The 72,089-nt window shown below is 41.9% G+C and overlaps 1 protein-coding gene across 3 annotated transcripts; it reads left to right on the top strand.

The window, feature by feature from the left end:
- The first annotated feature begins 27,928 nt into the window (after positions 1-27,928).
- Positions 27,929-58,393, top strand: LOC117445912 (high affinity choline transporter 1-like). Of its 3 annotated transcripts, none has more exons than XM_071204030.1 (9): positions 27,929-28,163; positions 45,179-45,387; positions 46,066-46,179; positions 48,343-48,498; positions 52,184-52,332; positions 52,960-53,103; positions 53,355-53,508; positions 53,683-53,900; positions 55,526-58,393. In XM_071204030.1, exons 2-9 carry the CDS (start codon positions 45,204-45,206, stop codon positions 56,069-56,071), a joined length of 1,665 nt encoding a protein of 554 aa, XP_071060131.1. In that variant the 5' UTR covers positions 27,929-28,163; positions 45,179-45,203; the 3' UTR covers positions 56,072-58,393. The 3 variants fall into 3 exon arrangements, with proteins under 3 accessions (XP_071060131.1, XP_033937784.1, XP_033937867.1); XM_034081893.2 differs by lacking the exon at positions 27,929-28,163 and adding an exon at positions 39,213-39,493; XM_034081976.2 differs by lacking the exons at positions 27,929-28,163; positions 45,179-45,387; positions 46,066-46,179 and adding an exon at positions 49,491-51,259 and having other exon boundaries at positions 48,407-48,498.
- Positions 58,394-72,089: the final 13,696 nt, after the last annotated feature.

Raw genomic sequence — 72,089 nt, 5'->3', positions numbered from 1 at the left:
AATTACACTTTTACCTCACCTCCTGGATAACCCCCATAATTTGGTAACACCCCACCCTTAAGGCCCCTACACACCAAGCTGACACCAAAGAACCAGGGATGTATAATAAGAACTGGATACAGTGTGGGAGGCGGGGTCTCGTTCTTTCCTATGAGAGCTGCTCGGTTATGGCTAGAAAGGATCCGTCTTGTGTAAAACTCTCGCGAGAGTTTGCAAGTCACGTGGCTGAATGTTTACGTTTGGCAGGCAGCCTTTCAGTTACGATCGTTAACATCAGTGCGCCACAGCAAATGATTGCGAGAAGCTAAACTATCTTATTACTTATGTCAATGACAGGGAGTGTGATTGTTGAAATAGGGTGTTAGGGGTCTTCCTGTTCAAAGAAGAATGACAACACTGTAGATCACCAACACTATGGTTTATTTTGTATTCACAGGCAAGTCAACGTTGTCGCAGTAAAAGTCCCAAGATAGCTCCTGGTGCAATAAAATGTTCCCTTTCAGTGTTTTACTATTATGTCTCTATTAATATTGCTGCTGCATTAATTTGCATGTTACTGCTGTAGATGTGTTTCCATAACCGCCATAACCGAGCTGTTCATTGGCGCATGAAGTCAAAATGGCCGAACTTTTGAGAGAGCGAAACGTCACAGATTACCCGTCATGCCTGACTGCCAGAGCAATTAGGCTTGTTTGAGACAAGCGAGACCGACGCAGACCTGCGCAATTGCGATCAACGTCTTGCTAGTGCGTTGCATGATGGTTAGTCATTTTGTCCGACTTGCTCTGGAGGCTCGCCCACATGAGACGTTGAAATCTCGCAGGACAAAGACGCCCGCAGCCTTGAGAGCGAGGAGCGGCGAGTCGGCGCAGTTCCTCTCCACGGGCTGCGGAAGCGAAATGCTTGATGGGAAACGACTCGCTGGTATCTCGAGCTGAGCGCTCATTGGTGGTTTTTACCACGTGCTGCTGATGAAACTCTCCAATTGGCTCGGCACAAGTTTGTTGTTGTTTTGTGTCAGTTTTAAGTCGCCACTTCCATTCACATTTTTCATCATTGTTCCACAATGTTTATCATCATGAAATTAATATCTATATATTGTATACTATACTTGCACTGCTTACCGTTTTCATACTTTATATATCTTAGCATATTCATACACACTGTTCATACTGCTCACAGGCTACTGTGTATATCTAGTGTATTCATACCACTCACTGTTTATTCATCATTCAATTCATTCTATATTTTATTCTGTAGATTGCGTACATTACTTTTCACTTCACTGCTTGTTGCACCTGGTTAGAAGCTAAACTGCATTTCGTTGTCTCAGTACCTGTAATCTGTGCAATAACAATAAAGTTGAATCTAATCTTGAGCAGGAACAAATGTATTTACTTAGTACATATCTGACATTAACAATTAAACACATGTGTGCATTCTTTATAAATGCAAACCGATTCAAGCCGACTCCGGAGGTGGCGGTATGCACCTTAAAGTTGTTTGCAATCCGCCAAAAAAACGAGAGAAGAAGAAGAAGAAGAAGAAGCCGACTCCGGCTGAAGTCGAATAGTCCATTTAGCTTAGGAACCTTTTAAAGGAGTGAAATGACCCGGAAGTCCCTCAGTGGCAGCCATGATAAGTGCCGTTCGAATTCTCTAGAATGATGAGAATGATAGGAAAGGAGGTTTCAAACTTCCTTTATAACCTCCTTTAGCTTAGGAACCACTGGACCTCCCTAACCGACAGGAGAAGCAAAAATGCTGCCCCACAATGCCTTGCAGCCGCAGCATTTGCCGTCACTCAACAGTCGGCCGTTCACGGAAACAACCGATTATGACGGAGAAATTATATCATGAAATTTACGGTGCTTATTAAGCATTTTAAAACGTATGTGGTAAGTTGCCAAAGTGCTTTGTTTTGAACGTTCATCAGTATTATAATCAAAAAGAGAAATATGAACGTTAGTTTTTACTGAAATTATCAAATAAAGTCAACATTTCAGTCTTTACTGAGCTGTGTGGGGTTTGTTCAACTTTTAAAAGATGTTTGAATGGTGACATACACAGTGATAGATGTTAAGGACTAACGTTTATAATAAATACATTTGTATTGATTTTAAGATCTTTAGTTCATACAATCATACGTATTGAGATCATTTGTATTAATGTGGACCGGAGGGAGAGGGTGACGAGCATAAGTTTCACTTTCCTTTTTTATTTCAATTCCAACTTTGGTCATGAAGAATATGTTTCTCTGTTGTTCACGTTCATAAAGCAAAGCAGCAGCATCAGAGCACGGTGCAGAGTCTCTAGATGAGTTTACAGTAGTCCCTCGTTCTTATTAAACATCCATGTTGTAGTCCGCTGTATAGAAAACTGTAGTTTCCATAGTTTCCCCACAGCAGCAGCAGACGCACACAATGACGTCCGCTGGCGCATCATAAACACGTCGGATAGTGAAAGTGCATTCGGATTCTCTAAAGTACCGCAGTCTCTTCTCCTAAGTCCTTTTGAATTCTCCTATCCACTATCCCTTAACCCCGTGACGTTTCACTCAGAGGTCAAGGAATAGACGATAGGGTTAGAACTTAGGAGCTGATTTTTGGACTATTCGACTGTAGCCTCCGACTCCGAGCTGTCCGACTTCAGGCGAGCTTTTTGAGACCTCCCCCGGCTGCGATCGGCTATTCTCGTCTACTTTCGAGGCGAGCCGCAACGCGTCTCAAACAAGCCTACTATCTCCTCTGCCTGCAGCTTCTGAAAAGTGCTAACAGAGCTAAGGGCTATCGGTCATGTTAAATAGGGAAATCAAACATTTGTATTGTACTGCATATATAGGATAATACTGTATAACCAAACATTGTTATTGTACTGGAGGCTGTAGCGCAGTGGACTAGTGCGTTGGTGTTCGGATCAGGGGAGCACAGGTTCAAACCCCACTGCAGTCAGCATGTGGGCCAGACACAGACAAGTCGCTTTGGATAAAAGTGTCTAACATGTAATGTAATGTAGCCTACTGTATATATAGGATACTACTGTATAACCAAATGTTGTACCAGTGTTTACAATAGAAATGAAGGTAACTTAAGTAAAGGTATTATATTTAAAAACAAATTATCGTAAGCATTGTCATAACTGCAAAATGTTTAGAGGTTGTTTTTATTATTATTCACTTAAAATAATTAAACTGCAGAGCAGGTTGGACTCATGGCTCGTGTGTTTTTGTGATAAATGATCCTTCTAGCTGTGTTTAAAGATTTAAGTTTTTTTTATATTGTTTATCACACATTATGTCACCTCCATTAACTTTGTGTTTTTTTTGTTGGCATCACCTGTAAAATATCTTACTGCATTGTTTGTTGAAACACAAAGTTTGCCTCTGCTGCACAGTATTTTAGTGAAGTGTTTCCTCCTCTCCACTCTTGCACATGTTTGTGCTTTAGAGGATTTTAAAGTTAAGCTGCTTCACTCCAGTTTGGCACTTTGACACCACACAGAATGGTTGACATCATTGCTGCTGTGTATGTTCAGCTAACATCCCCTTGTAGTTACAGTATAACACTTGTTTTTATTTCACAGGTTTAAACTTACTCATTTGTTAGTTCATATAGAATTGAATGCTCTATGTGTTAGAACAACACTCTCATTTTAGTGTAGAGCATCAGATTGGATACACAAACACATCCATAGTATATAACCCTATGGTTGATCTGCTCATTGATTATAACCAGGTCTAAAATCTTCCAGGATTTTAAAATATAAACACTCAATCTTTTATGAACAAAAAATACAGGATGTTACAGAGACGACACACTGTTCACACACTCAGTGAGCAGAGACGTCATGGAAAAACACTGCTCTCTCTGTCTCTCGTGCTCTCTCACTCTCTCTCACATGGCATGGCAGGGAGAGCCAGCTGTATACACGTGTTCACTACTGGCTGCCAAATCATTTAGATAATATAAAGTTATGCTAGCCTTTGAGTCTCATGTGTTAATCTGAATATGATGCAAATATGTCTTTGTTACCAGATCAATACATACAAACAGATGTTCTGTTTTCAAAACAGCCTATTTTGCTTGCATCCTCTAAAGACCAATAACCTGGTGAGTATCATAGACTGAGGGGTGTGACATTCCATTCACCAATACGACTCATTCATAGACTAAGGCTGCGGCCCCACGAGGACGAAAACGGCTAAACGCATAGGATTAACGCAAACGCAATCGCAAACGGCTTCCGTCCACATGCAATAATTATCCGGATAGTGTCTGCCCACACGAGACCGCTCCGTTTAGCTCCAACCGCTGGAGAAGCTGCAGTACATATGCAGGAGCCTCTACGTGGCGCTGTAACTTCCTCCACAAAAGCAGTGAAGAAGCATGGTTGTCATGGTTGCCCTTCTGTTTATTCTCCGCGGTGGGGGCCGAGGGAACCGGGCAGAGTTTTTCGCCAGTCAGCGTGTATTAAAGTTGAAATCTTCCGGACAAAATTATAAAAGTGCCGGTCAAAGGTCTTCTTTGTTATTTATTGAGCTTTAAAACAAATGAATAACGACTCTATATAATATAATGATAAAATACACGGAGCCTCTCTTTTTCCTCCCTCTCTTCGGACAGCGCCAGTGTCTGTCTCATGCAGCAGCTCATCCAGTAATCAGTGACCCGGCCGACTGTAAAGATAAACATATTTATAACTAGTTTAGGGAGTTTGAGAGGTAATTAAAATAGCTAAGGGTGATGATCTGACTTGAAGTGTGTGTTTTGCTGCAGCGGGAGGAGCTTCAGGTGAGCAGAGCTGCGTGTCTCCGCCCTGTCAGATTAGACTTCACTCGCGAGAGAAAGATAAATAATCTGAATTCAGGGTGCAGTTTACTTTGACGTGGGGGTGAGCAGCAGAGGTGGGGAGAGGCGGGGCTATTGCCTCATCATTATTGCTGTAGATGTTGCACAAACAACTGTAGCATGGTCAATAGCGTCCGGAGCACGATAGCAACTCTGCGATCCGCCATTGTTGTTGTTGTTGGTGGCGAAACACTTCAGCACTGGCGCGGGGTAAGCGGAGGTGAGCAGAAGAGGTGGGGAGAGGCGGGGCTATTGCGCAATCACTATCAGTGATCTGAAAATGTCCGTATAGGGCGCACACACGGAGCTGTTTGACCCCCCAGAGAGTGGCGTATGCATTTCTATCCACCTTGGGACCCGTTGTCATTTCCTCAGTCGTTTAGTGCCATATTCGGTCGTCCTCGTGTGGCCGAACGGTCTATATGACACTAAACAGTAACGCAAACGACCGAATTCGTCCTCGTGGGGCCGCAGCCTAAAGGTTAGCACGTTTTTTACCAAACACAAGCAAGGAAAATGACAATGAAAAGTAGCGCACAAAGAGAATTTCTCTTGAACCCTAAGCTAGATTTTGACACCTTTTTTTTTTCAACCAAAAGGCAGGAATGTGTTTATGCTTTTGCTTTGTAGAATCCACTTGACAATGTAAGTTTGCTGTGATATCAATGACTACTGTCATATCTGGTCCGACACACACTAGCACAGTATGTTCCCAAGCTTTAAATGTCATAGTGATCTACTAAACAAACAGCAGGGGGCTGATTACATGGTTTAATGTAAATACACATTGTATTACATATTGCGTCATGGATAAGAAGATGTTTTCGATATTTGGCCATCAAGCTCTTTGATTACAGTCATAGGCTAACAGGTTTTTCAAATATGGTTCTCTTTGTTTTTGCAACAGAAGAAAAAAATGTTTAAGGCAGATAAACAAGTCAGGATTATTCTCCTCTACCCCATTTTACTTCCTGCGTCACCCATCTGTTCCTTCTGCCAAGGGCAAGCAGCAAGAATAATCAAAACGAGCAAAAGAGATAACACAGTGCGGAAAAAAAACGTGGAGAATTATCTAATCATTCCAGGCCTTGCTTGCCTGTACTTTGCCTATATCTGTGTTGACAGGTAATAGAAAAAGAAACTGCAAAGACACAGAAAGCTCTCAACCGTTTGTGCACATTTAGCAGCCATTCCACGTCAGCTACACTCATTGGCAGATAGTGTTGTTGACAAAATTAATTAATTAATTGTCTTTGGCAAGAAAACTTTTTTTGCAGCAGCAGTCCTAATCGAATCTGCCCTACTAGGTGTAGTCATGGACAGCCTACAATTGCCTGGTTCAGAAACATACAGAGATCAGAGGGAATTGAGCATCGGTCCATGTCGGCGGTAGTTAAAGGCAATGTGAGCGTCCATTCCCATTGGTGAATTTTATACTAGGAAGTAAGTATTCTCCTTACTGTCGATTTTACAGTGATATCTGCACTACTCATCAACTCAAAAACACCAGATTATCCATTGATTGGTTTAAATTGTGTACAATGCTTTTGTATTTTTTCCCTTTGATTCGGGGAAACACATATTTTTTCGGAGTTTAGGATGGCAGAAGACACTACACTACCCATAATCCTCAGCTATCGTTTAGGACTACACCAGCTGCTTTGCTTGACAAACTCTGTGAATAGTCCTCAAGCTCTGTGATTGGATGTTGGAGTGGCAGTGCGTGAAGTTTATGCCGAGCGTCAAACAGCACTTTGAAATGTAATGGAACCCATCGACGGCACACTATCCTAAACTGGACTCGAACGTGTCCACCCCCCAGAACTACACATGCTGGCTATATTTATTTTTCGCAACATGTTCTATGGCACGTCTCTACTGGGAATTGTAGTTTTAAAAGACGTGTTCGTATTTCCCATAATTAGAAGTTGCCAGTATTAAACTGTATACATCCCTGGAGATTTACGGGATGGGAAACACATTGGTGTCTTTAGTGATTGGATTATGATATATTAGATAAATAATTGCTAAGTAGCAGCCAGATTAATGTTGTGGATGTTGTTTCAAAGTTCAGGTGTTTAATAGTCTTCTGGCCTGTGGGATGAAGCTGTCCCTGAGTCTGGTGGTTTTAGTCCGGACGCTGCGGTACCGCCTGCCAGACGGCGGCAGACAGAACAGTTTGTGGCTGGGGTGATTGGGGGTCTTTTGTAATCCTGAGGGCTTTCTTTAAGGTTAACCTGGTATTTTTACTTCATTACATTTATTTTACTTTACAGATTTGGATTAATGATGTGAAATATAAACAACCCTTAAATCAGACTTTAGTTACACCTGAGTAAAATTCAGGAAAGGTGATCGTCAAGTGCCAACAATCAGGCGAGATATTTGATAATGGGTTCTTGAAAAGACAAAAAATGTATCTGAAGATCCCTATAAAGTATATTCATTACTCGTTATTCTCTAATAGTTAATTAAAAACGGTATATAATTGCTATTTTGCACATCCCTTTCAAGATTTCAAGATTTTCAAAAGTTTATTGACATATCATATACACAACTACGGTGTAGTTATGCAATGAATGAAAAACTTGTGTCACAGGTTCCTCAACAGTGCATTACAAGACATCTATCAATATGTGTGTATACTTCCACCATTAAACTGTCATATTCTGCACATTTCTTATTCTATCTACATACATCTTATAAGAGTATAATAAATATGTATAATATCGGTTAAAATAAGTGCTTCAACCAGTGGCGAGCCGTGACTTTTATAACTAACACACTGTAACCCATGAAATGGACTCTTTGTTTGTAGTGTGGAAAACAAAAGTGTTGCTATCTCTTAAGAATATACACACAAAACCCAATACTGGTTTAAATCAACATTTCTCTGCTGTTAACATACTGGTTGAGAGGCCCAGAGGACAGTGCACATACCAAGCCTAGTGTTATTCCAGTAATTATATGTTTGGTTTGGGTCATGTATCCAGTGACATTGGCTGCAAAACGTTTTTGTAATTTTCCGAGAAAATAAATACATTTCTGTCGCTGTGAATAGTTTGGCACACCTTATCTGGCCCAGGTCTAGAGCCCAAGGCAGCATGGTTTGGTATATTTCAAATGCAGCATTAACTGAATGGCTTCTTGATTACATTATATTGTGTCAGTGTTGTGTAGCTCTGTCTGAATGCGAAGACTTAGGTCGGTAGATATTACATTTGACTTGGCGTTTTGATAATTTCATAAAAATAATCGGACTCAAATATGCGGGTGCCAAGTAGGTTTACACTTACGAGGCATTTGACTAGGTGTCGTGGTGCATACATACAAGTAAAAATAACAATTAAAAGACAGATAGAGAACTAGAATTTCTTTTTAAAAATAATGAAAAAATATAAATATAACAGTATTTACATTGCAATGAAATAAAAAGCAATACAAAATGTTGGCAGGAATAAGAAAAGTAAACAGATATTGTGGTATATTGTGTGCATTTAATGTAATGCATAGTCTATGATGTGGCTGAGGGCTGAGGTAAAGTGTCAGTGTGGGGGGGGGGGGCGCCTTATTGATGAGGCCTGTAGCGGTGGGGAAGAAACTGTTCAGGTGGCGAGGTTCCCTTATTCAAAGTTGTGTATGTCGACCACACATATGTTGTTTTGATATTTGTAACACAAAAGCGATGGGAAAAACCCACAGCAACACAGCAAAGATGGTCTTAACATGACCCAGCTGTCTAATTAATAAAAAAGTATAATATCAAACAAAGTATAACTATTACCTTTATTGTGAAATTAAAAAAGAACGGTAAAATAATAGTTTCCGGTCTATTCTGAGGCCCACTCTCTGTAGATAAATAAAGAACTAAGCCAGATGTGTAATAGTTATTGCAGCCGAACCATTTATTACAATGCATTTATGTGATGACTTTAAAAGAGTAAAGCAAGCACTAGCTGAATAAAGTATGATTTATGGTGTAAAATTCTCCGTTATCCAATGGGAATGGACGCTCACATTGCCTTTAACTCCCGCCGACATGCGGTGCTTCCCTGAGCGTCAAATACCGCGGACGATGGGAATACATTGCAATCAGTTGAAAGCTCTTTGCGTCCATTTATGAAGCTGAATGAGACTCAGTGCGTCACAACTGGACGCCACGGGATCCTGACCAAGCGTCGCTATTGGACTATGAGGGAGTGAGACTGTGTTGGTCTGGCAGGTGCTGTCAGCTACTCGGTTCGTCTGAAAAGAGAAGGGTTGGTGTTGGCTCTGACAATATGTTGTTTACATTTGTTTATAGATGACGTTGATGGGGAATTCTACCGAATTAGTGCAAAGTGCGGTCCCACAACAAGAAAAACTATTTAAAAAGAAATAGGGAAAACAATAAAATATTTGTATCGTTTATTTATTGTATGTTTTATATATATATTAGCTTTAAGTCAATACCTTGTGTTCTTCTCAAATAACAGTCTACTTAAACGTCATACAATGCAGTTATATCTCTCACAGGCTCCGCCCTCTACTGGACTCTATGGGTACTACCTTACCCTGCGAGCATTCTCCCACTGACGGCCCGTCCACACAGCGGCGTGCGTTGAAGCTTCCAACGCTTCTGCCCATTCACTTTGAATGGGGTGACGTCACTTTTAGCCGAACTGCATCGCGGGAAGCGACGCGGAGCAAAAGTTGAGCAATGTTCAACTTTTTAAGCCTCGGCAGAAGCGTCAGCCAATCGAATCATATGCCAGTACAAGCTCTAGCCAATCAAACTGCTGCTTGTGTGTCAGGGGCGGGAGATTCATGTCATTGGTTGTTGTTCGAGTGTCAGACACGCCCGCCGGCAAGCGCCAACGCACGCCGCTGTGTGGACGGGCCGTGAGACTTCTATAGACCAGTGTTTCTCAAACTTTTTCATACCAAGGACCACTTAACCAATAAAAAACAGTCGCGGACCACCTAACTCCACAAATATCCAAAATCACATCATTTTTCTAGAACAGATTATAAATCGCCTGAAAATGGTACAAACAAGTGGCAACATGTGTGATGAAGGTGTTGCGCTGGGCTATATGCAATCGAAAGTGAAACTTAACCTCGCTCCATTGCGGAGATATTCCCGCAAGAGTGCGGAAAACTTAAATTAATTTATCTATTTCAAATGTTACCAATATACTCACGGACCACTAGGGGGCGCTCACGGACCACCAGTGGTCAGCGGACCACACTTTGAAAAGCACTGCTATTGACGTAACCCGGCCTTGAGCGGGCCTACCTGAATGCGCGCGCATCACATCATCCTTTTCTCTTCAGCAGCGGAAGTGATTCCACGAGAGACTGAGACGTTTGAAAGAAGAAGAAAGAGTTATCATACCTCCAGGGAGTCGCCACTGCTAGAGACCCGGGCCTGTCCTTCCTGCCCTGGCTGAAATAGCGGGCACCGATCCCCACCACCTTTGCTTCGAGTGTTTGGGGACCAGGATATGGCCGAGGCGGTGCCATTCACGTTCGCCATTCCTTCCGGGTCTGGCGTCCATGGAAGTCCACCGCTCAGGGCTGTACTCTCCTGGGATGATGATCATGGCGGCGGGTGTGTGGGCTACTCACTCATTGCCAGAGATGCCCCCCGCCTCACCAGGTCAGAGCGATTATTGAGCCGCAAGGCCGAATAAGTAGCTTGATCCACGGGCCTTGCCCCAGACCCGGTTCCCCCGAGGACCGGTGCTCGGTGGCTTCACATGATATAGGGTCGACCCTACTTCATCACAGGCCGCCGCCGCTGCCCGCCGTGTGATGTCCCTGGGATATCACGCCGCGTGGCACTTTCCAAAGAGGACCGTGTTGATCTCCTGGGAGCCCCCGTGTTTACGGAAGGGCTCTTTGGATCGATCTCCTTGCTCACGGGATGAGGAGTAGTCGCAGCGCGGCTGCTTCTTGCCCATCCCCAGAGGAAGAAACACTGTCCTACACTCCCCGCCCCTGCTGTAAACCCCAGTATTGGGAGCCAGCAGGTGGGCGTGTGCACGTGAGTGGAATAAACCGAGTGCTGTCAAAGCACTGTGTGGGTTCAAGAGACGCTATTGCCGGCGTGCTGTTGTCAGAAAACACACCTTGCCTGGTAGCTCCGGTTAATGCATGTCACCATTGCAATGGGAAATACAGCGTTAATACGTGGGCGCGCGGCCCTCGTGAGAGTGGCCGCGGTGCGTTCAGGGACCCCCGCAGGAGAACGGTGGTTACGTTTGTAACTCTAGTTCTGGACTGAGGTGTGTGTGTGGGGAAAATGCATTCAGTAAAGACTATTGCATTTATCCCAGAGTAAGAGTCATTTCTCTCCACAATTCCACTTTTCCCCATAATGTCCGTTTCCAAAGAGACGGCATTGTGACGGCGCACGCGGCCCCCTTCCCCCGAGGGCGGGCCACCGTGCGTTCAAAGACCTCAGTAGAGAGGTGAGACGAAGGGAGAGGTGCCGGCACGGAGATCCCATGCCCCGTGACGCCCTCCACCTCTTCGGCCCACCCTGTGGAACCGGCGTGCCGGCACTCACGGGGGACGGGCTTTCCGTCTTTGCGGATCTGACTGGCGGGGGGAGAAAATCTCCGCCTGGGACGAGGGGGCGAATCCTGCCTCCTCCCTGTATAATGCACAGATAGTGCTGCGTACCGGCAAGCCGAACCGGTACTTGTACTTGTAAAAAGTTTCGGTTCAAGTCCGGTTAAAACCGGAACGTCCGGGAACAGGTACTTGGACTCGCAAAAAAAACTAGCACTTACGTATATTCCTGGTGTCATGTGGTTATTTAAACATTCCCTGATAAACGTTATTCAGCGTCAATAAATGAGTGCTAATCCCAGTGTGCTCAGTGTACAAACATCACATGTCATTTCACCTTCGATTCACGGTTTGAAAACGTAGCATTTCGCCACATGCTAATGCTAACCGGAAGTGAAGAATTTCAGAATAAAAGTATTAAGTAATATGTGTGAACTTCCGTTTTGTTCAGAATAAACTGATTTAAATTAAATAGTGTATTTAATTCAAAATTACGGCCATATTCAACATTGATTTTAATTTCTAACCGTATGTATGTACATCACTATGTATGTAGTGTACTGTATAATAATAATAAATAAAATGCACTTATTATTATTATATTATTATAATGTACACATGTAGAGTTGTAGAAACAGACATGGTGTACACTCTGACTGTTCAGTTACTACAGTGTATGCTGTAGTAGGTGTGTAACAGTGTAATGCGTATAGTCTACTCTACACTCTACCTTTCAGCAACGCTTTAGGGATTTAGGCTCAGTCAGCTCAGGGGACTGTTCGGTTACTTTAGTTTGGTAAATGAAATAACTGTTTGAACTTTGTAGTAGTTCACTGTAGTTGCCTGTCATCAAGTCATTGTAGACTAAGTGGCAAAAAGTGTTTTTTTTACATTGTTCTTTGTAGAGAAATGTAGACACAAGTTGGAAGGGAGCACAATAAACTGGAGAGATACAAAAAATATGCATAAATAAAATAGTAAATAAGATATGATAGAGAACCGCAGTGACGCGTTCTAAAACCCGGATGTAAAACTTCCGGTTCCTTCGTCAAAAACGCAATGCAATTTCTCCATAGGATTTTGGAAAATACCTCGAAATAAGGTCTGTGGTTGACACACATTTAAGAGAGGGATCACGTTTTGTTCAGCCGGATAATCTCCACATCGTCTATCCTACTTTTATAATTTTTGAATCATAAATCTAGTCGCCAAAAGCGAAATGCTAACGTTATGCTATAAACGAACTACAAGCCAGTACAGCAGCAGGGTCGCACGACTTCAACGTCACGCAAACTTAAGATCGTTTCAAACTGACTTGCACTGAAACTGCACTTTGAACACTTTAAATATATTAACATTTTAAACTGTATACCCGTTTATCTAGGCCCGTTTTGTTTGTTTTATGTATACCACGTTTATCTAGGCCCTTTTTGTTTTGTTTATGTATTCATGTCACACTGTGGGACACGATATTTCTGGATGTATAACACATGTAGAATTTTTTTACAATAAAGCTGACTTTGACTTCCTCGTGCTTGCATATTTTAACAAAGCTTTTCATTTTAGCCACACTGAATTTAACTAGAAGTCATGGCTGTGTCAATTACCAGTCTGATATCGTTTTACAAAGATGACAAGAAGATTGGAGATAGAGGAGAGAACCACTACAAGTCAGGACACGTAAAACAGTGCAGCCTAGATGAAGGTGTGCTTACCGGTGTTGTCAGGGCTAGCATGAGGGACAAGGTTTATAGAGTGTCGGTGAGTAGTTATAGCAAGAGTACCGTTAACCTAGAGTTAATTTATTCACATTAATTCCCATCAACAAATCAATTTTATGTGTCACATGAAATCTTTATTAGGCAAGGCAAGTTTATTTATATAGCACTTTTCAACACAAGGCAATTCAAAGTGCTTTACAAAAAATGAAAGACATTAAGAAATGGCATTTAAAATGAGTCATTAAAAAGAAAAGCTAATAAAATAAACATTAAAAGAAAAAATACATGGATAAAAGTTACAGTGCAGTTTAAGATATGAATAGTTCAATTAAAAGCAGCGACAAAAAGAAAAGTCTTCAGCCTGGATTTAAAAGTAGTCAGAGTTGCAGCGGACCTGCAGGTTTCTGGGAGTTGTTCCAGATGTTTGGAGCATAATAACTGAACGCTGCTTCTCCATGTTTAGTTCTGACTCTGGGGACAGAAAGCTGACCAGTCCCTGAAGACCTGAGAGATCTGGATGGTTCATCATTTAGCAGGAGGTCAGAAATGTATTTTGGGCCTAAACCATTCAGTGCTTTATAAACCAGCAGCAGTATTTTGAAATCTATTCTTTGACACACAGGAAGCCAGTGTAAAGACTTCAGAACAGGAGTGATGTGATCCACTTTCTTAGTGTTTGTGAGGACTCGAGCAGCGGCGTTCTGAATCAGCTGCAGCTTTCTAATAGATGTTTTTAGTGAGACCTGTGAAGACACCATTGCAGTAGTCCAGTCTACTGAAGATAAAAGCATGGACACGTTTCTCCAAATCCTGCTGTGACATTAGTCTTTTAATCCTAGATATGTTCTTTAGGTGATAGTAGGCTGATTTAGTAACTGTTTTAATGTGACTGTTGAAACTCAGGTCAGAGTCCATGACTACACCTAGATTTCTGGCTCTATCTGTTGTTTTGCACATTGCAGACTGAAGCTCAGCGCTAACTTGTATACGTTCTGCCTTGGCTCCAAAAACATTACCTCAGCTTTATCTTTGTTTAATTGGAGAAAGTTCTGACACATCCAGTCATTGATTTGTTCAATGCACTTACTCAGTGTTTGAATTGGAGCATCGTCTCCTGGTGAAATGGTTACGTAAATGTGTGTGTCATCTGCATAGCTATGGTAACTTATGTTTTGTTCTTCATTATCTGAGCCAGTGGTAGCATGTAGACGTTAAAGAGAAGAGCTCCAAGATTACAAATATTACACACCAGAAAACACAGAACTATCCATGAAATAAACATACAGTAGGCTATAAACAATTAAAGGGATAATTGGGAAGGCATTACAAATGTAAATATATTTTAAATAATAAAACAATCCCACCACCACAGGTATCTACAGGAGAAGAGGGAATTCTCTCCACAAAATGTGAATGCCCATGTGGAGAACGGCTGCATTAGTCATCTTGCCAACCACACTTGCAGCTGCACTGACACCCCCTGTCAGTGGAAGAAGCCAAAGGCAGCTAAACGTACGCATTCAGTGGAGGAGCTATTTCCTCCAACCAATAACTCATTCAACCCGCTGACAAGAGAGCCCACCTCCGAAGATCGTGAATGGCTGAGGGACAGACTCGGGGACAGGTTCTCAGGAATCTCTTGGCTTCTCTCCCCCGAGCCAGAAGAGGAACACTACAGCTTGGAAACACTTACTGTTCCTGAAATGATCAAACCTGTTGGGCATCAGGGACCTGAGGCAATTGTGGCAAGCATGCATTGTCTGAGGAGCAACAGAGGGCAATTCAGGTGGCTACCACTGGTCAGCGAACCAACCCAAACTGGCATTTGTTCAGGAAAGGAAGGTTGACTGCCAGCAACTTTGGAGCTGAGGTCAAAGCATGTGACTGCTTCCCTTAGTGCCAGGGTGCTAGGGCCAACAACAGGCCCTGGATGGTGTTTTGTCTGTACAGTGGGGGACTATGAATGAATGTGAGGGCGTCAGGGCATCACCACTGCAACCCAGATGCAGGTCCATGAGTCAGGTTTGTGGCTCTCCCAATCAGGAGTGTTGGGGGCATCTCCAGATGGTCTGGTAGGGTCTCCCGCTGTGCTGGAGGTAAAGTGTCCCTACGGAGCCAGGGAAATGACAATTAGTGAAGCATTGCAAATCAAGGGCCTCTGTGTCAGTAAGGAGGGAGAAACATTCAGCCTGCGTGAGGAACATCCTTACTGGCACCAAGTGCAAGGTCAGCTTCACCTCACTGCAAGAAAGAAGAAGAAATTAAGAAATTGTGAATCGTTTTTAATTTACATTTACTCACCTTTGCAATGTTGTGGTTGTTAGAGTGTTAGGTTGCCTGTCAGCTCGTCTGTTGGGAAGATATAAAATATTAGTTTCATGGAAGTCACACCGTCACATATAAGAGCATTAAGACATACAGTACATAAGCTAAAACAAAACATCTAAAGATATAACCTTGCACTTTGTCTCGTGAACATTTTCACTATTTTGACATTTTTATAGATGAAAATTGAAATAAAGGTAGATTAATCCATATTGAAAATAGGTGTCAGCTGCTACACTAATTATAATAGTTATATTTCTTAATTAATTAATTAAGATAAGATATTACTGTATTGATCCCAATTTGGGAAATGTTTGTGTTGCAGCAGCATAACAAGAAAACAAAATATAAGTTATTATATATACAAAAGTATGTTAGGGATGGAATATTAAATTGAATATAAATGTAAAATGTACATGTGATTTTACGTCCAAGAGAAGCTATGGAGCAGAGAGTTCTCTGCCAGCCAGAGGTGATTTGTTATTAGTTCAATATGTCAAACTGATTTCCCTGAATACAATCTTTAGTTACATGGTGAAACGTTATGCTGCTTGTACTAATTAGACTTATCATATAAGCCACACAGGTTTTAATAGGATGTATTCATTATCTTTACTTATGTTGCGGTCTTTTCAGCAGCGCCATCTCTAAAACAGCAATACAGTCACTACCCATCATTTACATTTCACCGTGACATGGACACAAATGTAACGTCAGCTTACCTCATGGCACGAATCCAGACTCTCCTTTGGAAAACATTGGCCGGGAAACGATAGAACGAGCACGTTTCATGCAAAGACCTGTGGCTGCAACCCGGAGCAAAGCAACAAACCATTGCGTAGCTAACTAGTAGCGCTAGCTTTAGCTGACGTTAGCTAACGAAACGAACTGCCGAGTAAAATTGGAAAACACTGGTAATTAATTATTCTATAATTTGTAAAACTACGGTGTTAAAAACGACAATTTCAAAAATACAGATTATAATGGTCAGATATAGATATACAGATACTAAAGATAGGCAGGTACTTGCTTTCAAGCAGAACACAGGGGGAAACAAACTTAGCGGGAGTGTTTACGTGTGTAGGCGTAATGACGTACAACGGCCTCGACCATTTCTGTAGTCCTATTCAGCCACTCGGTAACAACCATCGTTTTTCAGACACGTAAACTCTTCAAAAATCACCAGTGGGGTCACTGCTGATGTATCTACTGTCGTAGAACAAAACGTGATTTATCTCTTAAATTTGTGTCAACCACAGACCTTATTTCGAGCTATTTTCCAAAACCCTATGGAGAAAATGCATTGCTTTTTTGACGAAGGAACCGGAAGTGCTAAAAATGCTAACTTACTTCCGGGTTTTACGACGCGTCACTGCGGTTCTCTATAAACAACAAAAATAAAATACGTTACATGTATTTGTTATTGGCTATGGTAGGTTATTGGTTATGCTCACATACTTATTTAATTATTAAAATGTAAACCGATCTTTTTCATATGGGTGTTTGGAGTTGTACCCCCTAGATCTAGTCTCTAGTAATTCTGCTTAAAGTGCACCAGATTGAAGCATTTTACTTCAAAGTGTTCAAACCTTTCTTCCCTGTATGCCTGAGAAGGCAGATGCTTGTATTTCTCAAAAAGAACTGTTCTTTAAAAGTTGGACTGTTGCACTGTTGTAGCTTCAGTGGTTCTCAGGTTACAGTTACATAGCAGTGAATATAAACGGACTGATTAATGTGAATATTACTGTAAACTAACCTGTGTAAAAGTTTCTCGAATAAATGTAATTTTTTTTGGTGGAAGAAGCATGTATCATTTTTTTACCCTGCCCCTCAAAGAATCGGAATCGAGAACCGGAATCGAAAAGTAGAATCGGAATCGTGGAAATTCATACGATACCCAACCCTAGCTATAGGTGGGCGCTGGGCTCTAACAGAGTTTCGACACAGCAACCTCCGAGAGCTACGGGCGGTAGTGTTACCCCCTAAACGCACCAGAAGCGTCTGCGCCCCGTTACGTTGCGGCTGCGCCGCGCTGCGCCCTCCTCCTGCGACCTAACACACCAGGCGCGTTTCAAAACGTTGCGGAAGCGGAGCGTCGTGTGTGCAGCCTGCAGTTCTTCTTCTTCTTCTTCTTCTTCTCTTTAATGGCGAATCGCTTCCACTTGGAGCATATATCGCCACCTACTGTTGAGTTATTAAATGTTCATATTAAATCCTTATCCTCAAACTAGTGCTTTTGAGGAATTTGAAGATCAGCTTGTTTGCTTCATTTCTTGATTTACTTTACATATATTGACTTGAAATGAAATCCATGTCCTTGATGTTGAGTTGTTCCACTGCAGTTTTCAGAATGAGTCTTTGCCTTGTATATTCCGGGCAGCTAACAAATACATGATGTATTGTCTCTGGTTGTTGGCAACCATCACAATTGCCATTTGGATGTTTTCCAATCAGATGCAGTGATGACTTTAATCCAGAGTGACCCAATGTTATCCTGCTGTTAATGCTCTGTTCTCTTCTACTACTCCCCCAGGTGCTTCCTGTTCCCACTTCCCTTTGTATCTGGTATAAATGTCTTTGATGTTAGCCTCGCAGTTGTTGTTGATTTTGGAATATTTCCTGGACATTTGTACTTCTACAAGTAAGTAGGCTACGTAGTTAAATAGTTTATGTTTGTGTCTGTTTAAATCGGGTTTGTTGTTGTTATTTCCTATGTTGTTGTGTTGTAGACTACAGACACAGTTAATAATAATTGTAATATTCCAGTTATAAACGACATGAATCAAAGATGTGTTGCTGTATTTTAGTGGTAAAAAGATATGCATTCATCATCATAATTATTCTATATATATATAATTTACAGTGCCTGTAAACCGGAGGAGAACGCTGGCATGTATTCTCCTACTTGAAAGACTACGGGGGGATGGGGGGAGGAGGGGGAGCCGGTTTTGGGTGCACCCCCCTCAACCAGCAAAGGAGACAACAAGGTGATTTTCATCACCTCGTGGCTGAGCTGAGGCTGGACAGCCAACGACATCACCAATATTTTCGGATGAGTGCAGAGCAGATGGATGAACTGCTGTCCCTCCTGGGCCCTGAACTGACCAGACAATCCACAAATTACAGAGCTGCAATTGAACCCAAGCAGAGACTGGCTGTTGCACTTAGGTCAAATGCCCATTTCACAGACAATACATCACTGACCACAAATTTAATAAAGGTTTTATTTTTTAACAATTTCACCCCAAACAACACTTTAAACAGAAACATCAAATATAAACAATCAACACAAAAAAAGTAACTATTTACAGTAAAAAAAACAATGAACTCAATTGCTCAACTATTGTTCGTAAAAAGACTCCTGCCAAGCTGAGCTACTGCTGGAGGACAGCATGTCTGATGGCCCTGTAGGTGTTGATTGGGCGCGTGGGGGTTGGGGTACACTTGGCCGAAAGGCTACTGGCCTGGAGGTGTGAATGGAATGTTGAGTGGCGGGGGGATGGTCAATGGGCTGCCAATGTTGCTGGTGTTGGGTGTCTCTTTCCAAGTTGTGGAAGGTGTTTAAAAGACAGACTTTTGCCTGATGTTTTCTGTCTTTGTCCAGTCTTTGCAACATGGGCACAAGACTGAGAGCAAAGTAGTATGACTCCTCTAATTCTGAGTCTGGCATGTGTGGTGCAGTTGGAGGTTCCTGCAGTAGAGATATCAGCTACTCTCCAAGGTCTGTGCTCTGTGGCCTCCTCCTTGTGTCCCGTGTGGAACGCTGGGCCGCTGCTGGTGTGGAAATGGGATCCCTGGGGCTACGGGACCTAGAGGGCCTTTGCCTCTCTGCAGAGGTTGTGGGTACCAGAGGTGGTGGGGCTGGAGATCCACATGCTGTCCTGGCATGTTCCTCTGTTTCCAATGACAGGGGTGTAGATGCTCTCTCCATGTCTTCTACAGGGAAGGATTGCTCAAGCTGCTTTTTGAACTATATGAAAAGAAACAACATGAAAACAATTAAAACCTTTTTTCTGGGGATTAATTTATGCAATAGGAACATATTTATGTAATTTAAAATAAAGTCTTTCATACCCTTTGCAATACATCATCACAAATTACAAAATTATATAAATTAAAATATGTGCATACATACCTCCTTTGCTGTACATAGGGCAAAAGGAAGGACATTATGTCTGTATACTTCCAGCCCTTTTGCGTGCCGCCTGCAGATCCACTTGGGAGAGATTTCTTCCTGTTTTTAACAAAAGCATCCCGGAGTGACTTCCATCGTGCCTTGCAAATGTCGACTGAAACAAAGAATAGATTCAGATTAATAACATGATTTCACATATTTTTCTTTGCTTTTTTTACCCTTCAGATACTTGGCTTCCAGGGACTCATTGGTCAGCCTAGCATTCAGCTATAGCCTAGGATGCGCTACTGTGTATGTAATACAATTTATAATAAATGGTTTTGTCTGACAAATGACTGCCAAATTATTCTTGTCTGTCCTCACAATTTATCTGACTATAAATGCAAGATTTTCCACCACAGCATACTGTATTTAAACATTATTGAGAGTATTTTGGGTAGTTGTTATAACACATGAATAAAAACAAATTATAATACAAAAATATAATATCATTATAAAGAGTTAAACACAACTGTATTGATCCCTGGGCGAAATTCACAAGATAAAGTATAGTTAAAAAACCAATATTTATAAAAATACAAAATAATAATAATATAATAATATTATAATCTTGATATAGGAAATAAGATCTTACTTTATTGTGAAATGCAAGTTTACTGAACAGTTTTTTAACGACTTTCACAAGATGTTAAACTACTGAATGGCTCTGTACTGTACCTACAAGTATTAATTAACTTTAAAACATTAATATGTAGTTGTTACCTTCCACTCCACAAACTGCAGCGACTAAAAACCAGGCCTTGTCCTTTCTGATGTTGTCCTTGTAAAAAGCATTGGTTACATCGTATAAAATTGTGTGTTTCTCCACTTCCATTATGAACACCTCGTCGTCCATTGTGCGTATCGTAGTGGAGGTGTTGTGATGAAGGAGGGGGGTCTGCTAAATTAGTATATATGCGGGATGGGCCTGGCCCGGATGCTCACCTTTCCACTTCCTGCGAGGGGGGGGCTGCCTGCTGACCTTACCTTACGGCTGCGCCGCGGCAAAAATAGGATTCATCCTAATTTTAGAGAAGCGCTGCGCCGAGCCGCTTCTGGGACGCGCCTGAGCCGTAACGCGGGGCGTCTGGTGGAACAGCACCCATTGACTAGAGTGGCCGCGATCCTTACGACCGCCGCGGCGCGGCCGTAACGCGGAGCAGACGCTCCTGGTGCGTTTAGGGGGTTAGTCCTCCAGCATTTCATGCCCCTAATTCAAGGCAGACATGTAATGGTCAGGAGCGACAACAGCACCACAGTGGCTTATATCAATTCAATTCAATTCAAAACCTTTATTTATCCAGGTAAAATCCCATTTAGATCAATGATCTCTTTTTCAAGGGAGACCTGAAAAACAGGCAGGCAGGGCGGAGTCCGCTCTGCCGCCTTGTTGACCACAGCGGAGAGGCTGTGGTTATGGGCTTCAGAGATGGTGTTAGCCCTGACGGTACGTCCACACAGCAGCTTCAGAAGAATCTTCCCACCGCTTCCAACGCTTCTCTACCCATTGACTTTGAATGGAGATGACGTGACTTTGCCTCGCTTTTCGCCGAACTGCATTGTGGGGGAGCGAAGCGAAGATTTCCAGGATGTCCAGGATTTCCAGGATTCAAAAGTTGAGCAATGTTCAACTTTTGAAGCTGAGCTGGAAGCGCCAGCAACACATTTATGCAAATCTGACAGTAGAAGCGCTAGCCAATCAAACCGCGTGTAAGCAGGGAGAACCAGACCGCAGTCATTTCCTCATATTCCAAACGAGAAATTATGGTAGCAAATCACCCGGTTCTTTACGAACATAACTATTAACGGGATACAAACCGGAGGAACCAGACATGGAGGGAGGTGGCAGAGACAGTGGGTGAAACTGGTAGGTTTTCGCCTGTTTAGGGAGTTTATATATATATTGCTCGCATAAAATCCCCGGGGTTTTTTGCTTTGTATGTCGGGGGCGGAAGATTCATGTGTGGTTGTTGGTCGCATTGCTCCGCAAAAAATTCCCAAGCTGTCAGACACGCCCAGCTCCAAGATTTTCAAGATTTTCGAAAAGCTGCTGTGTGGACGTACCGTGAGAGCCCTCCATATCCCGGGACTGCAGAACAGGGGGACCGACCTCATGTCGAGGGGCGGCCCCCTGCCAGGCGAATGGACACTTCACCCGGAGGTGGTGAAGCAGATCTGGGCCCAGTTTGGGAGAGCGGAAGTGGATCTGTTCGCCAGCCGGCGCAAACAACCACGGTGCCCTGTGGTTCTCCACGGCCCTGGGCGACGACCCCGCCCTTGGGGGTGGACGCGTTTGCACACGAGCCATGGCCAAGGAAGCTGCTATACGCCTTTCCACCACTGCGTCTCATTCTCCCTCTCCTGGGGAGAGTGAGGCGAGAACGCTGTCAGTCAATCCTAGTGGCTCCGGACCACGTCGGGGCGCTGTGGTACTCAGAGATGACACAGATGAAGGTGGGCCAGCCCTGGGCGGTTCCCCAGTTCTGGGGGGCGATGTCTCAAGAGGCAGGTGCAATCGGGGCGTTGTCAGGGTGGATTGTCTGACAGTGTTATTCAGTCTATCCAGGCAGCTGGGGCTGGATCCACCACAGCCTGTTACAGGCCAAGGTGGCTAGGATTCCAGCGATGGTGTGAGGAGAGGGGAATAGAGCCCCAATCTTGTGAGTTAGGCTCTATTTTTTCCTTCTTACAGTTACTGGTGGACAGAGAGCTTGCGCATTCAACAGTGAAAGTGTATGCAGCAGCCATCTCGTCCTGCCATGAGGGATTTGGCGGCAGGTCAGCCTTTAGTCAACCACTGATGTCGCGGTTTTTACAGGGGGTCAGGAAGCTGCGCCCAGTAGTGCACGACTCCACCCCGCAGTGGGACTAGTGCTCGGAGCTCTGGTCTTAGAACCATTTGAGCCTCTGGAGCTCTCCTCCCTAAAAGCATTGTCGTGGAAGACAGCTTTGCTGCTTGCCTTAACGTCAGCCAAAAAATGTGTCAGAGTGAACCACTCTGTCGGTGCACCCGAGCTGTTTACTGATTCGGGGTGATCGGAGCAGCGCGACACTCAGACCGAACCCCTCCTTTGTGCCCAAGAGCCTAAGGAGTGCGTTCAGGTCGAGGGGCTATTCAGTTAGGGGGGTTTAGTCTTCCCCCCCATGGTGGGAACAGGGAAGCTAAACTGCACCTCCTCTGCCCGGTGCGTGCGCTAGCATGTTATGTGGAGTGCACGGCTGCCCTGAGATGCACCGAACAGCTGTTCGTGTGCTTCTGGGGCAGGGTGATCGAGAAAGCTCTGTCCAAGAAACACCTGGCAGGCTGGCTCTGCGAGTGCATTGTGCATGCCTACGGACAGGCAGAGAGAGCCTGCCCCACAGGGATTCGTGCGCACTCCACACGGGCTGTAGCAGTGTCAACAGCCTTATTCAACGGTGTGAGTGTGGAGGATATATGCACAGCGGTGTCTTGGTCGACGCCAGGCCCCTTCATAAGGTTTATCTCTTGGACATGTCGGGCTCTTTCTTTCATGTCGGGCTCTTTCTCCTCGTCTGTGCTTGTGTTCTCGGGCCCTCTGAGGGTCCCGGGATGGACGAGGGGCGCGCTGGGCCCTTACAGGGCTGGAGGGCTGCTCTCCTCCTGCCTCTTGGTAGCCCTCCACACTTTAGTCCACACACTCTGCACGGGGGTCAGTGTTTGAGTGTGGGGCATGGGCTCTGGCGCTCTCCCTGTTATCCTTAGGGATTCAGGGAGGCAGGCGTGTAGTAACCCCATTCGGAGCCGAGGGGGCTCTCCCCATCCGTATATGGGCGGGGGGGTCCCCCGGCACTGTTTTTTGAGCACACCTTCTGCAAGGTAAGCGCGGCAGGGTGTGCTCTGTCAGCCGCAGCCCAGACTTTTCCACGGTCACAACCGGGTTAAAGGGTGGGGCAGCAGCTGCTGACCAGAAAATCCGATCAGGGGCAGTAGGGTGGAATGTGTTGTTGTTGGACGACAGTGCGCGTATACATCGGGGCTCCACCCACTGTACCCCATAGAGTCCAGTAGAGGGCGGAGCCTGTGAGAGATATAACGTTGGTTACGTATTGTAACCCTTGTTATATTAGCACAGGCGGAGCCCTCTACTCAGGGCACTGTCTGTCCCTATTCCGCTCGCTGAAGAGAGTTGTAGGATGATAGACTGGAGGCGAGGCCTCCTTTTATACGGATGTGATGCGCGCGTACACTGTGATATATGTGCTTGCCAATACAAAGCAGACTGCTGCTGCCAATCTCACCTCGTCTTTAGAGCAGATCACTAGCTGGCTAAACCGCTCCTGCCTTCACTACTCAATGTAAATACAAAAGTAGGAATGTTTTTCACAATGACAATGTAACATTGTGTCAAATATAACCATCTCAGCTAAGAAATATTGCTATTGTACCGCAAGTTACTGTAAGTATCTGGGAATCATAATGCACCCTTTACAAGCAAGCCCTAAAAGTAACCAGCAGCTCCCATCATTGTACCATCCTCAACATGCATAACATTGAGTTGGGAAGATTTAATAAAATATAGGAACGCTCTACCGACTCAAATCAAAGACATACATACAAATACCAACTTTACAGCTCACTTAAAAACATGGTTCACTGATAACTACACCTGCACACACTAGTCTGTGTATGTCTGTATATGTGTAATAATCATGGATGTTTCTGCTAACTTCCCCTATGTGATTGTGATATGCTATGTGACATGTCCTGTATGTAGTAACGTGTGCTGTTTGTATGCTGTTTCTGTGTTGCTTGTGGTCATGTATTTAGAGTGCTGCTATGCTGTTGTTTTATGCCTTTTATTCTACATTAGTTGTACTGTGAATTGTGTCCTGTGTACAACACTGTAAAGCACAAGTTTTACTTACTTACTTACTGCATGTGCTCACATGTGTTGCTTCTGTGCTGCATGTGATCACATGTGTTGCTTCTGTGCTGCACTTTATTGTCCTGCAAACTATATTGGTGCTAATGCCTTTCTGTGCTTGTTTGTCCTGTATTGTACCTGTGGTTTCACAATTGCATTTTAATGTTCTCTTTTATCTTCTTGTCTTAACCTCCTTTCTTTTTAATGAATGCTTGTGATGTAGTGTGCTTTTAGGGTGTCTATAATCATCTGGCCGGGGACAACAGCTGCAAATTAGCCATGTGGGCCAAAGCTGCCCCATTTACTGTTTTTATTACAGTTCTTAATTGGGTTTTTCCATGGAACCATAACCTAATAAACTATACTAAACTAAACTGAACTGAACTAAATCATTCATGTTTATCAGGGGGAAGGGATAGAATGTGTGGAGAGGGAAAGGGTTCTTTAAATCAGGTAGAGAGCAAAAACTGGGTAATCAAGTAGCCAACTAATCAAGATTAAGTTTTTAACAAAATAATTTATTCAGCAGAACATAAGAATTTTACTAAGAAACTAAAATCAGAGCTATCTAAAATATAATTTCAGTAAAAATATAGTCTAAAACTATTTAAAAATACAATTAAACCCACTTAAAATAATACAAACAATTACAATGCTAAAAGGGCTAAAAGTGTTTTCTAAAAGGTGCTCCGTCGACACTCCTGGACTGCTGTGGTCTCTTATGGCGCATTTCCACTGCAGCGCGTAGCATGGTTTAGCGTGCCGTGCCAAACCCGGCCCGTTTTTTTTGTTTGCGTTTCCACTAAGGGTAGTTCGGGCTAACGGGTAGTTTTTCACAGCTTTTCTGGCCCTCCAAAATCGTGGTTCTTTCCGGGCCAACAACCGGGCTGAATATGCTAAACTAGTGACGTGAGTGGCTACTACAACTACAATGAACATATTTTACCGTGATTTAATTGTAATACACGTTTCAAAATGATGCTGAAGTAACAACATACTGATACCGGTTAGTAAAAACCATGAATTAATGCTTTGACAAGTTTGCAGACAAGAAGGCAGGCGAAAAAACCTTTTAAAATGTGTGTATACTATCTACATACATAAGAGTATAATTAATGTGTATAATATCAGTTAAAATAAGTGCTTCAACATTAACATTGCAGGAAAGCAATATATGTAAGGGATAATGGATAAGGGACCTTCATGCCGATCTAGATCCCTCCGCTTCACGTCGGGCTCCTGATCAGCCTGCCGGTGTTCTTTTCCCCATAATGACCGCGTCGCTGCACATTATCCCGCGTATTACATGGCCACATTCTCACCAAAGTACCGTGTTATGACTCCCAATATTAATTGAAATGCTTTTATGGATTTAAAAAATGATCTATTGATGTAAAAAATAGTGTATTGATTTAAATTGACATGCATCCGCTAAGAAAAATTAGTCCGTTGTTACTGTTTGAACTATGAACTACGTAGCAATGGCAGGAACTGCTTCGATAGCGTTTTTGAGGAGCTTTTTGATTAAGATTTGAAAACATCGCGGGACAAGTGTTTATAGTGTTGGTGAGCTAGTGATAGCAAGAGTACCGTTAACCTAGAGTTAATTTATTCCCATATAATTCCCATCAACAAATCCATTTTATGTGTCACATGAAATCTTTATTAGGCAAGGCAAGTTTATTATATAGCACTTTTCAAACACAAGGGCAATTCAAAAGCGCGTTACAAAAAATTAAAGACATCAAGAAAATGGCATTTAAAAATCAGTCATTAAAAGAAAAGCTAATAAAATAAACATTAAGGAAAAATACATGGATAAAAAGTTACAGTGCAGTTTAAGATATGAATAGTTCAATTAAAAAGCAGCGGCAAAAAGAAAAGTCTTCAGCCTGGATTTAAAGTAGTAAGAGTTTGCAGCAGCGGACCTGCAGGTTTCTGGGAGTTTGTTCCAGATATTTGGAGCATAATAACCAGAGATGGGAGTAAGTCCTACATGTGCAGTCCTGAGCAAGTCTCAAGTCTTGACCAACAAGTATCAAGCAAGTCCCAAGTCACTGTGATGAGAGTCAAGCAAGTCAAGTCAAGTCATTGCTCAGGTCAAGCAAGTCAAGTCATACGAAATTCTGATGAATAAGCCCAGTTTCCACATTTAAATCAGTTAAAAGACAGTGGTTATGAAAATGGATTTAACCCACACTATGATCTTCATTACATACACAGTTAATCATTTGAAATCTAATTTAGACCGATGACAATCATATTAGATTCATATTAACCCTAGAACTGCAGACAATATAGCTAGGACTCAATCAAAAAGTCTGTTCAAAAAGGCAGAATTCCAGGTAAGAAAATCATATGGCATTTGCCATTACACCATATTTAATTTAAATGTCTGTTAACACTAGAACCGCCAACAGCGTCAGCACATAGATATCATTGTCAAATCATTTCATTTGTTCCTCTTCATCATTTCCTTATAAACTAAGTAGGACGATATTTAAAACTCAGTTAATTGGGTTAATTTAGAAATTGCTTCAGTTTATCATCCTAATAATAATAATAATGCATTTTATTTATATAGCGCTTTTCACAACTCAAAGACGCTTTACAGTAGGTCCCTATGAGGCGAGGGTAGACAAACAAGGACAAGGCAAATAACAAAGTATAGTAAAATAAATAAAAAAGGCAGTCAAAGAGAAGTTGATTGAGAGGGGGGGGGGCTTATGGGTAGACAGAGGTGAAAATATTGTTTTATGCGGGACTGAAAGAATGGTTTACCTCAATTCACTACCAACGCAACTCCGGTTCAACTCCGTGTATAGAGCTTTTTCAGGTTCAGACCGTTCCTTCGGTTTAGCTCTGGATCTTTTCACACGCCCAGAGTTCCAACTGGTAATGTGCTTTTTGCATCAAATCGTTTGCGTCATGACGTAACATGTTTTGCGTGCCCTAGCCTTCATAAAGCCAAACAGCGCGGATGAAATCATTTGAATTCATTTCTTATGGCTCTATCTGCAGCTGTTCCGGAAGTCATTTCTGTGGTTTAGTTATATTTCCTTTAAAAAGTGTACTCCTGTCAATAAAGGTTTTTTAAAAACACAACTGCTTCCGAGGTCGGTCTTATTTCTTAAGGTGGACTGAACCATGAGTGTGGAGTAACGTTGTATCTTTCATTTAAATGAACTGTAACCTTCACCCAGGTATGTAACAGCTGTTCTCAAATGAAAACGTGAAGTAAAGTTTAATATTTATAGATTTATAATGAGTTATAATGATAGGTGATCAACGTGAATGCTCAGGTTCCACCTTAACACGCAGACACGTTGCTTCACCATGAGCAGAAACCTTTATATATACAGTCTATGGCAGAAACACTGAAACTCTGAAACCTGAAACTCTTGTTAAGTTTCTCCATTGTTCTGTACAAACTGGATACAACGGGAGTTGATCTGTCTCTGCCCCTGCCCCTGCCCCCGCCTCGACGTAAGCGTGACGTGGTGCTTTTGCTCTGGTCGGACAATTTGTTTGTGCTTGAAACGAACCGGATTCCGGAACTAAGAGGCTGCTCCGCTGCGGTGTGAAGAGGAAAACCCGGTCCTTTTCAAGCTCCAGCTCCGAACCGGCCCTGAAACACCGTTGGTGTGAATGAGGTATGTAAGTGACTCAGAGTCACGAAGATCTTGGGGGAGGGAATTCCAGAGCCTAGGAGCTGCCACTGATGCGGCGTTCACACCAGCGCTTTTCAGTTTCTAGCTCCGAGCGGGAGCTTTTCTTGTTCAGCTCTGGTTTCCCTTTTCAGCTCCCGCTCTGTACACACCGCCCACTGGCGCCCCAGAGCTGCCCCTGCTGCGTCATGACGTCACCGTTTACATCGCTGATTTGCCCCCCAACGGCAGCCATTACGGCGCTCACAACAACAACAGCGTCGGGTCGATGATCGTGTTGCTTTTAATCACATGAAGCCAGAATCAATTGAATAACGACTTCTCCAACCTTATACTTTGCTCCAGAGTGCCGTGGTTCATTGTTTATTAATGTGTTTCTGCAGCATTTACCGACCGCTGCAGTATTGGCTGCTCTTCCACGGGAGTTTATTCTCCCGTTAGCTCCCGGTTAGCTCACACTGCAGCGGCCGCTCTAAGTATTCACTGTCCGACTCACACAAGCAGCTGATGCATATCCCCAGTTCCCCTTAGCCTAAGTGAATGTGTGTCAGTCTGAATTGACACGGTTTGGTATCACAACGCTGTTATGAAAGTTTCTCTGGTATAAAACGGGTGATGTTAGCATAGCAACCGAAGCTAAACTGACTACTTGCATCCGATAGCTGCAATAATACAAAACAACACGTCTGCCTCTCTCCACAATGATCGATAACAGTGAACGGATGGTCAAAGTAAGGTACAAATAAACAGAATCACACGAAGCCTGGTTAGTGTTGCCTGACTTTATAAAGTGTGTTTATAGGCACTACTGCTTGTAGGCAGGCATGACAGTCGATCCATGGGAGGTGGGTTTAGTTTCCTGCACGCCTCGACGTAAGAGAGACGTAAGCGACGTCACCTCTTAGCTCCAAAGCTCTTGCCTCTGGACCGACAATTTTTTTGGAGCTGGAAATGAAGCGGATTCCGGAGCTAAGAGCCGGCGCCGCTGCGGTGTGAACAGGAAAACCCGGCGCTTTTCAGGCTCTAGCTCCGAGCCGGAGCTGAAAAGGCGCTTCTCTCTCTCTCTCTCTCTCTCTCTCTCTCTCTCTCTCTCTCTCTCTCTCTCTCTCTCTCTCTCTCTCTCTCTCTCTCTCGACAGCCTGTCACTATCAGGGTTAGTACAAATGAATCCCTTGTAGGTTCTAGTGTTCATTTACCGTTGTCTTCTCTTTGCAATGCTTAATCGATTTGAAACCAAGTCTAACGTAGCTTAAACTTAACGTTAGCATTCTAGCTAACACAACACATGCACGCACCTTTCTCTGTGGTTTTTTTTGTAGTGACGAATGAAGTTGGATGTTGTGGTGGTCGTGTCACTGATCTTTATGCTGCAGACCCTGCATACCGCTGTTCTCTTCTTATTAACGTCATCGACAACATAATCCTTGAATCCAAACTTCACTATTTTTGGAGTAAAGCTAGCTGTTGCCATGTTAACTGAGACTCCTGCCTTCTAGTGGGTTGCCAAGTGTGCGCGCATGGCGCTATAATCACGTTTTTCGAAAAAACTAAACGTAATATCTCAAGACAAAAACAAACGCCAATATTTAATTTTAAACAGTCAAGTCCTTTCAAGTCATCTATCTCAAGCTTAAGTCAAGTCTCCAGTCATGAATACCAAGTCAAAGTCAAGTCAAGTCTTTTATCAATGTTAGTCAAGCAAGTCTCAAGTAAAAAAATATGTGACTCGAGTCTGACTCGAGTCAAGTCATGTGACTCGAGTCCCCACCTCTGATAATAACTGAACGCTGCTTTACCATGTTTAGTTCTGACTCTGGGGACAGCAAGCTGACCAGTCCCTGAAGACCTGAGAGATCTGGATGGTTCATCATTTAGCAGGAGGTCAGAAATGTATTTTGGGCCTAAACCATTCAGTGCTTTATAAACCAGCAGCAGTATTTTGAAATCTATTCTTTGACACACAGGAAGCCAGTGTAAAGACTTCAGAACAGAAGTGATGTGATCCACTTTCTTAGTGTCAGTGAGGACTCGAGCAGTGGCGTTCTGAATCAGCTGGAGCTTTCTAATAGATTTTTTAGTGAGACCTGTGAAGACACCATTGCAGTAGTCGAGTCTACTGAAGATAAAAGCATGGACAAGTTTTTCCAAATCCTGCTGTGACATTAGTCTTTTAATCCTAGTTATGTTCTTTAGGTGATAGTAGGCTGATTTAGTAACTGTTTTAATGTGACTGTTGAAACTCAGGTCAGAGTCCATGACTACACCTAGATTTCTGGCTTTATCTGTTGTTTTGAACATTGCAGACTGAAGCTCAGCGCTAACTTTTATATGTTCTGCCTTGGCTCCAAAAACCAATACCTCAGTTGTATCTTTGTTTAATTGGAGAAAGTTCTGACACATCCAGTCATTGATTTGTTCAATGCACTTATTCAGTGTTTGAATTGGAGCATAGTCTCCTGGTGAAATGGTTACGTAAATGTGTGTGTCATCTGCATAGCTATGGTAACTTATTTTGTTGTTCTTCATTATCTGAGCCAGTGGTAGCATGTAGACGTTAAAGAGAAGAGGCCCCACGACTACAAATATTACACACCAGAAAACACAGAAATATCCATGAAATAAACATACAGTAGGCTAAAACAATTAAAGGGATACTTGGGAAAGCATTACAAATGTAAATATATTTTAAATAATAAAACAATCCCACCACTCACTACAGGAGAAGAGGGAATTCTCTCCACAAAAAGTGAATGCCCACGTGGAGAATGGAAATGCAGTCATGCGGCTGCATTAGCCATCTTTGCCATCCACAATTTCAGCTGCACTGAGTGGAAGAAGTCAGTGGAAGAAGCCAAAGGCAGCTAAACGTACGCATTCAGTGGAGGAGCTATTTCCTCCAACCAATAAGTCATTCAACCCGCTGACAAGAGAGCCCACCTCCGAAGATCGTGACTGGCTGAGGGACAGACTCGGGGGCAGGTTCTCAGGAATTTCTTGGCTTCTCTCCCCCGAGCCAGAAGAGGAACACTCCAGCTTGGAAACACTTACTGTTCCTGAAATTCTCAAATCTGTTGGGCATCAGGGACCTGAGGCAATTGTGGCAAGCATGGCATTGTCTGAGGAGCAACAGAGGGCAATTCAGGTGGCTACCACTGGTCAGCGAACCAACCCAAACTGGCAGTTGTTCAGGAAAGGAAGGTTGACTGCCAGCAACTTTGGAGCTGTCCTGAGGTCCAAGCATGTGACTGCTTCCCTTATTGCCACGGTGCTAGGGCAACAACAGGCCCTTGATGGTGTTTTGTCTGTACAGTGGGGGACTATGAATGAATGTGAGGGCGTCAGGGCATTCACCACTGCAATCCATGAGTCAGGTTTGTGGCTCTCCCAATCAGGATTGTTGGGGGCATCTCCAGATGGTCTGGTAGGGTCTTCCGCTGTGCTCGAGGTAAAGTGTCCCTACGGAGCCAGGGAAATCACAATTACGGCCCGTCTACACTACAGGCATCAAAAAATCTTGAAGCTGGGCGTGTCTGAAGCTTGGCGATTTTTTGAGAGCAATGCGACCAACAACCAATCACATGAATCTCCCGCCCCCGACATACAAAGCAATAGCAATGTTAAAACGAAGTAAACTGCATATAAACTCCCCAAACAGGCGAAAACCTACCAGTTTCACCCACTGTCTCTGCCACCTCCCTCCATGCCTGGTTCCTCCGGTTTGTATCCCGGTAAATAGTTCTGGTCGGAAAGAACCGGGTGATTTGCTACCGTAATTTCTCGTTTGGAATATGAGGAAATTAACTGCGGTCTGGCTCTCCCTGCTTGCACGCGGTTTGATTGGCTAGCGCTTGTACTGGCGGGATTTGCATAAACGGGATTTGATTCGAAAGCATCGGGAGCATCAAAAGTTGAACATTGCTCAACTTTTGATGCTCACAATGCTTGCAAAGCCATGCTCCGCTCCCCACAATGCAGTTCGGCGAAGATTCAAAATCTTCTACGTCACCCCATTCAAGTGAATGGGCGAAGCATTGAAAGCATTTTTCGATGCCTGTAGTGTAGACGGGCCGTTAGTGAAGCATTGCAAATCAAGGGCTTCTGTGTCAGTAAGGAAGGAGAAACATTCAGCCTGCGTGAGGAACATCCTTACTGGCACCAAGTGCAAGGTCAGCTTCACCTCACTGCAAGAAAGAAGAAGAAATTAAGAAATTGTGAATCGTTTTTAATTTACATTTACTCGCCTTTGCAATGTTGTGGTTGTTAGAGTGTTAGGTTTCCTGTAAGCTCGTCTGTTGGGAAGATATAAAATATTAGTTTCATGGAAGTCACATATAAGAGCATTACGACATACAGTACATAGGCTAAAACAAAACATCTAAAGATATAACCTTGCACTTTGTCTCGTGAACATTTTCACTATTTTGACATTTTTATAGATGAAAATTGAAATAAATGGTAGATTAATCCATATTGAAAATAGGTGTCAGCTGCTACACTAATTATAATGGTTACATTTCTTAATTAAGATAAGATATTACTGTATTGATCCCAATTTGGGAAATGTTTGTGTTGCAGCAGCATAACAAGAAAAACAAAATATAAGTTATTATACAAAAGTATGTGAGGGATGCAATATTAAATTGAATATAAATGTAAAATGTAGCAATGAATATCTTAAGTGCTTTGACAAAAAATCCATAAAATAAAAATGTCATCTGTGGAAGCCATAGTACTGTAAAAAGCACGACCAATCATTTTAGCCGGCCCGGCCTTCCATCTCGTGCACAAACTTATCTCGTGCCCTCATTGGTCATGTGCGCGTACGTGTGTGTTGGAGGAGGGGCTCTGTAAGGAAGTGGCCGGTTTTCTCCGGCTGTGTATTTTCAAATTCTAGCGCACTCTAGCTGGGGCCTGTACTACGAAGCTGGTTCAACCTAACCTGGATATGTTTTAGTTAGCTGGTTGGCCTAATCCAAAACATACGCGCTCTCGCTAAACGGTACTAAGGCGCGGGTTATCAAGCGGATCGCTCAAGCCAGCCGTGTCCTATCTAGTTAGGTGCGTGTTCACATGAAAGGGGTGGTATTTGGAGCATTCGACCAATCACAAACATGGAGAAGCATACTGACAGCGCAGCGTCATACTTCCTGAATGAAAAGTCAACTATAATATTAGACATATGAAGAAGTTTAACTTTAAACATCCATGACTTAAACACTTTATCCAGGATAAAAGCCACATTCACATTCACCTGCAAGGTGAATACAGCTGGTGACAGAACAAGGGTTTGAATGCGTACATTAACAGGTTTATGATATCACTGCCCCGTCTCTAAGACACGATCTGACTTTAATTACATTTGTCTCGAGTGTTTCGTCAACTTAATGTGTTGCTTAAAATAATACTTCTGCATACAGTATGTGACACTGTGAGTGTTGCACGGCCAGATACGGCTCAGCTGACTCAGATAAGGAAATATATGATACATTATGATGTGATATGCCACGGACTGTACGTAATGTTACTTTGACCCGGTTACTTGTTGTAGCAGATATTTAAGTAAGCTTTCTTAACGCTAATGTTATAATAGTCAGATTGCTCTGAAGATGGGAGGTGATATTCTATTAATGTTCACGTTCACACAGTCTGTGATTTCTGCCGGCCGTCTTTCCTGCAACGGCAGTTTAAACTTTAAATGTATTTCCTTTCTCCTGTAATTTGACTTGATAGCTTTAAACTCCGCACACTGAGCTCTGATTGGTCAGCAGGCAGTGCTTTCACTGAGTTCATCTCTTATCTCCGGAGCAGGTTTGCCATTCAGCATAAGTTACCATGGAGATCTACCCCACTAAGAAGTGAACCAGCGTCGTAGGACTGGAAACCCAGAGTTTTCCCTGAAGTTAGCTCGCTAAGCGAAAATCCGGCTTTGTGGTACAGGCCTCGGCAGGCCACTTAACAGACCAGGCCATCGCGAAACCTCCGGGTCCTCCCAATGGCCAGTCCGGGCCTGTCTTCAAGTCAAGGTAAGACCACCATTTTATTGAAAATGGGATCTTACTAATGCCCCTTTCACACCAACGCGGTTCCAGGGCTGGTTCGGAGCTGGAGCTTGATAAGCACCGTTTTTTCCTGTTCACACTCTAAGCTCCGGGATCCGGTTTGTTTCTAGCACCAAAAAGTTGTCGGTCTAGAAAGCAAGCACCGCATACGTCACGCTTACGTCGGAGATGGGGGCAGGGGCAGGGGCGGCATCTGCCTTTCCGCCAGCTTCAACATGATCTGTGGAAATAACATTGAGAATCAGTTTTAATGTTATACCATAGTAATTAATGCTGCAAAGCTGGGTATTTTGAGCTTGGCGCATGCAGAGGCTAACAACAGCTAGCTCTAACGCCATCCAATAGGACGTATATTTACCTTCTTTCTCCTACGGAATCGTCGTTGATGATGATGATTGAATGTAGCATGCCGACTATAAAGTTGGTAGTAAAGTCGTCCCATTTCTTCCATTTCGATTCGACGGAGCAAAACCAAAACGAGTAGCCCTTCAATAGAATCGGCCATTGTTGTTGTTGTCGATGTGAGGGGTTTCCGCGCAGTTTGACTTTATGAAGCAGGCACGCAAACGGTTACATCATGATGCAAACGGTTACGTCATGACGCAAACGATGACGCAATGACGCAGCACCAGTCGGGCTCTGAGCGGTGTGAACAGAGTGGGAGCTGAACCGAAGAACCGGTTCCGAACCAGAAAAGCTCTAGCATAGAGCTAGAACGAAAAAAGCCTTGGTGTGAAAGGGGCATAAGAGAGAACAATCCAATATTTAAATGATAACAATTACATTTTTTGGGTATCCTTTTGTTGAACTGTCTGTTTAAAATGTATCGAAGCATCAGACTAAAAAAGCTTTTGAAAATAATAGAATATTTTTGATTTAGGTCAAAATATAATATTTGCAAACCTGAAGAGTCAGTGCCAGTGCCTCACCAGCCATGAACCTCACTGCACGTCACTGTAGAAGCTTATATATAAACATCTACGTTTTTTGTGCCCCACCACTTTTGTACATATAAAAACGCCACTGGTCCCGCTGCTCTTCTCCTTCCATTTATAGGCAGGGCTGTTGGTGCCAATTGGCTCCAGATGTGGCAACTCATTAGAGGTTTCTCAATACTCTAATTTCCATTCCTCGACTCCTATCCTCGACTCCTATCCTCGAGACTTAGTGCCGCCCACAGGAGATGCGAGCGGAGGACTGAGGAGGGGAACCGAGGAGAGAGGAGGGGAAGCAGCAGGCGGTTAGAGAAATGAGAACTCCTCTCCTCTGAGCGGTCATTTTAATGATGACCGGAGGCACAGCAGCCCTCTGTCTGATGGACAGATGTGTTCATGAGACAATAACAGGCTACAGATGCGGACATATACACACACATATATTTATATAAATATTAGGGCTGTCAAACGATTACAATTTTTAATCAGATTAATCACAGCTTAAAAATTAATTAATCATGATTAATCACCATTCGAACTATGTCCAAAATATGCCATTTATTTATGTATATTGTTGTGGGAATGGAAAGATAAATGAAAGAAGGCGGATATATCAATTTAACATACAGTATCTATGTTTATTATAACATTTTTCTGCATGTCAAAATGAAAGACAACCCACACACCTATCAATCATCAACCCGTGGGGTCTTAATTCATTACGTGTTGACTTCTATCAACGGGGAGTACTTCAGGAAAGTCGACAGAGGGGGCGGCGGTGGCTAGTGGAGTACTTCGTGACCACAGAGTGTGAACGTTGTGATCAGCTGTTTTAGCGCAGTTCTCCAGTGAAGGGGGGAGTCTCCCTCCGCAGCCGGTTGGCGTAGTTTTGGCACAGTTCCGTTGTACAGTCAGACCGACGTTAACAGCAGCCTGTCTGTGCACACGGAGACCGACTCTGTCGTCCGGTGATCTAACCACCTTCTGGAAAAGCTTCACAAGTACGTCGGTACGCAAATGCGCTTTGTGACACAAGTGACGGTACGCATTTCAGATTACGCACATAACCTGCGTACCAGTTATGTGCACCCCTGTACCAGAGCCATATTATTACTATTATATGGCTCTGCCCTGTACTACAGCAAGAGTATTCTCCGTCGGGACTTCCTGCAACAACACCACGCCGTTATCAAAGATGTTCTATTGAGAAGACAATCACTACGTGACAAAAGTTTTCAAAACCGTGGCTACTGAAATCAGTCTTACTAACTGCCGTCTGTGCAATTTACTCCGCAAGTTGGCAGACTTTATTTTGCTTACTTTAACATCGTGTCTCATGGTGGGGCTAAGCCATTTCTTGGTATGGGTGTAGCCTACCCCAGCCATACCCTGGCGCTGCCACTGGTGGCACGTATGGGGCGGGCCATTCTGCACATGCGTTAAATATTTTAACGCAATTAATTCAAAAAATTAATTACCGCCGTTAACGCGATAATTTTTACAGCACTAATAAATATATACAATTTCAGAATCAAACATGTATGAGAGCACTCTCATAATAACGTAACACAATCAGAGACTGGATATATCCCCCCCCCCCCCCCCCCCTCTCTCTGGTCGCTGAAATGGGGAATTGAAATTACGGGTCAAAAGTTGTATTTACAGAAGTAAGCATAGGACACCAGACCAACTGAGACCCGTCTGTCCGCCGCATCTACGCACTGTACCACACACACCTACAGCTCCTAAAGCATAAACAGGCTAAATATCGACTCTTTGTTTGTAGATATCTACTAAACTACAGCATACAAATACAGAGAGTAATGCCTGTTATACTGAGTGATATATATTTTACACACTGCTCTGCTTTCTGCACGGACCTCACAGCTGTTCTCACTGTAAACATCGCGTAGCGATGAAAGCAGTTTCTAAAATAATATCCAGGGGATGCATGCAGAGCTGTCATTGGCTGAGATAAGTCCGGCCGTGCGTCACGCCTCCACCGTTCCCCGAAATGCATCCGCGGAGGAGCCAGAGAGCCTCCTCGATGCTCGATGCTCGGTCCTCGAAGTGCATTTAGAGAAATTAGATGTCCTTCAACATGGCTTGCTGAAATCCATTTCCGGGTCACTACCGGAGGACCGAGGAGTCGAGGAGGGGACAATTGAGTATTGGGGAAACCTCTACTGTCCTTGTTGTGTGGGAGAAACTTTGGGATTTTGGCCTTTGTAGACCATTCACATGCACAAACATCTATATAACACACCACAGGAAAAGGAAACCCCCTTAAAAAGAATACTTTTATGTATTTATTGTAATGACTACAGAGGAGCTACAGTGTATCCTGTGTATGGCTTGTCACTAAAGCAGGTGTACTGTGAGGAACAGTCTCAAGTGATGGCATGCAGGTTTATCTCAATACAGCTGTCAGTCAGTACAACTTCTCCAGAGATGCATGGTTGGCGGCTGCTTGTAAGCAGTAACTGTCCCGCGAGAGGAAGCTTATGGTTTTGCATGCTTTCCTAAATAAAACCCATGAAAGCAACATTACAGCTATTGCTACTAAGCTTGGCAATGTAAGCACCAAGAGCATCTTGCTGCGATCACATTTTTCAAATAAGCCAATAATTTTTTTTAGGTATGTTTCCAGTGACAGTGACATTTAGCCAGGAATCGCATGATGCAGATTTCTTTCAATATTATTGCAGATCTGCTGTAAGCTAGAGCTAGAAGTAGCTAACCAAGTCATTTCAAATATACTGACAAAACACTTGAAACAGACTATAATTGGCCAATTTTATAATCCTCGAATGTCAACAAGTGTTTATAACTGTGCATCACTTTTTACTGTCCCCGTTTCCGTTGTGTTTTGTATTTGCAGTGTTTTCTTTATTTTCGTTTATGCAGTACTTTTAGTGAACGCTACACATGTTTCGTAAAGTGTATGAATGTTTTCTAAATGCAGCACATTCTTCATTTCTTCATGTGGTTTGGCACATTTTAGTTTTTGTCATCATTGTTTTTGAAAGTGCAGTGCGTTTCTCCTCATGGAAATGTATTGGGCCGCGTTTGCACATGTTTAAAAAATGACTCATAAGATTTGCATGGGCCACAGAAACACACACACACACAGTCATAGCGGGGAGTTCCTGTGCTCTTCTTGCTACAGGAAGAGGGAGCGTGGCAGCGTTGATCTCAAAGTTGATCTCTCTGTTGATTCAAGCGGAGGAAAAACTCTGAATAAAGATACTAAATGTTTGTAACTGAGGATGAGAGTGTTTGCCAGACAGGAGATGTTATCATTTAATTTGATTCACCATTATCCTTATAGTTTAGTTAGTAATTCTTAAATGAAGGCAAACTGCAAACACAGAGCACAACGCTTAGTTTTTGGGTCTACTTTTGTAAAACTCCACTTTACTTCAACTTTTGCTACTTTCTGTCTGACTTCACATTTACTAAATGCTTCATATTACTAACTGCATGGGCAGAACAAGCACCTCTTTGTGGAAGTCATGGACAAGGAGGCACTTTTACACGCCCACATACCACAAACCACCACTCCCTCCCCCCCTGTCAAACGAGAGGCGAGAGATGTTTTTCTATGTATTGTGAGTGTGTGAGGAACCTGTTGGCTGTGCATTCACTGTGAAACCCAGCAGGTAAGTGAGAGATAAACGGATGCACTTATCCATCTCTGATAGACTTAAGAATGGGGAAATAGAAAAGGAGTTGCAAAAAAAAGAATTTGAAGACCTGAGGAAAAGAATGAAAGATGCTTGAGTAAGATAAAGTCAAACAAAGAAAGGGGGGAGGGGGGGTTGTTAATGGGCTGCTGGAGGTGCCAGAGCAGCCCTGCAGTTAAAGTCATCATCATGTGGAGGAGGGGGAGCCTCCCCAGCATTCTGAACACAGCTAATTGGCTGCAGACAGGAGCACTGTTGCATCAACCAATCGGGTGCAAGGAGTGGCAGCTTCCCCCTTCCTGTCATTCGTGCTTGGCCCCTCCCCACCCTGTGAGGTTTAAAAGCAGGGGAAGGCTGTGTGCTGTTTCTAGAATGTTCCACTTCCTCCTCTGAATCCTCTCCCTCTTTGCTGCCTTTTTTAAAAACAGCTTTGAAATAGACAACCTATTCAATTTTTGTGTTGCCCTTCATCTCTTGGCAAACTGTTTCACTCCCCAACACTGTGGATGAGTGTTGCGTGACTCGTTCTCCTGCTGGACTGACTTTATCACCTGGTCTGCTCTCTGTCCAGTGAGAATAGCATCTGTTCCCTCTTCACATCATCACACAGAACTGACTCTCACTGTTAACACTAGGTATGTATCCAGCCACGAATTGTTCACCTGTGCCTCCTGCGCTCAGGTCTTTCCTAGGGTGTCATGTTGGAAACATTTTTGACTTTGTGTTAATATTTTTGCAGGACAGAAGTGTCCTATGTGTGTGTGCTTGTTTTTCAGCTTGGTCAAGTTAGGACACACTCAGTCAAGGTGCATGCCTGTCCTAGAAATAGCCCGTAGGGCACTACTGTTGTGCCACATAGACTCTTGAGGTTATCTTCTGTTGTATCTGTTTTCTGCATTCATTCCATCAATGGTTTTAAAACTGTAGTCTTCCACGGCAGTAAAGAGTAGCATGGACTGAGACAAGCTGACAAAACTATATATAATACATATATATATGTATCAGATTGACTTGGAATAATCAACAGTAATTTACATAATTATTACATTTTGTTTTAAAATAAATGTGTGTTGAAAACTACTGAAAAGTCTGTTTTTACTGAGACTTAAAGTAAAGCATATTCCAGAGTGACTAGAAAGCAGTGACTGGGCATTTATTTTGTATGTCCTTGAGGATGTATATACAGTACCAGTTCTCAAATTTTTATTTTTCACCCAGTATTTCCTGGCAGTCCTCACTAGTAGAACAATATCTCTTCTCGACTTACTTCCTCACTGTCACCACATGTTTCCTTCTGTCAGCCCTTTAGTTGATCCAATCATCTCTGTCAGTCTTTATGAGGTTTGTCAGTTTTCTGTCATGATCTCTCCTTAGTCCTCTCACTTACTTCCTCTCTTGGAGAAACAAAAAATACTTGTGTGTGTAGCCTGCAAGGTCATATTTCACTGGTGCTCGATATTACCTAGAAGTCTTAAAGCCTTATAGCATGTGTGAAAGTGCATGTGCACACACACATACACACTCTAGGCTTTCGGTGAAAGTTACCGTTAACACTCAGTTCAGTGCTACCCGCTAATAGCAGATGATGGTGTCCGTAAACACTCTCCACATTGCCAAATTGCAGGGGGTTGAGAAGGAGAAGTGGGAGGCGACAAACACACAGTTGTCAGATTAGTTGGTCAGAGCGGAAAAGTACTGAGAGGCAGTGATATGAAGAGGTGTGAATGTGGGGAGGGTTTCGTAATGATATGGGTTGAAGCTGAGCCTGTCCCAAGACGCCCTTCTGCATCTGTATGAAAGAGAATAACACATGTAATATTTATATTATTTAGTGTGTATAAGAAATATACAGAAGTTCAATTGAAATGTCCAACTTGTAAATGCACCATAAAGGCTTAGTACAATCTTAAGGGCTAATAAACAAGTGCAGGCAATTTAAAAAGTAAATGGGAATAATATTTCCCTATTTTTGGGGTACATATTATATGGCGTCTTCCTGATGGGGATTTGTGTGTTTGGTTTGCATCAAAATTACATTCAATTGCAAAAGAAGTTATGGAAAGTTACCAGATGCTGAGTAAGCACATTGCAGACGTTACATTTTTGGGAAATGTCTTTGTGCTGATGCCTTCCGCTGATAAGTTCTTGCATGACGACAGGGAGATGATAGCTTTCTCAAAAACCTTGATGCCTTGCCTGTGTGTCTGTACACAGAGATAGGCGTGTGCTTATCCAACTGATAATGTAGCCAAGATGTGTGACACCAATTGATAGAGCCAGTAGAATGAAGTGTGCTTCATGCACACTCCAATTTACCAAAAGTATACCTCAAGAAGTTTGGGGAATCATTTGGGTGACATTAGGTGCTGGGGGTGGTATGCTTGTTTTGTCCGTGTTGATCAACTACTAAAATGTGAAAGGCTTTTTAACATGGAAGTCAATGGAGAAACTCTTCAGACTTGAACAATCTTCATGCGACTTCAACTGCTAACTGCTCCTTCTTCAACTGCTAACTGCTCCTTCATACTTTCACTCAGTAACCTCATTCCAACTTTAAGATGTTACACATATTTCTGACATTATTCGTGTAACACAACTTTTAAATCTGATACGTACTTTTAGAGATATTAAACATTGTTCAGACCTTGGTTAAGAGGCCTTCTTCAGATTTAGAGTGCGTGATGTCACAGCTAGAGTGGAGGACAGATTTAATTTTGCCTTCATATTTTCTTTTAAACCTACCATAATTCCCAAACCCTACATTCCTGAGACATAATCTGTCATGAGAAACGTAGGAAAATATCTCGTAGCTTGAAAAATAAATAAAAAATTAAGCAAAAATAATTAAACAAAATGCCTCTTGAGGGCATGAAGTGACGAAAACGTTCAAAAAGTGCTCAAACTTCACATGTGTGCTAACAGTCCAGCCGTGAAGACTTCTACGGGACAGTTTTGAGATTTCTTCAAATGCCAACAATGCTCACCATGAAACACGGTTTTCTCATAACTTCAGTGAAAATGCTCCAAACGGCCCAAAACTTCACAGGTTTGGTAACGATGCGGCCATCAACGCATCTAAGCGTATTATGGGATGTCATCAAATGCCGTTGGCATGGCGACAGATCATTCGCCATCAAGTTAGTTCAAAAGTTTGTAGTTCAAATATTCTGTTGCTTTTCCAAGCCTTTTTACTTTCTTTTCTTCTCTCATCAGACATTAAAGCCCCCAGTGTTCATGTATCATTTCAATCTAAATTATTCACTTTCTTCTTACACATTACATTTCAGCATAGCAGTTTAGCGTCAGCTTTTCAGCATAAAGCATTCCCACTAGAAATGTCTTCAGGAATTGCATTCTCTAGTTCTAATTGTTTTCCCAATACTGTGAAATCTTCGAAAATTGCTATTGCTTCTCTTTTCCACATAAATATCACATTTGCAAACCAAATTAATGACAAAGACCTCTCAACCAAGTCTGCATTGTTAATGCTCTGGTACAGACCATGATAGATAAACAATGTATTTGTGAATGTGAGAGCGAGATCCTTATGGAAACACTTTCATCACATTGAAAATAGAGGGCAAGGGAAGTGTGGTGAGGGGGAAATATAATGGGGTGTTTTTTTAGATTTCGCAATAGGTCAATAGGCATAAGCATTTGGAGGGACTCCAAGTCTCCCTGCGCTCTGTGAAATATATTGAATACTGTTACAGAGTGAATAGGAGGCTCACCGAAATAGCCTGGACTTTAGAAGCGCTGCCAAGCTGGGAATAACTGAGCAAACAGTTAAGCAGAAGGAGGAAGGCATTTACAAACTGTACTGTAAAGCTTCATAAATGATAAGATGTACCTTCAGCAAGAAATACAATGATTACTTATACTGTTAATGTCGAATGGTGACTCATACAAACAAACCGAGTGAACAGTCGTCCATCTCGGTAATGCTACAGAGCCTTTTAGCTTGTCATTTTAATGATATTGAACATTAAATATATGGTTAAGTCTTGCTGTTCTCATTTATCTCTGATCCAGCAACACCAGGAAGCTTTTTTAAAGGAGAAAAGTGATTATAAGCTAGCTGCTCAGCACCAGACATCAGAAAGACAAAGTTAGCAATTAGCTAGCAGACATAAGCTAGAGGTTAGCTAGAAAGCCTATCATCATTATTATTATTAGCAGACGCTTAACATTTTTGTATCGTAGGAATGTAAATTATAAAAGTCAAACTTAATGTACAAGTTTTGGCAGAAGCAGCACTAGCATTGGTGTGGGCACCGCGCTCGACCCGCAGCTGTTCAGTGGGGTAGCTATCACGTGCTGGCTCGAGCGTCAGGCAGCAATATGTCAGGGATTTGATTTTGTTAGCATGTGATGGAGTTCTGTCAGCAAATGGCTAAACAGATTTATTGATGCAGCTTTAAGTGTACTTTAACATTACATAACAGTTATTGGAGACCTGTGTCCTCCATTATTCAGAACACTTCGTTACTAAAAAGGGCAAATATCACAGGTGCAAATCATGACAAAATTCAAAGGACTTTCATGGACATTTCTATTTGAACAGTTCCTTTGTTTTACAAGAGGACATACATATTCCAGCATTCCATAGTGAATTGTGCCAACCATGTGTTGCATAAGGCCCACACAAATGTTCCTGGAATCATTAGTTCTTTTCTAGAAATGTAATTTGAGTTATGGCTACGCCCACACAAAACAAACATTCCTGCCTGTGTCTTGAGTCTTGCTTGTTTGGATGTTCTCCCGGTCTAGCAAGCTGTCAACTAATTGGTTGAGCATTAGACTGTCCTTTTTTTGCTTTTTGTTTTTGTTTTTAAAGGGTTGCTTGTACTTGCATCACAGTGAGAATCAAATGTGTACTGCTTTTCTGCTGCTATAAAAGCAAATGTGATGTTTCATTGCATGAAAACATTGTCCTGCAAAGTATCTTGTGTGTGAGTGGAGTAAAAAGTTCAAAAAGTAAATTAAATATTGTGTCGAAAGTGTATGATTTTTCAAAATGAAGAGTGTAGTACTGTAACGCTCGTGAAGTATTAGCTATAGCCTGCAGTAGACTTTGTAGAACCAAAACAATAGAGTGTCAGTGTTGTAACCGTAAAAATAAGGATTGAGCTCGAACTCTGCAGGGTATGCTATACAGAGTCTGAATGTGCACAAATCATAAAAAACAAAAAAACATGGGCCATTTGATGGAGGTTTTCAAGCGTTTGTTGACTGTGGCTTCGAGCCACCCCCCACCCATTCCTTCCTTCAGATAACACACACACACACACACACACACACACACACACACACACACACACACACACACATTAATTTGCCTCCCACCCGTGTGTTCCTTTAACAAACATTTCCAATGTTTTCCCTCTCCCTTATCTCCCAAGTGTATACGCATTATTTTCTTCTCGGGTTGTATGACTCGAGCCAAAGCATTTTGTATAACAAATGTTTTTCACCACTTTGGGCAGGGGCCCAATATCTTTTCCTAGAAAATTATATGTTTTATTTGTTTCTGTTTATAATAAAGAAAAGACGTTTTTCTAAGAAACTGCCTTATTGTGATATTTTATACAGAAAACTTGTCTCAAGTCCTTTACTTTTTCTGGACAGCATCAACACTTAACATGATCCATGTCAACGTAGAGATGTGGGTGCAAGCCATAAGTTACGATAAGATAGACGCTTCTTTTGAAACGCAAAGGCGTATCTCATATTCTCTTGAAGACCATCTGTCCAATGCACACTTACAGTAAATGCACAGACATAGACACACATGTACACACTAACGTCACTCTGAGTTGTGTTCATTTACGATGTTTGGGTGGAAACTGGGGCCGCCCAACCACTGAGGACGGGGGACAACATCTGTCCGCCATCTTTGTCAGTGCTGCCAAGTATTATGGTGAGATCCCTTTCGCCTCTCCGACTTTATCCCTCACACCTTCTATTTTTCCCCTCCTACTCCACCCCACCCCTTTTCATCACCCCATCTCCACCCATTTGCAAAGCAAGCGGAGGTTATTTGCGATACTGCTGCCCCCCCTACCCCTCCCACTACAGCCTATTCTTTCTTCACTGTTTTTCTTTAAGAAGACGTACATGTATATAGTTCCTTTTCCACCTCACTCACCCTCCGCTGTGCGTCGACCTGAATACGAGCTACTGTCTTTTATTCATTAGTGTTTATCATTTATTTTTGCATTTTAAGCTGTATTTTTGTATTGACATAAACAAGCATAAGACAATCTTTTTTTTTGCATATTTAATTGGCAACTAATCCTCATGTTTCTTCTTTCCCACAGGAAACGCGTGCAGGAGTAGTTTGCGATGACTCTCAATGTGCCGGGTCTGGTGGTGATGGCAGGATTCTACCTGCTGATCTTGGGTACAGGCATCTGGGCCTCCTTTCGCTCCAAGAAGCAGGAAAAGAAGTGCTCTGGAAATGGCATGGAGATAACGCTACTGGCCGGGCGCAACATCAGCTTGCTTGTTGGCATCTTCACTCTCACTGGTAAAGCAGTCAAGGTTTATTTCCCAGTTGGCGGTTTTCAAATGCAATTATGACATAAGATAGTAGAATTAATAAAGAGGCCCTATTATGCTTTTATGGATTTTCCCTTTCCTGTAATGTGTTCTATAGGTTTCTGTGCATGTCAATGGTTTACAAAGGCTAAAATCTCATAGTTCCCTCCAGAGGGAGTCTACTCCCACACACTCCCTCCATTGGAGTCCTTTTTTTACTTTTGCAACACTACGTAACACTCGCACTCCTATTGCCTAGCACTCCAACATATTGTACAAGATAGGCTAAGGGGCAGGATATCTCTGAAAAGGTTGACCAATCACAACAGAGCTGGCCAGCTAACCAATCGGAGCAGACTGGGCTCTGGTTTCAGACAGAGGGTGAAAAGAGGTGCTGAAGCACAGGCAATATGAGAAAATTAAAGAGCTTTTTTGAACATTAAAGCATGGAGACATGTGAGAGTAGAGGCACTAAATACAAATATGAACCTAAACATTTGAAAAATAGGGCCCCTTTAAAGTTTTGAGGAAAGAAGTGGATAACTGACATCTAGGGTGCTTTGTTTAGAAAAAGTGTTTGCGTGGTGTGTATTACAAAGTCAGTGGAAAGCACAAGCATGTGTGGCGTATATGTAATGTTTCCCTTTTTTAATGTGTGTGTTCACAGCTACATGGGTGGGTGGAGGCTTCATACTCGGTATAGCTGAGGCGGCATACAACCCCACACTAGGCGCAGTGTGGGCTCTGATGCCTGTGCCTTATGTCCTGACCTTCTTCTTAGGTGAGTTGCACCACTGACCACCAAAGTTTATAATTACCATCTTCGTCTTCCCTGCTATTTTATTTTGAGTCCGTCAGCTAATTGCAATCTGGGCCATTGGATACAACTGTGCTGATGAAATTGATATAATGGTGCATCATATTGCAAATTAAATGTTTAAATGTAACTTTATACAATCTAGCATTAATAGATAGTACACAAGGAGTGAATTGGCTTCCATGTAGGGTTTGAAATGAAGCACTTGTAACTTGCCACAGGCTGGTAACTATCACACTAGCCCCACGTGAATAGATTTACCTCTTTTACCAGTATAATCCTTTTAGGGTATATTATATTACATTTGAGTAGTCAGTAATCCAATTTGGAAGAAAAAAGATTGTCCTTGTCAACATTTAACTTTCAATGCATCTCTTGTTTTAGACTTATAGAAGTCATGTGGGGTCATGACACCTGGATACTAACCAAGCGAAAATGTCATTTTCTCGGTTTCTATTTTAATACCAGGCACAAGCATGTCAAGGTTAATATTTCCATCATTATTAATCAATTCAGGAAATCTCTAAAATGAAGTTTCCTGAAGTTTGTACACAGTTAGTAAAATACAATTCTAAAATCAACTTGTGTCTTAAGCTGAGGCGTTGTTGAGATATGGTAACTCCCATCTGATATGCACAAATAAAAGTGTCGCACAAAGTAAAAATAGGAGCATGAGAAAATCGGGTCAGCATTGTAACTTGAGGCAACAGGTGCAAAGGGAGAGTTCACCCAGAGATATAAGCCCCTTTGCCAAATAGTTCCAGGAAAATCATGGGATAATCATTCAGGCACCGCTAGTGATTTTCATTCAGGCACTACATTCAGAAACATATCCATCTCACACCATAGCACACATACCATGGCAACAGGAAAGACAGCCAATCGGATAGTAATGCAACACTACTAGATGCCAACTGGCATAAAAATCAGCACTGAAAGAAGAAGATGAGGCCACTCCGGATGTACGTGTAGGATGTACGCCCTTGGGCCATCAAGACTTTTCCCCATTGAAATACTTGGAAAACAGACATCTAATCAAATAAATAAACTCCCCAGTTAAAACATTTGCCATTATTTAAAATATTAAGTCCCAAAGTTGTAACATGCTTTAATAGCCAAATCCAGAATTTGTTTCCCCCTTCCAATCATTTGTCTGATCAGACACCAGAGTAAGGTAGCCTCTGGGAGGTGGGGTTTAAAGAAAATGCTAGTGTACAACCTCGATGAGCCACATGCATATACAGTTGTTTGAATACATCAATGGACGGATGAGGTCTCTTGTTTTTGTCAGAAACATGGCCGAAAGCTGTTTTTGCCTATCGGCAATGTTCCTGTCATATATACATTTACTATTAAAGAAATGCTAAACCTTAAACAAGTCACCGAGTAAAATGTCTGCAGAGTCTCGTCATTGGGTCACTCGTTCCAAGTGAAAGCATTACAATTATATTAAGGGTTAATAGTTATGCATGATTAAGGCACAGCTGTTTTGAGTGACAGGTGGCTTTCTAACAAGACACTAGTCAACAGTTGTCTGCTCTGAATCATCACCCGTCTTTTGGATTGGTCAGAAGTTTGTCACTGTCAAGATGGCGACAGCCTAAATTGAGCTCAGAACAGCTCTTCATGACGTCACGGAGACTAGCTCCGTATTTTGTACATTCTTTATTTACAACACAGTAATACCGACAAGGTCTTGAGGTGGGAAATGTGCGGTACATCATTCCGGCTTTCTTTCACACATGACCTTAAGCTGGAAATGTTCTTAAACATTTCAGGGATTGACTGCATGTGCGAAAGGACCTTAATATCGCCCAGTCCTGAATTCACAGAGCTGAAAAACTTTCGGTAAACAACAGGTGAAATCGTCAGCCCTCTGTGAGAGTAACAAGAAAGGAAAACTCCAAAGTCCCCGATCAGGAAATATAGCATTCCACAATGTTGGCCAAGTGGACCCATGAGATCAGCTGTAGGTCTTCATTGTGTTATGTGGAAGGAACAGTTGTTTTCTTATTGTACACAACCACTCACCCTCTTCTTTTGTCGTTCCATTGGGTTTTGAAACAATAGACATGTTTGGCTTCATCTTTTCATTAATCTATCGTAATTCCTTCCCTCCTTTTCCAGGTGGCTTTTTCTTTGCCAGGCCAATGAGGGAGAACAGATATTTGACAATGATGGACCCTTTCCAGCAGAAGTATGGGAACGTTATGAGCAGTTTGCTGATCCTTCCCGCTCTCGTGGCCGATGTTCTATGGGTGGCGCGCACACTCGTCAGCCTGGGTAAGTTACCTCAAACAGTAAACATGTATGACACTATAATGTGTGCACACAAATACTTCCACACACACTTATGTAGGCACCCACAGATCTGGGTACACCATGTCCACAAACATAGTAGAAAAACAGTCAGTTGCTTATGGCTGGTGCTGTTTGGCCCTGAGCTGTAGATAACTGCAGGTGAAAACCTGAAAACCAAAAACTAAGCCCTTACAACCTCATACAATCATCACCACAAACTACAGCTTTGTAAATAAATGCCATTGACAGTCCAAACTGTTTTATTACCCAGCTAATATAATGGAGGACATTTTATTGCCAGGTGGCTCAGTTATTTGGCCCCCACATATTCAGCTGCTCTAGTTTAGCACATAACAAGTTACATAAGAGGTATTTATGAAGTTTAACCAACACTACATAAAAGACATATTTGTGAAGATTACTAATCGTACAGTTAACCCTTTTATACGCAGATGCTGTTTGCTTTAATTAAAGATGCAGTAGTTGATCATATCATTGACATTACAATGAGGGTACTTCACTAAAAATAATAACTAACTGCTTAATTGGTGTATTTATTATTATCATTGTTCATATTATTTTAGATTATTATATTGCATTTCTCCTATTACTTTTTGAAAATGGCAATACTTTTTTTAATAAGTGATTGTGTGTGTGTGTGTGTGTGTGTGTGTGTGTGTGTGTGTGTGTGTGTGTGTGTGTGTGTGTGTGTGTGTGTGTGTGTGTGTGTGTGTGTGTGTGTGTGTGTGTGTGTGTGTGTGTGTGTGTGTGTGTGTGTGTGTGTGTGTGTGTGTGTGTGTGTGTGTGTGTGTGTGTGTGTGTGTGTGTGTGTGTGTGTGTGTGTGTGTGTGTAGGTAGTAGATACACATTTACATGTGCTCTGCAGTGTGTGCGTGTTGGGATGTGTGTGTTGGTGTGCAGGTGTGCAGATAATGTTTTCTTATGTGTGTTTTTAATGCTGTGTTCTTTTCCAGCGTTATTTGAAAAAGGGGTTAAACATCGAGCAGCTTGTTGATTGTGAGAGGTGATCAACCATTCAAACCAGATTATTGTGTCGTGAGAGACTTTTTTTTCCAATTGTGTGTGCAAGGGCTCTGTGTGATTGATAGAGGGCAAATGTTCCATGCGCAATCATGTCATTTATTTGTGTTTGCTTCAAAAGACATCAGTGAAATCCATTGACAGCGTTTGAGTCACCAAGGTAGCACTGCAGGCTGTGCTGACGCTCCTCAAAAGGTCTGGTAGGGAGGCAGGAATGTTCCAGGCACGACTCTGTCCAAACCTATAAAACCAATATAGAGTGGGGGACCCCTCACTCCTCAGTAAAACCTCCTGTCGTTGTCTCCGGGACATCAATCCCTGACATGCTCTTGGCATCACACACACACACACACACACACACACAAACACTTGACACTTGAGTGCGCTGAGCATTTGACCCACAGGAGTTGTTGCTGTGTGTGTGTGTGTGTGTGTGTGTGTGTGTGTGTGTGTGTGTGTGTGTGTGTGTGTGTGTGTGTGTGTGTGTGTGTGTGTGTGTGTGTGTGTGTGTGTGTGTTTCATGGACTGCATGAGCAAGCGTGTATGTGTGGTGGATCAGTTCCAGAGAGGATTAATCTTTTAAAACATGTGCCGTCAGTTAGCTGTGCATGATCAACAACACACAGGCAGGGTCTAGTTAATGCCGGGAAGCAATCGGGGAAAGGACAGTAAGTAAGGTGTGTGTTTGTGCTGGTTGAGCACACACATGCATGAGTTTTAAAAATGGGACATGGGTCTAAAAACAACACGAGGGGGTATTAAGGCAACTCTTTCCCCCCTGTCTAACTCTGGAGCGGCTCATTAAGTCCCTAAGGCCCCTAAATCTCATTCCACCTTTCTTCTGGGGGGGGGGGGGGGGGGACAGGTCAGCACAGAATGACAGATGTTGAATATTGGTGTTTATCCAGGCATAACCAGATCGGTGTTACATTTTGTTGAGATGGATTTCAGTTCACACGTGGCATCAGAATGCATTTGGACTGACTGCTTGTGGTTAAGAGTATAAAAACAAATCAGTTACACAGAAAAGCTATACAGAAAATGTCTAATAAGCCGTTAATAAACTTAAAAGCAAAGAAAAAAAATACTGTAGCTTCCATTTGATGTTCTGAAGTCGGAAACTGTTTAAAAATTCAATTTATGTTTCCCAAAGAGAGTAAAGACTGAAAATACTCACATTAAAAACAAAAAAGTACTCAAACTAATAGTTGATGATTAATTAAAGTACTAATAAATACATAGATTTATCTTTGTGTCTTTAGTTGTCATGTATACATTTGCGTCACCACCTATATTTAGATCTTACACAACAAAATGCATTGTTGTGCCAAGTGTGAACAGCTGGTTAATAACTTAAGTATTCTATCTTGTTTTAATGCCAGTTAAGTGACAAGTTAGTCTGTTTGTACGGTAAATACACAGTCATTATTTAAGATAATATGATAAAGCAGCTGCAGAAAAAAACAAAGTTTCCAGGATAAGAGATCAGATTGGAAAAACGTCAAGCACATGTGGTTAAAGGGTAAAAGGGTGACAGTAAAGCTCGTGCAAAGACGGGGTGGTTTAGAGGGTTGGGGGCTCAGCAGGGTGGTGAGAAGCCATCGATGGTGCCGGTCTGACACTTCTCTGTTTAAGGGCATTGTTGTGGTGTGGCTGCAGGCTGCGGCTGGGGGGACCCTGGCAATGAGGAGAGACGGTGAAGGTAGTCACGTTTTGCTTGCCTTGTTTGAGTAACAAGATGTCTTTTTATTTATTTTGTACTTTCTGTTTACAATCACTTATATATTTTTTTACACATTTGTTTCAATACTTGAAGACAATTCTCTTTACCTTCTGCTTGATTAATTAAGAATGATCAGTATTAGGGTGATAATTCATCCAAGAGGGTGAAAAAGGCATATTTTGGAGTCACAATCCATAGGCTGATTCTGTTATGTGTTTCTGTACAGTTTGTTATAATTGTATCATTATCACTTTTATGTACATGTAGGGCTATTTATCAATCTAGTTTTGGTGCGAGTTGCCAAGTGTTCAATAAATCGGCTGTAGAGATGTTTGTCTTTCTGGAGAGATACATTACTGTTGATTTTAACAAGTGCCATTTAGTTCCTTTTATGTAGGCGAGAAAGCAGACATTTCTACAGCCGATACCTTCCATGCTTGGAAAGTCAAACCTATACATTCAAGATTGATCATTAACACTACAGGTTCAAGGTATCATGCATTTTTGATTGTGGGGTAAACTGGCCCTTTAAAAGTTTAAACCAAAGCGGCCCACATTGAAGTGTAACCTTATTCTCGAGCTTATACCTAGAAACATAATGTTTTTCTTTTGTTGGATAAAGTTTAATGTTCACTTTTCTTTGGAAAATAATGCACTGAGATATATGAACTGTAAAGACAATGCCATTGCTTAGCTTCTAAGTACATCTTTAGAGTAAGTACAAGTGGATGTATATGTTTGTGTCCGTGTGTGAGGGAAGATAGTTAAAAACAAAAGTGAGACTTGGCACCTTGATTCTACTATCAAAGCAAGCATTTGCATGTATCTGTAGACACCAACACCTGTACATTAGACAAGTTGCTGTCAGTCCTCTCAGCTTACCGCTCTGCCGTGTTACTTCAGGTGGAACAATGAGTGTGATCCTGGACCTGCCCTACGTCTACTCCATCATCATCTCCTCAGTGGTGGCCATAGTCTACACACTGATGGGGGGGCTCTACTCTGTGGCCTACACAGATGTAATCCAGCTCATCCTCATCTTTGTCAGTCTGGTGAGTAACAGTAGAACAGCCTTTTTGAGCTGTCAAATCAAAGAGTTTCAGCTCCATGTTTGTATTAAATGAGCAACATCATTCATATCAGTTTAAACTGTTGAACTCAAGCAGGACGTTTGCGTGACACGGTCTTCCAAAAGCAAATCAATGTCACTCACATATTGTTTTGTTGACTAAGAAAACCAAACATCTGCTATTAACTGTGGGAAATGGAACACAGAGCCCTACTGTAACTCATAGTTGAGTACAGAGCGGAATATAAAAAGAAGAAGATATACTTCTGTCATTGCCAAGGGGGAAATTACTTTTATCACTAACATTACACACACTGGTTGATATACATGAGCACACAGGACCACATGCAGGATTGGAGAGGGAGAGGGAGAGTAAAGGGGCAGCCAGTTCACCGGCGCCCAGAGCATTTGGGGGTTAGGTGCCTTGCTCAAGGGCACCTTTGCAGAGCCCAGGAGGTGAACTGGCACCTCTCCAGGTACAAGTCCACGCTCTGTATCTGGATAGCAGGTTGTCCATGTATATCTCCATTTGATTATTTCACATGATCTTCATCAGCTTGCCACATTGCTGATAATCTGATCAGATGTATCCTTGTGTTTGTGTACACAGTGGTTGTGTGTCCCTTTCCTGATGACGAACCCTCACTCTTTGGACATCTCACTGACAGCCTACAACCAGACCTTCCAGGCTCCCTGGGTTGGCACGGTGGAGCTTGATCAGGCCGGAAAGTGGTTTGACGACTTCATGCTGCTGGTGAGTGGAGTGGGAGAGGCTATTCTACGAAAGCCAGACAACATGATATGCCGTCTAGAACACCGTGTATGCAGTAGTTGTATTACTCTTGTTGTCACCACAGTTCAATTAAATGGACCCAAGCATGATGCCAGTTAAATGAATTGGGCTTAATCCATTAGATCAGCAAACAGCCAAGCATAACAGCAAAACCATGTCCTGCTGTACAAACTGACTCCTGTCATCATGTCTGAACTGTGTGTTTGTGCCAGGCTCTCGGTGGTCTTGCCTACCAGGCGTTCTACCAACGAATCCTGTCCGCCTCATCTTACACCCAGGCTCAAGTGACCTGCTTCGCCTCTTCAGGTTTCTGCCTGGTGCTTGGTATCCCTTCCATTCTGGTGGGAGCTGTGGCTGCGTCTACAGGTTAACACCACTGGAAAATTATTATATCAGCTTTCCTTAGCTTACAGTCTGCAATGATCTATTTCACATTTCAAACAGAATTTATAAGTTTCGTTAAATAATTTATACTGAATGATCAACTTTTCAAAGATTCCTTTGGTTTTAATCCAAATATGTATCTGTCATTCCGCCCAGACTGGAACTCAACCGCCTATGGATTGCCCACCCCATATGAGCGCAACCAGGCAGGTTCCATCCTCCCCATCGCCCTGCAGTACCTCACACCCCCATACATCTCCATCATTGGCATTGGAGCAGTAGCTGCTGCCGTCATGTCTTCCATGGACTCAGCTCTTCTGTCCTCCGCATCATTGTTTTCCTCAAATATCTACAAGAACATCCTCAGAAAACAGGTGAGAATTGGAGAAAGATATCAACGGTGTGCATGTCCATAACGCAATATTGGACATGCAGTTGAGAAAAGGATCGTCTAAAGTTTGAAGGCTCTGTAACAAAATTTGAGCTATAGTTGTATATCGTTTGCCAGAAGACAGCAGTCTTGGCAGGGTGTTGCTAGGTTGAGTTTCGTCTTTTAGGCTTACTTCTCACCAATATTGCTGATGCGAGGTATATGGGCACAAATTAAGTTCTGGGTAGTTTTAACTACCTTCTGCATTTAACAATAACTTGGCAGGAGAATTTAGCCTTACTTGGTTTCCTTTTTATACTGTACTCTCTGGTTGGACAATCACAATGTTAAGAGCCAGTATGAATAATACTTGTTCACCAGAGGTTGCAGAGAAGGTAGTTACTACTAGTCTGTTTTAGATAGACTAGTTAGCTTAAAGCAGGACTTTCTATCATTCTTTGAATGCGTTATAACAAATGTAGTCACTAAGATGTTTGTTTATTTGTTGCACACTTCCACAGCATGGTAATGACAGATTAGTGTCTTAATGTTGTCTCAATTTAAACATTTTTCAGACATTTGCATTTCTACAGACATTTACAGTCCACAGACTGCATCACACTACTGTACACATCTGGAGGCAGCACAGAGAAGCAATTGACTTCCAATTCTGTATATACTTGACAGAGAATGTGGGCATTGCTGTACATACTGTACACTGTGACAACTCCTCCACATGTTTGCTCTCTTGCAACAATGATCTCATTATTCCACCCCCAAAGAATGTTCCATGTAATGGGGCCCTTCGCTTTCGTAGTGCTGTAACTTCGAGGTACTTTGACTTTGTAAGGGGATCTGAAGACCCGAATGTAACAAGGTGGAATGTGAAACTCATAGGGGGTGTATTGAATATTTCAAATCTTTGAAGCTTCATTCATACTGTTGACATTCAATCCTTCACTCTGTTCAGTGCTGGCATTTCTGCAAGTAAAACTAGATTCCAGTGGAGTTTGCGTAACATTGTTTTCGACTTTCATGATCCAAACATTTCGTATAACTCCAGAGGGTTAAGTCCAAAAGTCAACTTTTATTTAAAAAAGGGAGATGCAATAATATACAAGATTCACATCTTTGTTTAATAGTCTAATCACATATTCCGCTTTAATTTACATTTGTTGCCAGGGCAGCCCCCTTTTGGCCCCACGCAAAGGTGTGTCATGAGGCCCCCAGGGTCTGTACACAAGTCGTCACTCATCGTTGAACGCTCATGAACTGTTAGTGCCGGAGCCTCCCTCAGGAAACTGCGGAGCGCCGCATTTGCGCATTAGATGATTTCCCCCGCATTTCCACATAAGATGAGGCCCCCGACGCAACACGAGGCCCCCGACGCAACATGAGGCCCCACGCAGTCTGCGTTATCTGCCTGTTTGTTGCATTTAGCCTTTCAAATACTTCAATCAAAAAACGTTTAGCTTTGTGCACACAAATCAACAAAACATCTTTTAAGGATGATGGATGACATATTTTCTAGGTTTCATTTTATAACAACAGTAGCAGTTACAAAGACAAAAAAGACACAACCCCTCAACACTTTCATTGTCTCTCTTGTTGTTCTCTCCACCCCTCCAGGCGTCGGACCGTGAGATGCAGTGGGTGATCCGTATCTCGGTGGTGGTGGTGGGTCTGGCCGGCACTGGCCTCACCTTTCTGGACAGCAGCGTCCTGGTCTTCTGGCTGGTGGGCGTAGATATGTCCTACACCATCATGTTCCCACAGCTGGTCTGCGTCCTCTTCTTCAAGGTGTCGAATGCATATGGATCCCTCATTGGCTTCATGATGGGAATCATCTTAAGGTTCATGAGTGGTGAGCCCCTCATTGGCCTCCCTCCTCTCATCGAGTTCCCCGGCTACCGACTGGACGCTGAAGGAAGGCAAACCCAGTACTTCCCCTTTCGCACCGCTATCATGATGTTGTCGCTATTTTCCATCCTGCTCTTCTCCTGGCTTGCAGCCGTCATCATCAACAAAGGTCTGCTGCCCGAGAAATGGGATGTATTCAAGATCAATCGCAAGCGAAAACCATCAGCGGGAGCTGCTGAGGCCGAGAAGGCCAAGCAGGCTAAGGAAGGATTCTCTGAGGCAAAGCAGCTACTGGACAATACCACCAGTTTCTGAACTGGCTAACGAGGACGTAGAGAGGATGGACATAGGCTGAAGGCAGACATGTTTGTGCGCCTGCTAAACAGGAGTTCACAGAGGGGGAACAACAACAAAGGCTAGACAATACGTACACATTGTGTGCAGTATAACAGTGAATATGCGACGACCTTACGTTAGTAGAGGTTGATCTGAGCACCTTATTTCATCAGTTGCCTTATTGTCTTGTACAGAGAATCCAGTAAAACTAGGTTCTGATTTGTTCAGTTCATCGCGCTGCGGCAACACAAAATACAGAGTCAACCCAACAAAATGATAGATTTAAATTCTTAAACAAAAGAACACAACAAGCCACCTGCCTCTGTATTTACTGAATTATCATGAATCAGTTTGACTCGAGTGTGAGCGCCAGGGAACGCTGTACTGTACTGAAAAAGCCTCTTCCTCAGTTTGAAACTCTGTCCAATCCAAAGAAAGTGAGTGCCCTCCGCACTGTTGCGGTGCATTTTCTTTTAGAAAGATGTATTATTATTTACCCATTTATGTGACTAAATATATCTACCTTTCTCTAGCTCAAGCTCGCACCTTTAACAGCACCTTTACTTAGTTAGTATTATATTTTCTATATTTACCACCTAAATTGATACACACAAGTTTAGTTTATTTACACCCATTTTAGGCACATCTCTTTCGCAGCAGTTCATACTCCTAAAAAGTGCTTCTCAATATTTGTAAAAATGCATCTATGCAGGGAGAGGATAACCATATATTACATGATCAGATATATTTAAGGTTTTCGAGCAACTTTTACCTCCATCCCTCAAATGCTACTCCATAGACACTAGCAAGTTTAAGAATGTTGTTTTTTAACTGCCCAGGTATGGATTAAATAGAACCCCCCTGCCTGACCGCTGAACTGCCCCGCAGTGCAAATGCTGTCGACCTTGCCATGCAAGAAATAACAATAATTAAAAACAGCAACCAAACATATATATATATATATATATATCTTATAACTGTGTATTAATAATAATACCTGTTTTGCCAGAAATATACCTCACTTTTCTCCTCCTGAAGTTTCTTCTCCGTCTTTTAGTACGTGTGGAGGGATGTGTCTTTTAGTTTCTCCATGACTTGGTAATCTATTGGGGTTTTTTTTCTTTTAAAGCTGTAGTTTACAGTGGGATCATATTGTTTTTCTGAGGTGGTGAAAATATTTGCAGCCTGAAAATGTACATTAATGTTTCCCAATAGTACAAATTGAACTGACTTTAAATGATTGAGTTTTGTTAAAGAGCAAATTGTTCAAAGACACTCGTGTTTATTAATGTATTGTTCTGTTTTACTGAGCATACATTGTGGCCTGCAGTCAGAGGGCCTGTTGCTCAAAATATCACTGGAAGCTGCTTTCGATTGGCTGTCAGTGGCCTATACTGGTCGTCCTAAAAGGGGTGTATACTCTTGTCACTATGCAAATGCCTCATGGAGTGGTTATGTTGGCTCTAAGTATACAAAACGTGAACCTATTATTCTGACTTTCCTAAGCATACGGTGTGAATGCCATTTCCAAAAACTGATTGCACAGAACGAACTGTTCTCAAAGAAGGACGCATTCAGACACGATGCATCCATGTTTTTCTGTGTGATTTTTATCTTATTAACTGTACAGTTTAATCATAATATGTATATTACACATTACATGTTGTATCAAAGTTGATTGCAAAAACGTGTTTTATTTTAAGTTAGCAACATTTAAAAAGAAAAAAATTAACTTTGATTTTGCAGAACATTACATGTCATGTTACCCTCATCATCTTCTAAATCAAAAGGAGACAGATTTATTTGTTTTACTAGTGATTCTGTGATCAGTATTTTCCATGTCACAGAAGTAGCATATTACAAACGTCATAGCCATTTACAATGCACACACCTACCTGACCGTTTCTCCTGACATAATGTGGAAGAAAAAAAACAGTGGTTCTCAGCAAGCTTTAGTTGTAAGGAATGACAAAGCCTTATTAATGATGTGCATGTGCTGTCATCTGTGCATTTCATTACAATTTGTGGAGAAGTGTTTATTTCTGAACAGTTTTATAATAATTAATATACAACTGAACAGTTTTATAATAAACCATGAATAGGTGGTGAGTTCTATATTGTATTTTCCCCTATTATGTATTTGGTTTTATACTATCATGCATGTTGACTTTCAATAACAGAGTTGTTTGTATATTGAACTTTGGCCATGTCTGTTTTACCATGTAGCGATTGATCCTCCTTTGTAATCCATTATTGTAAATCCCCATGTGATGTTCTGTCAGAATAAAGGCTAAAACCAAACTACTATTTCTTTGCTTTTTTAAATAGTCTTAGTGGCTTATGCAACATGTTGGAGCCTTCACATTAAGTGTTTTTGTAAATGCTGTTGTAAAAATAAATTTGCCAAATGGTCAATCTCTGCCCAAAATGGCAAAGGCTTTACAAAAAAGCAATGCTTCAAGAGGCACATAGTATTCCTTAAATGTTTTCAGGTTAAGTTGCGGCCCTTGTGTTATGGCCTGCCCTCTTACTAGATTGAAGTGCTGTATTCATAACCGTCATATTCTTTTACAAAACTTGGAACATTTAGTTTGCAGTTTAAGAACCACGCTAAGATAATTAAAGTCTTATTTATCTAAACGGTCTCAGTTTGTGCATGTTAACAACATGGAGTCTTGCAAGGTTATTTACTTTGACATTTTCAATTCACCTCATAAATACTTCATTTAGGCAATGTTATCAGAAAACACTCAATAAACTTTCATTACTACAGTATGCAGATGATACGCAATAATATCTATTGATCTGGGGGGTATACTGCGAAGCAGGATTTTCGCTTAGCCGGCTAAATTCAGGGCAAACTCCGGCTTTCTGGTCATCCGAAGCTGGTTCTCTTTTTAGCAGGCTAGATCTCCATGGTAATATATGCTAAGCAGCTAACCTGGTCGGGACCAGGTTAGGTTGCAGGCTAAGAGCTCAACTCAGTGAAAGCACCGCCTCCTGACCAATCAGAGCTCAGTGTGCGGAGTTTAAAGCGATCAAGTCATATTACAGGAGAAAGGAAATACAGAAAAACTGCCGTCGCAGGAAAGACGGCCGGCAAAAATCACCGACTGTGTGAACGTGAACATTAATAGAATATCACCTCCATCTTCAGAGAAATCTGACTATTATAACATTAGCGTTAAGAAAGCTTACTTAAATATCGGCCACAACATAAGTAACCGGATCAGAGTACATTAAGTACAGTCCGCGGCATATCACTTCATAATGTATCATATATCTCCTGATCTGAGTCAGCTGAGCCGTATCTGGCCGTGCAACACTCACAGTGTCACATACTGTATGCAGAAGTATTATTTTAAGCAACACATAAGTTGACGAAACACTCGAGAAAAATGTAATTAAAGTCAGATCGTGTTTTAGACGGGGCAGTGATATCATAAACCTGTTAATGTACGCATTCAAACACTTTTTCTTTTGCCAGCTGTATTCACCTTGCAGGTGCAGCTATGTGGCTTTTATCCTGGATAAAGTGTTTAAGTCATGGATGTTTAAAGTTTAACTTCTTCATTTTTGACTAGTATTAGAGTTCACTTTTCATTCAGGAAGTATGACGCTGCGCTGTCAGTGCGCTTCTCCATGTTTGTGATTGGTCGAATGCTCCAAATACCACCCCTTTCATGTGAACGCGCACCTAACTAGATAGGGCACGGCTGGCTTGAGCGATCCACTTGATAACCCGCGTCGTAGTACCGTTTAGCGACAGCGCGTATGTTTTGGATTAGGCCAACCGGCTAACTCAAACATATCCAGGTTAGGTTGAACCAGGTTCGTAGTATAGGCCCCAGGACAACTCAAACCAGTCAGCCTAGTCAGTTAGCTGAACATCTAGCATGCCTAAAGGACATTCTAATTCTCTAATTAGGCCAATCCGCTGGTTATTGAAAGCCACATAGGATACATGCAAGGAGGTAAACAATATTACGAGATCAACATGTTATAATCTTTTTTTAGCATGGTCGTATTTCTAACACATAACATTAGCTTGCTGACATTAGCATTTAGCTCAAATAAATGCTTTGCCTATAATAACTAGCTAGCTGTAGACTTGTCCACACAGTGTAGGTCCATAAAGGACCAATGTAACATACCTAGTAAATATTAAGTTGGTTTATACAGCAGGGGTCGGCAACAGGCGGACCGCGGTCCGGATCCGGACGCCGATCTATATGGACTCGGACCTATAATCAATACATTAATAAGGGATTTCAATTTTGACGGGGCGATTCTATTTTAACCGCCGCCGACAGGGGGCAAAAGAGACGAGTGAGCGATACAGGGAGAGAAACACAGAAGAGATGAGAGAGCGGCAGAGAGAAGCAGAGAGGAAAGTGAGTGAAGAGAATAATTAGCGATACAGGGAGAGAAGCGGAGAGGAGAGTGAACAGGCGTGACAGGAGAGACAAATAATTACTAGGGCCGGGACTTTAACGCGTTAATTAAGATTAATTAATTACACAAAAATTAACGCGTTAAAAAAATTAACGCATTTTAATCGCACTTATTTTTGCACAGCGGAACGTTTCTCACTGGATGAGTTTCAGGCGTACCGATTATACTGGAGCACCAACTAACGTTCATGACTTCAGCATGGGACTTCAAACAACAACAAATCACGGTGAACAATAGTCAAACATGAACGAACAAGCTAATGAGACCGCTTTGGTCGGCCCCGTGGATGGGACATTTTGTTTTAAAAAACGGACGGATGGAAGCGTCGACAAGAACACGGTTGTGTGCAAATTATGCAAAAAAAGAATTTGCATATCACCGCAGCACATCAAGCCTAAAGTATCACCTAAATGCAAAGCATGTAGCAGCTAGCGTGGACGTTAGCCCGACTCCGAGTGCAAGGAACCTGACCCAACCCACACTCAACCAGATGACTGGTTTCAGGGCTAGGATAAGTAAGTCCACGTCTGAGAAAATAACCAGCAGGGCTCGACATTAAGGACTGCCCGATGGCCCGGGGCCATCTAGTATTTAGCTCGGGCAATGAAGCCTCACCTGCTGGTTGCCCGATCGGGCAATCTATTATGCCAGTATCATGCAGCTCGCGGATCCAGTAATGAGTGACCCGACAGTAAAACTAAACATATCTATAACTAGTTTAGGTAGTTTGAGAGGTAATTAAAATAGCTACGTGTGATATTCTAACCTGGTGTGTGTTTTGTTCCGCTCACCGCTGCAGGTGCTTATGCAGAGCTGCGTGTCGAGTCTCGACTCGTCAGCAGCAGCTGATCTCTCTCTCCCGTCAGATTAGACTTCACTCGCGTTTATGTCCATATCGATCAGATCCAGCTCGTTCGAGCTAATGATATGACTACCTGCTTATTAAAAGTCAACTACACAATAAGTGTCGCCATGCAACTGGATGAGGCCACAAAGTATAGCGCAGCATTATGCATTTGTTTACATGCCCACCGGAACCCCGAGGCATTACCTACAGATCAACGCACAATCAACCCATACAGGACATCTCTTTCTCCACATTAAGTGTTAGACATTAGAGTTGACCAGGGCCGGACTGGGACAATAAGTCAGGCCGGGAATTATACACCCAGCCAGGCCACTACCAGTTTTCTTTTGTGCCATTTTCCTGGATTTATTTGTCAATTTTTACAGCGTTACTGCCCGTAGTGATAGCCCTCTAAATCTACTACCCAAAAATAAACATATGGAAATGGGTTACTATTTAAAAAAATGTGCAAATCTATTTAGGAACCTATGTGAACATATTTTAAGTGGGGGTGGACCTCAAATCCTATACGGGGGTCCGGGGGCATGCCCCCCGGTAAGATTTTTTTTTTAAATGTTGGACTTAAATGCATCAATCTGGTGCATTTTGAGGGGGAAATAAAAAGACTACACCATGAAACATAACTGTATACATTTAAATAATCATAACATCATAAAAACATGGCCATAACAATAACATACCATATCCAATATGAAAAAACATTGAAACTTGTTTATTTATTTGTTTTTGGTTCATTTATAGTTGTGAGTGTGTCTGTGCTCCTGAACCAGCCTCACCTGTCTCCCTCCTCTGCCCCCTGCTCCTCTTTGAGGCAGAAGCAAAGACTATAGTTTTAGCTCTCAACAAGTTTTAATAGTTTATCTTGCCTTTTTTCACCTAGTTAACGTTTTTTTTTTTTTATTATTCATGCATATTTTACTAATCACTCCCCCCTCAAATGGAAATATGTGTTTACATAAATGGTGACCAAACAGTTTGAGACCCACATATATAACTTAGACTTAGACTAGAAGTTAACTATCTAACACTCAGAGAGTCCTTTACCTCACCTGAGCTGTAGTTATCAGTCTCTCAGTCTGACTGGAGAGGACTCTCCTCCACCTTGTTGTTGAAAAAGCTCCTTATATCCGTTAGCGCAGCTAGCTAGCACCAGATGCTAACAACAACAATACACGTAACCGGTGCGCGCGCTTTATCTCACTCGCTCGCGCCACACATGCACTAACACACACCCTCCCGAGCTTGAATGACACACAGAGACCAATCGAGGGCATTAGTATGATCTGTATGAAAGTGGCCATGTGGGCAGGCCACATCATGGAGACAGCCAGTCACCCTCTGTGAGGCAGAGTCAGTCAGACCAACACGTTAGGCTTGTTTGAGACACATTGCGGCTCGCCTCGAAAATTTTTTTACATAATTTAAAATCATATCCAGATTGTTGGAATGCAATTTAGTTGTTTACTCACCATTTTGTAGTCTTTGGGAAATGTCTTGTGAGACTCTTACAGTGATGTCTCCCTGTCCATCACGCAGTGTAAGCACCACAAATTCCATTTTACCCACTGTAGACAAAGGTGATCACTATTGCTTTATATAGGTTTGTTAATTCAGTCATGATGAGGAACCACACCAGTGACTGGGTTCCACAATTAGAAATGCTCCTCCCTCTTAATGTTTGCAAAACTGATAGGTGACAGGCTACAAATGATCAGTCCCTTCAGATCCGCACACATGAAGCTTCATGAGCATGAATTGAACAGACCTGCTGCTGTGTTAATTCTTTAGCTGCCACTTTAAGCTTTATGATGTGTACAACATGGATGTCATTTGATTTAATCTTGCCATTTTAAATGATGTATTCAATAAATAAGGTTAAACCAAATCATTACATTACAACAGATTTTATTTTAATGATTTGGTTTAACTTAAAGATAAACTTTATTGTTATTGCACATATTACAGGTACTGAGACAACGAAATGCAGTTTAGCTTCTAACCAGGTGCAACAAGCAGTGAAGTGGAAAGTAATGTACACAATCTACAGAATAACATATAGAATGAATTGAATGATGAATAAACAGTGGGGTATGAATACACTAGATATCAGCCTGTGAGCAGTATGAACAGTGTGTATGATTATGCTAAGATATATAAAGTATGAAAACGGTAAGCAGTATAGTATAAAATATATAGATGATGAACAATGATGAAAAATGGGAATGGATGTGGCGACGTAAAACTGACACAAAACAACAACAAACTTTTGCCAGCCAATTGGAGAGTTTCATCAGCAGCACGTGGTAAAAACCACCAATGAGCGCTCAGCTCGAGATACCAGCGAGCCGTTTCCCATCAAGCATTTCGCTTCCGCAGCTCGTGGAGAGCAACTGTGCCAACTCGCCTCGCCTCGCTCTCAAGGCTGCGGGCGTCTTTGTCCCGCGATATTTCAAAGTCTCATGTGGGCGAGCCTCCAGAGCAAGTCGGACAAAATGACTAACCATCATGCAACGCACTAGCAAGACGTTGATCGCAACTGCGCAGGTCTGCGCAGGTCTTGCTTGTCTCAAACAAGCCTGTTCTCACTCCCATCCCGTCACATATTGACGGACGGTCAGGGCCCCTCCCCGTCGCTATATTACGTACAGGGTACCCCTTTCCCGTCATTTTCTACGGGCAGGGCGTCCCATAGACCTTCATTGCGGACAGCGGACCCCTTGACCGTCAGGTTTCTACGGGAAGGGCGTCCCATAGACCTTCATTGCGGACAGCGGACCCCTTGACCGTCAGGCTTCTACGGGAAGGGCGTCCCATAGACCTTCATAATGCCTATTTTAAGGTTCATTTGGCCATTAAAATGCGTTTTGATGTCATTTTATGCGAGTAATGAGTTTTTATTTCTGATTATTTGTGCAGTACATGTACATGATGTTTAGTTTGCTAGTTATGACGAAGATTACTTCATGAATGTGTAGGCCTACACATTCATGGTTGCTAAGGTGGTTGCTATGGACGCTGCAACAGCTCCCAGACCACGTGATCAACAACAATGGCTGTCCTTCGTGTTATTCTCGGTGGAAAAATGCCTATTTTAAGGTTCATTTGGCCATTAAAATGCGTTTTGATGTCATTGTATGCGAGTAATGAGTTTTTATTTCTGATTATTTGTGCAGTACATGTACATGATGTTTAGTTTGCTAGTTATGACGAAGATTACCTTACGTCTGTGAGGAAAATGCATGGGGCTCAGAGCCTCGTATTTTTAAATATTTTTTTCCTTCTAATTTGTTATTCTTTTCAAAATAACACACTGTTATTTACTCACCAATAACATACAATTATCCTTGCTTTTATTTATTGGTTTAATTCCATAATCTCGGTCTTTTTTGGCGTTCGTCAGGAACTGAATTTAAAAATAAAAATAACCGGAAACAGACATGGGCATTTCGAGCGATTACCCAAGATTCACAGCTACGCTGATTGGATGTTTTAGCCGCAATGCATGCTGGGATTTGGTGTTTATATTATATGAAATCCGGAAAACATTTGAAAAGACTAAAATAATACTTAATTCCGAGTGCTCTTGCTTTTCTCTTTGAAAGTCATCACATAACGGCATTGTAATACACGGTTCGACTGCATTAAATATTACAGATCTGCCGTAGTTCTTTATTTATAGCGCCCTGATGATAAGACCTATGGAAAAACTGAAGAAATGCCGCCGAAACTGAATACTTGACGTGGATCATAAATATATCAACAATTAAAAAACTTCTCAATTTCTCTTCACACAATACGTCTCCTTGCAGTATCAACACTAATTCGGCTGACTTTTACATTTGATGTAATTCATAGATAGGTTATATTTACACCATAACGGTGCACAGCTGATAAAAAAGGACTGTAGTTTTTAAAGATATTACTGATTTGAATTGGATTGCATTTTGAATGTAAGAATGTAAATACTGATTCTGAAATAGTATAGCAATATGCTGTAAAATTATGTGAAAGCATGAATAAAACTACACATCTTCAGATGTTGTACATAAGTGTCTGTGTGTACCTTGTGTGCCTAGTGGTTAAAGCACGTTATTGAATTATTGTTTTTATGTGTTATATTTGATTAAAAAAATATTAAGAGTACATACTTTCATAGGGGGAAAGTATAAGGTCTGTGATAGAAATATAGAATATAAAAAATCAAGAAGATACTATAAGTGATCTCTTCAATAAAACAGTTTAGTGCAGGATGTACAAAGATATTAATAGGAGGAGGTGCAAAACAGAAAAACGAATTAACCTTTATTTAAACATTAAATAACAGATTACGGTCTTCTTTTAAATAAGAAAAAAACGTTGGGGGTATCTATCTACAGATAAATACAAAGTACTTAACGTCTAATATATTGCTTTCCTGCAATGTTAACTATGTTGAAGCACTTATTTTAACTGATATTATACATATGGATTATACTCTTATGTATGTAGATAGAATAAGAAATGTGCAGAATATGACAGTTTAATGGTGGAGGTACACACATATTGATAGATGTCTTGTACTGCACTGTTGAGGGACCTGTGACCCACCTTTTTCATTCATTTCATAACTACACCGTAAGTTGTGTAAATGATATGTCAATACACCTTTAAAATCTTGAAAGGGATGTGCAAAATAGCCATAATATATAGTCTTTAATTAACTATTAGTAGAGAATAACGAGTAATTAATATACTTTATTACTCGTTTCCATTAATGTCAATTGCAGATACATGTTTAGTCTTCTCAAGCACAAGTATCAAATATCTCTCCTGATTGTTGGCACTTGACAATCACCTTATCTGAATTTTACTCAGGTGTAACTAAAGTCTGATTTAAGGGTTGTTTATATTTCACATAATTAATCAGAATCTGCAAAGTAACTCAAATAAATGCAGTGGAGTAAAAATACCAGGTTAACCTCTGAATTGTAGTGGAGTAGAATTACAAAGTATCAATGAGCTTTCATGTGGGTATATTAATGCTATATATTGATGCTGCGCATTATTGATGCTGCGCATTATTGACAGCGATTTGTATCCATTTATTAATTATATGTTTTACATTTGATAACACCAATGTGTTTAATACTGGCAACTTCTAATTGTGGGAAAACGAAAAAGTTCAGTAGAGACGTCCCATAGAACATTTTGCGAAACACAATAGTGTAGTGTGTAGTTCTGGGGGGGCGTTCTATTCCAGTTTTGGATAGTCTGGCGTGGTTTCGTTCCATTTCACACAGCTGTTTGACGCTGTAACCTTGGCGCACTGCCACTCCAACATCCAATCCCAGACCTAGAAGAGTAATCACGGGGACTGTAGTCCTCAACGATAGCTGGGGATTCTGGGTAGTGTAGTGTCTTCGGCCATCCTAAACTCAAACATTTTGACAATCGCAATGATGCTCGAACTGTCCCTTATAGGCCTACGTCTGTTTCCGGTTATTTTTATTGTTAAATTCAGTTCCTGACGGACACCAAAAAAGACCGAGATTATGGAATTAAACCAATAAATAAAAGCAAGGATAATTGTATGTTATTGGTGAGTAAATAACAGTGTGTTATTTTGAAAAGAATAACAAATTAGAAGGAAAAAAAGATTTTAAAAATACGAGGCTCTGAGCCCCATACATTTTCCTCACAGACGTAAGGTAATCTTCGTCATAACTAGCAAACTAAACATCATGTACATGTACTGCACAACTAATCAGAAATAAAAACTCATTACTCGCATACAATGACATCAAAACGCATTTTAACGGCCAAATTAACCTTAAAATAGGCATTTTTCCACCGAGAATAACACGAAGGACAGCCATTGTTGTTGATCACGTGGTCTGGGAGCTGTTGCAGCGTCCATAGCAACCACCTTAGCAACCATGAATGTGTACACATTCATGAAGTAATCTTCGTCATAACTAGCAAACTAAACATCATGTACATGTACTGCACAAATAATCCGAAATAAAAACTCATTACTCGCATAAAATGAGATCAAAACGCATTTTAATGGCCAAATGAACCTTAAAATAGGCATTATGAAGGTCCATGGGACGCCCTGCCCGTAGAAGCCTGACGGGCAAGGGGTCCGCTGTGTCCGCAATGAAGGTCTATGGGACGCCCTGCCCGTAGAAAATGACGGGAAAGGGGTACCCTGTACGTAATATAGCGACGGGGAGGGGCCCTGACCGTCCGTCAATATGTGACGGGATGGGAGTGAGAACGTGTTGGTCAGACCCACATTTGCGCAGCGTTGCGTTCACAATACATACATAAAAAAAAAGATCCTCAGGCCAGCAGGCCACTTAACAGGCCAGGCCATCGGGAAACCTCCCGGTCCTCCCGATGGCCAGTCCGGGCTTGGAGTTGACTATACTTGTCTGTCACATACTCTTCTTGTCTGTCACATAAGTGGCGCAACTGAAGCGGTATTGCTCTAAAGGGAAATTATTTTGACCGAAGATATTTAGATTTGCCGGCTAACGGGAACTCTGACGTGTGCTTCGCGGATGCGCTCGGCTCCTCTCGACTGCTGCTCGGGTCTGCTCGGTCAGCTTCCGGATGAGGAGGCATTCGTTCGACCAACTTACAGTAGTTAACATTACAAACATTTTTAACAGGGGCCATAATAGTGTAAATAATATTTGTTTTGGCAGTTATAACTGAATGTAATGTTTTCTACTTTTTTCTATCTGGGAAGGCATTTGCCTTCATCAGATGGAAAGTGTTTTGACCAACAACTTAAGTATTTCTTAAAGCTATGCAGGGCATGCAAGCGAGCAAACACAAACAAGAACAAACAAACAAGTGAAATGAAGAATAACATTGAACAATATAATATTGTGGTGGTTCATCTTATAATTCAGTCTAGAGAATGCACCAGACAGCATCTAAGACCTGCAAAAATCAAAATGTTCTAGGGGAACGGAGGCCCCCCAAACCCTTCGTGCCATTTCGTCCGCGTGCATTTTTCAGGGCAATTTCTATTGGGCTCAGGGCCATCTGTAAATTAGCTTAGCTTCCCCAAATCCTTAATGTCATGCACTTGGACTGTAGACCACTTGGAGTAAAATCCATGTGAAAATTGCTTCTCACTGTTCGCAGGTCAAATATGTATATTTGATTAAAAATGCGATTAATTTCGATTAATTAATTACAAAGCCTCTAATTAATTAGATTAATTTTTTTAATCGAGTCCCGGCTCTAATAATTACACATGGCGCTCTCCAAGAAGAGGAAAGTGGACAGTGAGAACAGAGCTTTTAACCCTGAGTGGACTCGTTCATGTTCATCCTGCCCACTGGGAGCACAGAACCAGTGTGTCTCATTTGTTCAGAGACCGTGGCGCTCATTAAAAGTGCCAAAACGCCACTATGAGACAAAACACAAAGTGTTTGACCGAACATTCCCTCTCAAGTCACAACTGAGGTCACACAAAATAAATATCGTTCCAGGGCAGGCTAACCGAGGCTAACCAATGAGCACCTGCATGTGTGAATGAGAATGGCCCTGACACCATTTCAGCCCAGATTTAAACTCCTGGCAGGACAAGCTCCAGCTCAATTCTCGCACTGAACAAAACAAAGTGAGTGAGGGGCTGCAATATAAGAGGGAAAGAAAGAGAAACTTTAAAACTGTTCAATTGTTATGATGTGTAAAGACTGATATTGTTCTATAATCGTCTGAAGCTCTTAAGTCATGATGTGAAACGGTTAACAAAGAAAAAGGGAAACTCAAGCTGCTGCTACACTTTATTTTATTTATCTAAAACTAAGCACTTTTAAGATGCACACATTTTCAAAAGCTATTTTATTTATTTTCTCTATTATATTTTGCAGCCCGAGAGGAACATTACACATATCCACAGTATTTATTGTATAGTTCAATGTTAATTGACAATAAATATTGTTGTTTTTAAATTGTACTTTCTTTCTTTGATTGGCAGTCAGTTGATTACATGCAGGCGTTGATAAAGCTACAGCTACTTCAATATATATCACACTAATTCAAAAAGCAACTTAGACATTTTGATGTTCCGGACCTTTGCATGGGGAGATTTTCTCTAACTGGACCTCGTTGAATTTGAGTTGAATATCCCTGATCTATACTATACCAAAGTACCAGACTTGGACACTAGCTCCTCTGTCTTGTTTGTTGTTCTGCTAAGCTACTGTAGGTAGTGGGAGATGGTATGTGAGCGGAGTTTTTTCAAAGTAAACCTGAGGTGTCTAACAGCCCAGAGAAGGGTTTCTTCTATTTTGGGATTTTAATTTTGTTGTGGCAGTGAAGTGGTCCAAGTCACATCTTTAGTATCAGGCACATGATGTTTGATATGGTGACCGAGTTACTTTGTTGTCTTGTTTACCACCTAGTTTCAAGAGGTAAAGGTAAGGTAGAGATAATAAGTTAAATTACTTTATCAGTTTGCTCATTTCAGTAAACATAGGCTACAGCACACTTAGAACAGAGGTATTAGAAAAGAGAACAAGTGTAATGGTTTTATCTCTGCCGTGTGACACGTTGCAATTCAAAAGAAACTGTGAAACAGTAAGGTTTTAATGCTGACTTTTAGCCAAAAGAGTAGACAGACATGTTTGGAAATACACTTACTCTCCATCCTACAGCGATTGAAGTGAGAAGATCACGAGCTACTGTAGCTATTTTAACTGTTCCTCTCCTACTTTTACTGTACATAATAGTTTATTTTATACTTTAAGCTATATATATATATATATATATATATAAATAGCAACGCAGAGATGTGTTACTGTTCAGCGTTATGATTAATTATGATTTGTTCAGGAGATCTATGTACAAGCATGTCTCACCTGCCAGTGTTTCTCTTTCACATTGTTAAACTGTGAGGTCATGTGGTCTGGACTTTATATTTAGTTGCAGAGTGTGTGTGTTCTTCCAAGCACTAAAAAGAGTGTTTGGTTGGTTATCAATGTGCCTTTCTGGTCTGTTGCACCAAAAGTTTCTGAATGTTTTGAACCTGTGTGTAACTTGAGTTTTGAAAGTGTTAAGGTATGTGCCCGGATCTAATTTGTAACTTTTTGTTTTGTTTAACCTTGTCACTTTCTTTCGTTATCGAAGGTTGTCTCATTTCGCTTTTGTATTGGCTAGTGAGCCCTGCTTATGTTAGAGGTTCAATGTTTGGTTAAACGATTCAGCTATTTCTCTTCCTTTTCCCCTTGGTAATTTAATCAGTTGTGGCCCCTTATCCCTCAGAGCTTTGGGGAACATAACAACAATATTGTTGTTAGATATAGATTTGTGACCTTCTACATTTCCAGTAAAGTTCCTGCCAACCTTAAACCTATTCTGAGTTTCAATCAAACGTAATAACTGACACCTGTGAGGGGGTTGGGAGGCTCAGACACAAGGCTGAGTTTTATTATTGTATTATATCTGCAGCTTTTGGTCACTCCAAAGCTGCACTCATTGACATGTTCATCTGTTCATTACTGACAAATGTAAAACGACATTGCAGATTGCTTTAGGCTGTTCTTTGTGTGTAAAACAGTTCCAAATAAATATGTTCCTTCAGAAGAAGTGACCTCTCGTGGAGATGATTTATTTAGGGTGCAGTACATATTGTCTATATGGTAAAGAATAAGCCACAGCTCTATAATGGAACCCCCCCCCCTCCCCCCAACACTTTGACTGTTGGTCATAAACACCAAAACAGAACTATTAATACAGGGTGCTTAAGTCCAATTGATGTCATGCGACTACGTTTCATTTTAACACTTCTGGTCAGTTAGCCATTTAGACGAAATTCGAGCTTGGGGCTAAACAAGCTTATGAGTTGGAATGGTTTTAACATACATTGGCTACATGAGGTCCAGCCTGGTACTCACTCTGTGGGATGGATATTGGTTTTTCCAAAATGTACATCATTGCAGATAGCTTCCCTGAAAAACAAATGTTAAACCACATTTAAATATCCTTTTCTAGGAACAGTCGAGGTTATGTATTGACTAGAAATCTCAATAAATGTAAACTATAACGTTAACTAAACGAGTCACAGCTCTGGAATGTAAGGTATTGACGTTGTCATTATTGTGCCAGCATAAAGCATTAGGTCTGTGTGATGCAGGTGGTGAATTGCTCAATATCAAGTTACGGGAGTCATTAAGCTGGCTAAACTAGAAAAGTCTACTCTTATCTTCCTGCTTTTTGGTTTTACAGTATGCAATTTACCTCTCCACCCTTCTCTTCTGAGAAACATTTTTCTTTTATTTCTTTAGTAACCTATCCTAGTGATAACCCAGTACCACTGTTAACTGGTCTCCAGCAGCTGGTCTGACATGTCATCCACCCCAGTCATTTGATTACTGACATCCAAGATGTAAGGCAATGGCCAGGAGAGAGAAACACACTGATGCCATCTACCTCCCCTTTAGGGGAAATTAATCCCTATGGAAACTATTTTAAAATCAGCCCCTCGCATATCAACAGAGGTCAAAGAGCCCTCAGGTGAAATGATCAGTAGTGCCTGTTTGCAAACATCCAAGTGTGATTTTTTTAAAGTAAAAAGAAACTGCTTCTGCTTACGCAGAGAAACTATACATAGATGTGACCAGAATATATCACGCTCCTGTTCTCTCATAGCTGTTGCAGTTTCCCATAGCA

This window comes from Pseudochaenichthys georgianus, chromosome 1 (assembly GCF_902827115.2).
Source record: "Pseudochaenichthys georgianus chromosome 1, fPseGeo1.2, whole genome shotgun sequence".
NCBI classification, from domain to species: Eukaryota; Metazoa; Chordata; class Actinopteri; order Perciformes; family Channichthyidae; genus Pseudochaenichthys; species Pseudochaenichthys georgianus.
Note: the sequence above shows the minus strand (reverse complement) of the source record. Positions and strands in the feature narration are given on the sequence as shown.

Coding starts and splice junctions, on each gene's coding strand:
- LOC117445912 (XM_071204030.1), top strand. CDS start 45,204: ATGACTCTCAATGTGCCGGGTCTGGTGGTGATGGCAGGATTCTACCTG. Junction 45,388..46,065: donor TGGCATCTTCACTCTCACTG/GTAAAGCAGTCA, acceptor GTGTGTTCACAG/CTACATGGGTGGGTGGAGGC. Junction 52,333..52,959: donor TCCTCATCTTTGTCAGTCTG/GTGAGTAACAGT, acceptor TTGTGTACACAG/TGGTTGTGTGTCCCTTTCCT.